Genomic DNA, 72,089 nt, shown 5'->3' on the forward strand with positions numbered 1-72,089 from the left:
CAGTAGAAAATATATAATATTATTTGATATCATGTTTCTTTCATTTAGTATTATATATTGTAAGGCCGTGGAGAGTGGGTGCGGTCTTTATCGTACCTTTTGCCACATAGGCAGGGGAACACCGTCCCCTGATTGCGATTTGGTGTGGTTTAGGCCACAGTGCGGTAGATTTTTGATGCACTTTCTCTCTTTCTCCTCTTTTATTTTTCTCTCTCTCTTCTCTTTCAACCAATCACATTTTTTTCTTTTCTCTCTCTTTACCATAATCTCACTCCCTTGGTGTGTCATGAAACCACACTTGTGTGGTAAAAAGTGACGTGATGTATATGTAATGGTAAAGTGAGTGTGGTTTCGGTGGCACCACTCCCTCCAACCTAAGAGGTGGCACCACTCCCTTCAACCTAAAAACCCACACATGAAAAGATGTATTTCCCCTTTTTTTAATTCCCAGCAACATACTTTTGTACATATACTTTTACTATATGTTGTTTTCACCTTATCTCTTGACACGCCTCTATCGACCTATGTGAGAAACCCTAGCTTTTATCTATGTAACAAGCAATGAGCTAAATTTTTCCATGGCAAGAATTTAAAAGGAGTTGGTGCCATCTTTTCTTTATTCTTTTAAACCAAAACATGTTTGTTCTTTTTAACATATATTTTCTTATGTCCCAATGTCCAAGTAACAATCTATGACATTCCCATTTTCACGGCCAGAAAAGACCGATTTTGTTTATGCTTTATAAAAATCAGAGTACCTATTTTAATAAAAATGTTGCAGAATTTGTTCCCAGAATGTGACATCCCCAAAATCACGGCCAGAAAAGACCGGTTTGTTTATGCTTTGTTTAAAAATCAGAGTTACATTTTAAATGAAAGTGTTGCGGAATTTGTCCCAAAACAAAATATGATAAAGATTTATTAAAAGCATTTCCATAGAAATGTATTTCATTAAAAGACTCGGGATGTCATGTTCGTACAGATCAAAAGCATAAACAGTACAATATAAGCCTTACTACATTATTTCATATCTACAGGCCTATATCCGTAATCCCTCGTCTAAAACATCACATCTATGCTCATGCGCCACTACCTGTAATACATAAAACTGAGTGGGTCAGGCTTGGGAGCCTGGTGAGCACATAGGGTTTTCAACCCACAATAAATAAGTTTATTAATTTCATCAATCAACAATAAATGTCCTAAACACCTCACTTTACGTCCCTAAACACCTATCATAAGGGACCTAGCCTAAGGATCATCATCGGGACGGACACTACTACTAAGGGGATTCCTCAGCAATAAATGTCCTAAAGGCAACCATGTGGGGGATGGAGTACACCGGTGAACACATCGTTCACAAACACCTACAGGTTGCGAGCCTGCTAGTGTTCCACTGGACTGTCTAGAAGAGTCCGTGGTCGTCATCCATACTCCGCTAGATGACAGAAACAACAACATCAACATCGAGGCCTCTCATCATTTTATCACACATCACCTATTACATCTACCCATGTTTTACCCCAACATTTTCGTAGATATAAAATACATATACAGTTTAAATCATTGAAAACATGTATAACAACGTTCATCCAGCATAGATAGCAAGTAATCAGATAATATGCACACATAGCACGTAATTTATAAAATACTTCATATCTATGTGTAAGCTGAAAGTAACTATGCACTCACCTGATTAGGTGGTGACTCAGCACTCGGACAGCGCTTCGATACTCTCAAAACGATATTCCTTCGATAAAACCTAGTATCGATACCACTAGGGTTTAGTTTAACGCTAACCGCGACAAATTAATTAGTCTGAGTATTATTAAGCGTTAATAATACTTGATATAAATCATAATAATAGCCCAAATAATTATTTTAAGGACCTAATAACATTCCTATAATTATTTGAAAGCTATATTAAAAATTACGTAAGCGTAGCACACTTACAGCGAATTTTATCGAGAACCGGGACTTGATTGGAGCAACGTTTCGAAACCGAAAAACTCCTTTTTCTCAGGACTCCGGGAGCCTCGGGGCTTCCCTAGGGTGCTAAGGGTTTTACCTAGGGCTTAGGAGGGTTTAGATGAGCTAGAGAGAGAAACTAGTGATAGAAAGAAGAGGTTTTGGGGTGAAGAGAAATGGCAGCCTCGCACCTCAATTTATAGGGTCTGGCTTCGGACATTACGCTGGGCGTACCGAGGGTACGCTGGGCGTACTCCTCGGATAAGATTGCCAGCCTCGGACCAGCTGTCTTGCACTCCATCGGACGGATAAGAACCGAAGTACGCGGGGCGTACTTGGCCTCGGACGCGGGGCGTTCTTCGGACGCTAGGCGTATCCTCGCTACGCTGGGCGTAACCCTCGCACCAGGTGTCACCATCCGAAGCGATTTCATCCGACGGCTGGGAGTTCGGCCACGTCATCCTTTCATGCATCAGTTTCGCAAGTTTACTTTCCAACTTTAAAAATTCGTAACTTTCTCATACGAACTCCGTTTTTGACGTTCTTTATATCCACGCGAAGGTGGGAACGTACTCTACAACTTTCGTTTAGACTTCGTCGGCTAATTTTGGCTCGATTTTAAATTTTATATTATTAACGGGCCGGGACATGATTGGTCCGTTAAATCCTCATAACTTCTTCATCCGACATCCGTTTTCGCCCATCTTTTTCTCGTTATGCTACTCTCAACGAGATCTTCGATTCTCGTTTAGGTTGCGTCGGCTAAAAATCGCTCGATCTAATATTCGAATTTCGGGTTGTACACTGCTATTCCGAAACTTCGAAAAATCATAACTTCTTCATACGAAGTCAGATTTGGGCGTTCTTTTTATCGATGTTCTTATTTTAACATATTCTACGACTTTCGTTTAGATCGCTAAGGCTAAATCTCACTCTATCGTAAATTCACTATTTACGCTTCCCGGTGTCGTGCCGGTTTTACCGTAAAACTTCGACGGGTCATAACTTCTTCGTTATAACTCGGATTTCGGCATTCTTTATATGTACGGAAACCTTGAGACATATTCTACAACTTTATGTAGAGACATCGAGCTTATCTCATACTTTAATTTTGACGCTTATTTTTATTCTTTATTAATTATACACTTATAATTAAATAATAAACACATAAACACACATAATTCACATAATACTCAAATATTTCATCTTTATTTCTTCAAAAAGAGTTACAAGAGTTGACCTAGACTATTACATTGACAAAAATGCTTAGCCCTGAAACCCGGGCGTTACACAGAAAAACATGATAAATACGTTATCAAATCATTTCCGAAAAAAAAATATTTTTATTCATTTTAAAACATTTGGGATGTCATGGTCAATACAGAAACATAAGCATAAACAGAACTTACACTCATTATCACTGGTGATTTATATCTCCTTAATCTCTCAGTGTAATGTAACTTCATATCGACACCTGGTGGTTGTCGAGGCCAACACAAATAATAACTCTAAATATTACACACTAAAATAGTGTATAGTGGTAAAGGGATCGAATCCACGGAGATTGGTTCAATTTATAACTCTATGAAAAATCTCTTTGTAAGAATACTTGTAAATTAACAATAAAAATAAAATGGGGGGTTTTGGTGTTTTGAAATACTTGAAACAAACTAGAATTAACTATGATTTAAATAGACAATTTCAACAAAAATAAGGATTTGATGTAAAATCAATAAGGGAGAGATGGTTGACTTAAAGTTTCCTCACTTTGACTTTTGATGAACATATCATTAGAATCCAATTGTGCAATACTTTGATTTAAATCCTTAATTTGGCTATAGTAATCCAAGGAGCTTGAGATTACCTAGACTTTTCTTAATTGTTGAAATGGCTAGAGAAGCTCATAGCAATTTCCTTAGTCAAAGTCACTAATTCCAAATAGCATGTAATTAGTGAAAGTCAACTAGCATCAAGAACCAAAAAGTCACCAAATCCAAGAGGAGTCAATTGCTTTCACTACCATGTTGGAGAAAATGTTTTTATGATTGTGTGAAGCAAAAACAACACAAAAATCATTTGTTGCTTGCTAATTTGAGGATCTTTTACTTAATCAAGAAATCAGCCAACTAATCACCACAAACACATTTAAACTCATGAATAAAAACATACTAGTAGTGATAATATGATAAAATACAAAACATTTCCATAAAGATTTAAGAACAAGTTCATGGATTCTTCAACACCCATCAAAAGTTCAAAGGATTCAACAAAAAGTCAACCAAGATTAGTTTAGCCAAGCATGGATAAACTCAAAAAAATAAAGTTAGATGAGATTGTACCAAACATTTCACAATAATCAAGAGGTGAAATAAAGATGTTCTTGAGGTGTTCTTGGCCTTCAAAAGCACTCCAAACTCCAGAGAGAACAAGTCAAACTCGAACCTTCAAGGCTGAAGAGGCACACCAACCTTCCCAATATAGAACTCTAAGTAAAATCCCGAAAATGCCCTTGTCGGGAACCCACGCGGGCCGCGGGCTTTGACGGGATTTTTGGGCTTCTTCAAGTCTTGGGCCCCCACAGCTAGTCCATTGGCGCAGTTCGAATCCAATCAGCTCCTAGCCTATTTTTCTTCAATATTTCTTCAATTAAAGCCCAATTTGTCTTTCCACATCACTCAAAACTTCCACAAACTCTTAGACATTGATCTTGCACACTCAAGAATTCTCTCGCGCCCTTTCAAATTTAAAGTTCAACACTTCTGCGCCTTCAAGCAATCAACAAGCCTACTCCCTGGATCACCTCCAAAGCTATCAAGCATGACATCCCCACTGCTCTTCAAGTCCAATCGCTTTCCAAAAGATCTCGCACGCTCCCGCTCCTCTAGTTTCCTTAAAATCTGCAACAATGCTCAAGAAACTAGAAAGTACCCGAAATGGTCATAAAAATAACAAAAAGGAAAATATGCATGGAAATTAACTAAAATGCGAATGGAATGTGCTAAAAAAACTATAAAAAGAAGTAAATAAAATGAAGCTATCAAATCACCCCAAGCTTAAACCTTACTTGTCCTCAAGTAAGACAAGACTAAAATGAACTTGGGACAAACTACCCTAGAAATAAAAAGAATGGATAGAACCATGGAACCTGTTCGATGTTAGTCAACATGGCCGTAATTGATCTCGCTGCTATCTCACAACGTTTTCATCCGATGACAATGGGACCATAAACCACAGCCAGGACAACTCCTTTAGGTGAATAAGGAGGGATGGTCAGTCGCAATCTTAATAGAACATGCATACAATGAAGAAAATCTGTAATAGGGAGAAAGCAACTGGATGGGCTCGGGTGGAGCTCTTCTTTAAGTGCACACTCTGCTCTCACGTCTGCCGGTTTCTCTCATGTGTAACTAGGTTTAATCGCTCGGGCACCATTGTAGGAATCGGTTCACTTAGTATTGGCCCAAACCTCCCGTAGTATCCGACTCGACAGTCTCCTAACATCACCAATTTGCGAAAAAAAACAACTCGATCTATATACAATAGAACAGACCTATACAAATGAATATCAAATGTCGGGTGACCAAGATGTTGGAAAATTTGTTCAATAATTGAATCGGCCACCTATCTAAGATAGTTGCAACTGAAAATTTGCATGCCATTTTTTTTTTGTTTTTTTTTTTTTTGTTTTTTGTTTTTTGTTTTTTTTAGTACTTGAAGGTAATGTATTAACAATCGAAATTTTAACAAGAAAACCCTTTGACTCAAAATTTGGTTCCCAAAAGTGTGTAAGTGGAACCGAAAGGGTAATGATATAATCCGAATGGCCTAAGTGTGAAAATGACCATGTGTGGAGCATAAAAATGTAATATAAGCTCCTTTTCAAACGTGTGGTTTTTCAAAGATGATGAAAATGTCCAAATCTTGACTAAAAGACTCTCTAAAATTCTAATAAAATCGCAAAAAGATACGGTGATGTAAAGAGACCGGATATGGATTCTACTCGGGGACAAGCACCAATGCTTCATCCTAACAGTTCAAACATGATCAAGTGTGATCCTCTCAACGGTAGTGACCGTAAGGCTAAGAACATCCATTGCTATAGTATATCCTACAGTTGTTAGTATTGTATGCATAATTCTTCATGAAACTACCTGGCCATGATCACTTACCCCTTTAAGCTACGAGCATCTGATCCCAAGTATGAAATCCCAAACTACAGCTAGTGGTCCCGGTTCGATGGGTGAGATAGCAATAAGATCCTGGACCAATAATGATACAATAACTATAAACCTGTTCCATGGCATCCAAGAGAGGTGAGAATAAACAGACAACAAAAATGCATGAATGCTAATGCCTTAGGCTAAATGTTATGCAAAAATATAAAAGGTGAAAAAGAACAAAATCAAATCTTTTTGGAATTTTGATGTTAAAATACAAAAAATGAATGCAAATTAACTTAAACTAATATGATATGCAACCTAACAAAAAAAAATGCATGAATAATTAAAAGAAAAGGAAATGCCCCACCCCAAGCTTATGAATGCAAATTACTAGCCCGGATCTGCGGGCGTTACACAATCAACACCAAAACATGAGTCTAGTATAAACATTACATATAAATTGTATTATAAATGTCATAGATAACTCTAATATTCTTTTAGTTGAGTCTAGTATAAACATTACATATAAATTGTATTATAAATGTCATAGATAACTCTAATATTCTTTTAGTCGAGTCTAGTATAAACATTACATATAAATTGTATTATAAATGTCATAGATAACTCTAATATTCTTTTAGTTGTTAATCTCACTACATATTATAAAAATACAAGTGTTAGGTTTAAAAAATCTAGTGAGCATACTCAAGGTCAACTCTTAAAGAGTATTGGATGATGTCGATCATCTAAACTCAAAGTCAATCCCCACACTCTCTCTCCGAAAAAAACAAATTTATAGTTTTAAAAATAATGAATCATTACTAGCATATAACCTAAGGTTCTAAATAACGTTAGGTGTGACTTGGTGACAATGCCAAATCTCAAGTTTTTACGAGTCATAACAAGTCATGTCGTTTGTAGGGCGTAACTTAAGATGACAATTTTGTATATAATTATTAATTCTATATATATATTTTCTACTATAATTCATTTATATACATATATGGCTTAAAGAAACATTTTGTTAAAGCGTGACGACATATACAAGCCTTGGAGCCATTTCGATCTTTTTAGAATATTGATCTAACCTAAAACACTAATTTGTAACACCCCATTTTTATTATTTTCGTAGATTGTAATACTAAGCAATTATTATGAAATACGAACTAGAAATATATTAAGTTTTTAGCCAAAATAATCATCGTAAATCTATAAAAATCGTAAATACAATTTCCATAAATATAACACCCAAATCTGACGTCATATGAAAAAGTTACGTTTTTTGAAGTTTTGCGATTAAACCGACACGGCCCAACGTATCGTAAAAAGTAAATTTTAGATAGATTGCTTACTAGCCTAATCAATCTAAACAAAAGTCGTAGTGGTCATAAAACCGAGAGTGTGCATATAAAGAGCGTACAAATCTGACTTCGTATAAATAAGTTATGATTTTTTCAAGTTTCAGTGTAATGGTGTGGACATAAAAAATCAAAATTCAAATCGGTTGATTTTGCCGAAAGAATCTAAACGGGAGTTGAAGATCTCGTAAATAGGAACTCGTCAATATAAAGACAGTCGAGAATGAATTTCGTATGAATGAGTTACGAATTTCGCACATACTTTAACAGTCTAAGCATTTTAAAAATAATAAATAAAAAGCTAAAATGAGAATTAGCCGACGGAGTCTCATTGAAAGTTGTAGATCTCGTTGATAGCTACAAGTGTATATAAATAACGCCGAAAACAGAGTTTGTATGAAGAAAATATGATTATCTGAAAAAAGTAAAAAATACGCGCGTACGTGTGTGCTTCCCGAAAAGAGGTGTGGCGCGCTCTGACACACCACCACCTTTCTAACACGTGTCACCACCCAGATAATGCCACATGGCACCCTCTGGTACCACCAACGAGCTTGACGCACTTGATAGGTATGTGCGGCACACCTCCTCATAATTTGCCTATAAATGTTGATTTCATGCCTCATTCATTCCCACGCAATTTCCAAACTCTCTCTCTCTCTCTCTCTCTCTCCCTCTCATTCTCAAGCACGAAAATGGGTTTTGTGATCTGTCTTTTGGATTTTGGAGTATTTTAGTTTACTAAAGCTCCAGAGCATTAGAGGGCTCGTGAATTAAAAGCTCTTGGATAGGAGTTCTGCCAGTGCAATCTCCCGGTTTTCGCTAGAAACTCTCTGTAAGTTAAGTTACACTCATTTTTTTTAAGTGTAACTCATATTTATATTAATTGCCATTGTTATGGATATATAAATAAGATTTATCAATAATTTCAGTTATAATGTTGATTGATATACTTACGATAGAAGTGTCTAGAATTGTCATGTTGACTTGGTTGTTGGATTTCAAAAAAGCTATACACCAAAATGGCAATGCCTCCCAACTGGTTGATCCATATAGATTAATAAGTTAAAGTATTATAAGTTAATACTCGTTAGACGCACTGACCACCAGTGGGATCGCCTAGAAAGTTGTTAATCTTCTAAGAAACTGTCGAGGTGAGTTATCTCACTATATTATGTATTACAATACATGTCCATATATGTTAGGATAGAGAACTAGTAGAATAGATAGAATAGTCTTTATGTGCTTAAGTGTAAATTGGTAGAGTGGAAAGTATAATGTTCTTGTATTAGTAGAATCTAAAGTGCAGTATCTATATGCGTAATTATTGTGATATTAGATAGGGGTGATGGTGGAACGGTTAATGAGGTCGGGAGCCTATAATCCCGTGTAGTTTTAGTTATGTGATGATGGTGGAACGGTTAAAGAGGTTGGGATCCTACTCTAAGATACATATTTTATTGGAAGATCGTGAGCCATTATTTGTATGCATGTATATGTATTGTAGTATATGGTATTTTGGGGAACTCACTAAGCCTAGCGCTTACCCAATTGTTATAAATGTTTTTCAGGTACTTTATGAGAAGGATAAGGTTCGACTGTACACACGTGCATTCGCAACATGTTTCCGCATAACATAATTATAACTTTGATATATTTTAATAAATAAAAATGAAAAATTTTGGTTGAAAAATCCAGACGTCATATAATCTAACAAGAAATCATCATATATTTTCGGATTTACAGAGGATTTCATCTTTAGGATAATCTAAATCTGATACTTGAGTTTAACCTTGAGTTAACCAATTTTGATATGACCACTTATGTTAAGAATTAAATGAAGCATGTTTAGAATTTCTTGTTAGATTAGTGTTTAACCTTCACTTAACCATATTTGGACTATTTATGAAAAAAAATAGAAATAGAATCCTAAACAAGATACCTTCTGGTGATTTTTTGATGTAACAAGTCCATAATCTCATAATTAACTTGAATTGAACTTTAATTATTTCTTTACACTTGAAATTGCATAAATTCATCTTCAAAATCATTCAACCGATTAAATGAGAAGGAAGTGAAGCGAGTTGGGTGTTTGTGATGTAATCTTTCATATAGTAACGACATTTCCCATCAAGTTGCTATTTTCACCGATTAAACACCAAACGTCATCAAATTCTAAGCAATAATTTATTTTTACATAATAACCCTGATTCAATTTAATTCTTAACATAAATGGTCCAAATATGGTTAAGTCAAAGTTAAACTCGATTTTTCCAAATTTGGTGAGTTTAGTCCCTCAAACTTATATTTTCTTATTAACTCCAAGTTAACATTCTAATATACTGGAAGCATTTAAATTCACTGAAATTTATTTTATTTATTTATAATTTATTTAAGTATTTTTATTATTTAAAATTTTGTAAAACATTTATTATTCTTTTTACCCAAAAGAACAAGAATTCTAACCCTGAAATACTAATGTTATATATATATATATATATATATATATATATATATATAGGCTTAGGTTATTCTATTCAAAGTAATTATTGTGTTATTGTATTCATAAATGTAGGCCAATCAAATTTACTTATTTTAAGAAAGTGATTAATATATATTATTGAATTAAATATAATTGAAAGATATCATCTTAATTAATTACAAGGGTAATTTAGTCGATTAATATAGATTTAATAAAGGAAAATTGCATTTTTTAAGGGATCATACATTCTATTAATTTTAAAAATCCGATTTTACGAACTATAATTCTTTTGATTCAGACATTCTGACATAATATGTTTATGAGTATATTAAAAAATAAAAATATTCTTGAACCATAAAAATAAAAATATTCTTGAACCTATTTCTTGATCATGAATTTCAAAACTTCTTGTAGAATAACAAATTCTTGAACGGTCAATTGAAGAATAAAAACAAAAAATATATTATTTCTTATAGAATAGAGGTAACAATTGTTAAAATTTACATTTATTATTAAAGAATAAAATTTAAAAAAAAATTCAAAACGGGAAAGAAAACATCAAAATCTAACAACGACTAATACATTCTAAAAAAATATTGCTTAGAATCACTTTCAATTTTGTGGTCCGTTCTTCAAGCATCAACTTTTTTGATTCCAACAAAATTGAAATTCGTGATTCCATTCCAACAGAATGAGAATTCGTGATTTCATTCCAATAGAATTGGAATCTCACAAATATCATCCATTGAATCATCTACATAAACATACTTGATACCTTTTCAGAATTCATGTAACGTCCCAAAAATACGAGCCAAAAATTTCATTTTAAAACATACCATTTGCAAAACATTATAAATAAAACATTCACGGATCATGACATTTCATAAAAGATGTTGCTTGTCTGGAAACCATTTCGTAAAACATAATACTATCAGAGTACAAAACCCCAGGAGGATCCCATAGTGCGGAATACAAAGCGTGTGTGTGATGTACCGCTACCGTGTCGGCTCCTTCCCCTTCGAAGAAGAGGTACCTGAAACCAAAACTGAAAACTATAAGCACGAAACTTAGTGAGTTCCCCTATATTACCACATATCATACAATTATATATCATACACACTGTCGGGCAATTCTGGGGTGCCCGACCTACCCAGTACGACCATTCTGGGGTGCCGACCTACCCGTGTCAAGCCGTTCTGGGGTGCTGACTACCCATCGGTCCTAACAACCGATCCTCGGGGAGTATTTCACCCCCTACTGCTACTATACATCACATATATCATAACATAACATATTATCAAACATATCTGGGGTGTCCGATATACCCTTCGGTCCTAACGACCGAACTTGGGGACTATTCCCCTCCTACTACCGCTATCACATATAACATATCATTCTAGCATATAAACATCTCATCACATACTGTCAGACACATCTGGGGTGTCTGACCTACCCTTCGGTCCTAACAACCGAACTTTACTACTATCACATATACATATCATGCTAGCATATAACATATCAGGTAGTAGCAAACCTAGATGATATTACAAAGACAATCATCTAACATACAACTCCTACTGGTGGGACGGCATTGAGGCCGTAGACCCACCGCTACTGGAAGGTAACTCACCTCAAAGTAGTTGTTGATCTGTGTGGGAACTGACTGTCTTCTGCTGCTGCCGCTCCGGAAATCCTCCGGCTATAATTCCCACAAAACCTTTAGTCAAATACTGCTAACCGGCCTTAGGTTAAAATCACCATTTACCCCTTACCAATCAGGAGTCAAAGTCAAAGTCAAAGTCAACTGCCAGTTGGCCCGACTCGCCGAGTTGACTTGCCAACTCGCCGAGTCCCTATCCCTTTGTCCGACCATAAACCCGTCTCTACTCGTCGAGTTAAGCATTGACTCGACGAGTCCTCCTTCTAAACTAAAGGCCAATAGTCCTTCATCCTACTCGCCGAGTTGTATGAACAACTCGCCGAGTTCATCTTCATTCGAAGAACACTCTATGCTGAGACTCGCCGAGCTGTATGAACAACTCGCCGAGTCTGTTCTTGAGGCAAGAAGATTGCCTTGAACTCGCCGAGTTACTTCATGAGTGAGTCTGGCTTCCGACCCACTGAGTCACACCCCATGACTCGCTACTCTAACCCGCAACACGAAAAATGGGAAAACTCGGGGACTCGCGACTCGACTCGTCGAGTCAGATGAACGACTCACCGAGTCTGCCACATGCAAATACTATACACGCGATTCTGCTTGAATCCAACTCATGTCATTCATAGATCTGGGTTTCTAGGGCCTGATTAACACGTAAAGTTTCCAACTTTACGTGTAAATAATCACCCATGAGGGTTTTAGGGCTCAAAATGCACCAAAAGAGTAGATCTAGGGCTTTCATGCAATATGGATCCATAAAGGCAGTAGATCCAAGATCTTGGAGCTCAATCATGCCTAGATCTAGAGGCTAAACAACTTATTACGAACCCTAAAACACAAACAAGCTTGGAAAAAGGCTCAAGAAGGACTTTCATGGAGCTACAAGGGACAATAAGCATGAAAACAGAGGGAAACTAAGTTATACCTCAAGGAAATCACTGAGATAACACAAATATGTCTGGCCTCCTTCTTCTCTTCTTGATCTACTCTCCTTCCCTCTCAAAATCTTCAAGAAAACACACCAAAATGCTTCAAACTCACAAGGAACAAGGCTTGAACGAAGTATAGAGCTCTGAGGGTGAAGGGGGCGAGCTTGGGGGCGGATAAGAGGGTTTAAATAGGGTGCAAACCCTTGAAATTTAGGGTTTCATCAGACAACGGGGACTCGCCAAGTCCAGAATATGGACTCGCCGAGTCGCCAACTTAAACGTGTTCCGGATCCCGTCTCTACTCGGCGACTCGGACCTACAACTCGCCGAGTCCAAGGCTAAAAAATGAAAAACACTAAGATAAATTTTACGTACCAGGAACCAGGTGCTACAATTCATTCTTGTCAATATCCTGGACTGTCCACATAAATGAAATGTTAAATTAGGAAAAAAAAAACATAAATTGAAATATGAATTGTGACAACCCGAAATTCCATTCTGTATAACATATCAAGTCAATAGAAGTTAGAACAGTTGCAGTAAATTTTCAGACTTTTGGTATAGGTTTGGGTATTTCAGGATTTACACTTTAAGGGATAGCAGGAGAGAGGATGCACTGGGGTATTGTGCAACTCTATTATTCCAAAACTCTATGATATTAGAGTTCAATGCCTGAATAAAATATTTTCTGCCCAAAAACCCCAGGAGTATATATAGGATTCTGAGCCATATTTATTCATTTGTTATATTTCCAACTAGAGAAAAGTCGAATTCTCTCTCAAGGATCTTCGGACTTTCATCCCAAAACATGAGTACTTCTATCTAAGTGTGTTATAAGGCTTGATATGTGTCTAATACACTAGAAATCATAGGAAACCATCAAGATTTAAGAGTTTACGGCCCAAGAACATCTTGGACCGTAAACCCTTCTTTATGGGGCAAAGAGTGCCCTAGTCCCTTCCTTGTGCAATAAAACTAGTTTAGACTTGTACTCTAATGTGTTTATGACTAGAAAACACCCTTAAAACACCAAGAGTAAGGTGTTCACGGCCCAAGAAGTTCTTGGACCGTGAACTCCAAACAAAAGGGCCAAAGTGTGCTTTAAACTCTCCTTAAGCCTTGGACACTAGCCTAGATTAATTCCTAGTTAAGTTAGGGTCTTGAAAACACCAAAAACACCCTTTCCATGGGAAATTACGTCCGTAATCTCCAAGGGGATTGGTCCCAATGCCGTGAACTCCTCAAAGGAGTTAAAGGATGCCCTAAACTCTTCCAAAGACCTTGCCATTAAGTAGAAATGCTTCTTAGGGTCTTGTAAAGCCTCAAAACATCAAATGACCAAGTAAGTATGAGCTTACGGACATAAACTCATGATTTTATGACCGTAAACTCATTTGTTGGTGACATTAGGGCCGTGAACTCCATTAGGGAGTTTTCCTTGAACCCTACACACACTAGCTTGTCCCTACAACACCTAGATGCAATCCTAGAGGCTAATAACACTTGTTAAAGGTGTTTAACATGTCCTAGGGTGTCATGACTTTGTTTATTAGTTGTTTATAGACTAATTTGATACATACATATATATATATATATATATATATATATATATGATATTATATGTTAACTAGGATCATAGAGTGTGTTCAACACTTCACTTGACACCTAGCAATCCTACCTCTTCAGTTCATCCGTACCACTCACTACAGGTGAGTTCATACCCCTTAATCAATATTTGAAGTGTTTCTAAATGTTTTATAGGGGGGATACAACTAGAATCATGCTGCTTATTATATCAATCACATGTGATTAATAAGCAGCATTCAAATGATTTACTACTCATTAGCCGTTTTACCAAGCAGTTTTCTTCAAATGATTTTCATGAAAGTGTTATATGTTTAAAACTCCTTATTAAATTGTTCATTTTACACTGTATGTTTCATTGTACTTAAAACTGTTTTATCAAACACACGCTTTCAACCCGTTTTACAGAGGCGGTCTTGCTTCGTGCTCTAGGCCAACATACCCAGGGTGGCCCAGATAGACTAAAGGCCCAATGAGGCGTACAAATCAGGCCGAAGGCCCGGAGAACGGTCGATACATGTTGAATGCCTGGTAGGGCGGACCAGACATGTTGAAGGTTCTGAGAGTGGGCCAGACAGACTGAAGGCCCGGTGAGGGTGGTCCAGTCATACTGCTGACACTATATGCATGTTGTTTTTATGATATTATTTTGGTTTGTATGACGTTAGTATTTTGGGGGAACTCCTTAAGCTTCGGACTTACAGTTTTGGATTTTGTTTCAGGTACTTCGGATGATCGCGGGTAGGCGAAGGCTTGATCGTGCACCTCCTCACATTTTATGATTTTGATTCCTGGGATTCTCTGATGTGAAACTATTTTGAAAACATTTTGTAATAACTAATGGCTTTTGGATGTTTGAAAAAGTTTTAAATTTTTATAAATTTATGGATGTTACAAGTTGGTATCAGAGCCTTGGTTTGAGTGAATTGGAGGAACACTCGTGTGAATCCATACTTAAACTAAGGAAAAGAGTTTCAAATGGTTTTGAAAATACTAAAGGAGGATGCAGATTGTACGATCAGCCGGAGCCGGTAAGTAGACCCCCAAATACCATATGGTTATTTGATATGTGATGTGTTAGAAAGAAATGCTAGTGATAGACCAGGGATCGTCGGGCATTGCATGATAGAATTGCCTGATTATATGATGCCTGATAGCATAGGGTTTTCCTTACACGAAATTGACATCATTACTGTAGTTGCTTAGTGTATGCATCATAGTTGTACATAATTAAGATCTTGTAGCATGAGAATGTTTGGTTTGACCTTATTTCTTGTTTTTTTTTGAAGAAGGGCTTAGGGTAGGATCAGATATCTGAATGTCTATAGAGTCCAGCGTTATGTATGGCTAGCATACACGAGTGCTGCAGGGTTGGTGGAAGTTTCATGGATGAGTTGTGCGGGGTCAGTTGGCCAGTTGTGAGATGTTTAGCCTTCCTCTAGGAGTGAGGATTGAGCGCTCGCCTATGCTTATGTATGTTGTTAGGGTGTTGTGATGATCCTTGAGACAAATATGGGTAGGTGTGGAAGATAGTATGGGCTCGTACTACTGAAAGCACATGAACCATACGCGTAGCAAGGAAGTCGCAACCCCTAGGTATTTGTTGGGAGTTGGTTCCCTAATTATTATATAGAATGTCTGATATATTCCTAGTATATTTTCAGCATGGTGGTTATGAGGCGATTTGTGACCAGATCCAGATCGGGATCAGGAAATGGCAGTATGGGTAGACCAACAGTGTCTGAGACTATTGGTCAGATGAGGCCAGATGAGTTGGACGCCAGGATTAAGGAGATCGTGCAGGATGAGGTTGCTACACTTTTACGGGCTCTATTGTCAGAGATGTAAGGGTCTATTAAGATCGCTATTGCTGAATACTTTGATGAGCACTATGCAACCATTGCTGAGATGGCTGCCGCTATAGCCTTCGCAACTATAGTTGCCACTGGTGGTAGGACCAGTCGGGCTTTTCAATATCAGGACTTCGATAACATGAAGCCTCCAACTTTTGATGGGATTCAGGACCCGATCATAGCCATAAGGTGGCTATCTGACGTTGAGGATGCTTTTACACATGCTCATGTTCTACTGACCAGAAGGTCAGGTGTGCTCTGAACCTGCTGAGGTCCGGAGCAAAGGACTGGTGGAGATTGATGACAGGGTCGTATTCTGATGAGTAGAGAGTTGTGGTTACTTGGGGATCAGTTCAGGGAGATGTTTCACGCTCGCTACATTCCAAGGTTTGAGTTGAGCGAGAGCGAACAGAACAAGAGTTTTTGGAGTTAAGACAGGGTGTGGAGTCGGTGACGGAGATCACCTGTATGTTTACTGATAGGGAGATGTTTTTCCTGGAGTTTGCTTCCGAGCAGGCTCAGATGACTCGTTATCTGAGCATGCTCAAGAATGACATAAGACAGTTTGTTGCTACCCAGTGTTGTGATACATTTCTGGAGTTACAAGAGGCCGCTAGGCGGTGTGAGCTTGAGATTGAGTTGCCGTTGCAAGAGCAGAGGAAGGCCTCAGCGCAGTCACAACCTGCACCAAACCGGTCCAAGACCGCTGATTCTAGGTCTGGGGGCCAACGCGGCCGCACTTGTGGGAAGTACGGGAAGGGTCATTCTTGAGCATGCTCAGATGACTCGTTATCTGAGCATGCTCAAGAATGACATAAGACAGTTTGGTATTATTTGATTCCAGGGTGAGTCAGTTATTTGTCTCTCGATCGTTCAGTAGGGAGTTCAGTTTACCTATAGGAGAGCTAGAGTGTCTGTTGTGAGTTTCCATCGCTAACGAACATGGGATTTCTGCTTCTTCAGTCTCTCGGGGTTGTGTTTTGGAGGTATTCGAGGTATCCTTCCCGATTGACTTGATTCCGATTCCCATGGGGGATGTGTGTGTGATAGTGGGTAGGGACTGGATGAGTCGTTTCGGTGCCATTATCGACTGTGAGGGTCAGCGTGTGGTAGTTTGAACCCTAAGTGGGGGAGAATTGGTTATCTACAACGAGGGCACTAGGTTGGGTTCAGGGTTTTGCTCAGCTTCCAGGGCTCGACAATATATTCAGCACGGGTGTGCGGGTTATTTGACATATGTGGTGGATACGCGGATCAAGGATCAGGTCTCAGTTTTGGACGTTCCAGTTATTAGGGATTTTGCTGATGTGTTTCCGGAGGAGTTACCCGAAGTGCCTCCGGAGAGGCAGGTCGAGTTCAGGATCGACCTTGTGCCAGGTGTGACTCCTGTTGCCAAGGCGCCATACCGATTGTCACCACCAAAGATGTAGGAGCTGTCATCTCAGTTGTAGGAACTGTTAGGCAAGCAGTTCATCCGTCCGAGCAGTTCACCATAAGGAGCACTGATTCTCTTCGTCAAGAAGAAGGATGGTTTACACCGGATGTACATTGATTACCGGGAGTTGAACAAATTAATGGTGAAGAACCATTACCCACTTCCATGGATTGATGATCTCTTTGATCAACTACAGGGAGCATCTTGGTTCTCCAAGATAGAGTTGAGGTCCGGATACCATCATGTCAGAGTGAGGGATGAGGACGTGGAGAAGACCACGTTCCAAACTCTTTACAGATATCACGAGTTCGTGGTGATGCCGTTTGGGCTCACCAATGTGTCGACAATGTTTATGGACCTAATGAATCAGGTATGCAGACCGATGCTCGATCGCTCGGTTATTGTTTTCATAGATGACATCTTGGTGTATTCCAAGACCAGCGAGCAGCATGAGGAGCATCTTCGTGAGCTATTGGAAGTCGTGAAGCGAGAACAGCTGTATGCCAAGTTCTCGAAGTGCAAGTTTTGGGTACGAGAGGTTTAGTTCCTTGGACACGTTGTTAACTAGGAGGGGATTTTGGTCGATCCGGCCAAGATCGAGGCGGTTATGCAGTGGTAGGTTCCGAAATCTCCCTCGAATATCAGGAGGTTCTTGGGATTGGCAGCGTACTACCAGATATTCATACATGATTTCTCCAAGGTTGCAATACCCCTCACTCATCTAACGAGGGAGGGGTGGATTTTCGGTGGGGCCCTGAGCAGTAGACTGCATTTGAGACTCTACAGTAGTAACTATGCGAGGCGCCAGTTTTGACACTCCCTGAGGGAGTTGAGGATTTCGTGGTGTATAATGATGCATCGATCACTGGATTAAGAGAAATCCTTATACAAAGAGGACGGGTGATAGCCTATGCATCGCGACTAGGGGTGAGCGCGGTGCTGTTCGGTGCGGTTATTAGTCAAAACCTCACCACTAACCGCAAATGCGGTTAATCCAATTTCAAAACCGCATGCTGCGGTTATTTTTGCGTTGCGGTTAGGCGGTTATTTTTGCGGTGCGGTTTTGTTTTTTCTGTGTTGCAGTTATTAACCGCATGGATTTGGTGCGGTTATTTTGTGTGGTTTTTAACCACAGTTTAGAGCTCAAATAGTTTTAAAAGTTCAAACATATTACTTGTAATAAAAAAAACATAAGGTATAAGACAATTAACTATTTAACTTAAACCACAAACAACTAATATCTTAAAAACGTCAAATCAATAGTAATTAACAGTAAATATCTTAAAATTGTCTAATTTCATCATTTTTGAAAGTTAAACATAAGAAAAAACTAACACTTTTATCTTCTAGTATTTTATCTGTATTTCAATCATGAAACTTGTCATATTTTTAATATTTAATAAACTAATAATTGATAAAAAATTGTATATAATATATGCGGCGCGGTGCGGTTTTTAGAAACTAATAACCGCACTACAACGCAAATTTGCGTTTTTTGAAAAACAGAAAACCTCACCATCGGTTTTTATTGCGGTTGCGGTTTTTTGGTTGCGGTTTTTGCAGTTAATTTTAGTTGCGGTGCGGTTTTTGCTCACCCCGCGACAGCTGAAGCCGCATGAGACGAGATATCCCACACATAATTTGGAGTTAGGAGCGGCGATATTCGCTCTTAAGACTTGGAGACATTATCTCTACGGGGTCCGCTGTACCATATACACGGACCACAAGACTTTAAGACATATCATGGATCAAACGAACCTGAACATGAGGCATCACAGGTGGCTGGACGTATTCAAGGATTATGACTGCGAGATCCTTTACCATCCGGGTAAAGCGAATGTGGTGGCAGATGCCCTGAGCCACAAGTAGGATGTAGGGGTGCAAACGAGCCAAGCTACTCGTGAACTACTCGGGATCGGCTTGTTAAAAGCTCGAATCGAAATCGACTTTAAATGAGCCCAAGCCGAGCTCGAGCTTAATTTTAAGCTCATTTATTAAACGGGCTCGAGCTCGAGCCTATGTTACTAAGCTCGATTAGGCTCGCGAGCCTAAACAAGCTTTATATAATATAATTTATTATTATTTCATATATTAAAATAAAAACATATTTGTGAAATTAGGGATTTAGGGTATTAGTAAACGAGCTCGAGCCGAGCTTAAGCTTATTTAGGCACGTCAAATGAAAAACAAGTCGAGACCGAGCCCGAGTCAAGCTTGTGTAATTCTTTATGAGCTCGATCCGAGCTCAGTACAAGAAAGCTCGAATCGAGCCGAGCCTAACTAGGCTCGGGCTTGACTCAGCTCGTTTGCACCCTAGTCGGCTGGATCTTCTGTTCTAGCAGAATGTATGAGGATATCAATGGATTCTCCACTTGTGAGCTTGATCAGCGAAGCTCAAGCCGAGGGTGTACAATAAGAGAACTTGAAGCTGGAGAGGATTAGGGGCGAGATCACTAGATTCGTGTGGGGGAGTCGGGGATTGTTGACCCATTGCGGTCGGGTATAAGTTTCGATGTCTGGTGGGGTCAGACAGATCGTACTGGAGGAGGCTCATAACTCTCGCTTCTCTATTCACCAGGGGGCCACCAAGATGTACCGAGATCTAAGACTGAGCTACTGGTGTCCGTGCATGAAGAGAGAGATCGCATGGTATGTCGAGAGGTGCTTGACCTGCAGGGCGGTCAAGGCGGAGCATCAGAGGCCACATGGCAAACTGCAACATCTGGAGGTTCCTATGTGGAAAATAGGAGCAGATCACGATGGACTTTATCACCAAGCTTCCGAGGACGATGAAGGGATATGATGCTATATGGGTCACCGTGGATCGATTGACCAAGAGTGCCCATTCGGGAGATCTCGTCGGCCGAGAAGCTGGCCGATATGTATATCCGTGAGATCGTTGCTCGCCACGGGGTATCGGTCTCTATTGTCTCAGACCGTGATGTTTGATTCACCTCCGTTTATGGCAGAAGTTTCACGACAAATTGGGCATGCGACTGCATTTCAATACAACTTATCATCCGCAGATAGACGGCCAGAGTGAGCAGATCATACAGATCCATGAGGATATGTTGCAGGCCTGCGTTATTTACTTTGGTGGGAGATAGGACTCCTACCTACCTCTTGTAGAGTTCTCCCACAACAACAACTTCCATTCCAGGGTCGGTGCTCCGCCTTTTAAGTTGTTGTATGGACGGAGATGTCGTACCCTTGTGTATTGGGGTGAGGTTGGTCACAGGGTGATGGGTTGGTCCGAGGTGGTTTTGCAGACCACCAAGAAGATTTAACGGATCAGGCAGCAGTTGTAGACTGCTCAAAGTCAGCAGAAGAGTTACGGTTGCAGATTGTCAGGGTGGTGTCATTGGATGATATTCAGGTCAATGATCGCCTGAATTACGTGGAGAGGCCAGTGGCCATTCTGGAGAGGAAAGTGAAGGTTTTGCGTAACAAGGAGGTACCTTTGGTAATGGTATAATGGGAGCATCAGAGGGGATATGAGTGGACTTGGGAGCCGGAGGCCGAGATGCAGGAGCATTATCCGTAGTTGTTCACCGCAACAGACTTCGAGGACGAAGTCTAGTTCAAGTGGGGGAGAATTGTAACATCCCGACTCTCATGTATGAAATTTTAAGGATTTATGTACAACATACAAGAACTACTCGACGAGTTGGAAACTCCAACTCGTCGTGTAGAAACTTATAATGCTGTGTGATTTTGGAACCAACTCGACGAGTTGGAGGATCCCAACTCGACGAGTTGAGGTTGTGCATGAAAACCCTAATTTTTGGGTTTTGCACCCTATTTAAAGGACCTTAAGTCCCCTCACCAACCTCCCTTACCACCTTATAGCCCAGATAAACCCTATTTTGTGCATCTTATCTCATTGTGTGTGTGTGTGTGAAAGCTTGGAAGGTGACTTTTGGTGCTCTTTTGGAATGAAACCCGAAGATTGAAGAGATTGGAGTGAGAAGGAGGCTTTAGATCCGACATCTACTCTACTTTGGCAACCATCTTGAGGTATAAAGTTGATACCTTGACTTCTTATTGCTTATATCTCCTCTCATGAAAGTATATGGTCATTTTTGGTGCAAAATGGAGTCATTCTCGTATTTGATCTTGTCAAGAGGAGGTGGTTTCAGATCCGGACACCTCTAGGGTTCCATGGATATAAAGTTGCCCACTTTATCTAGCCTTGGCCCTCCTCCATGTCCTAAACCTCTTATTAAGCTTAGTTTTAGTATTTTATTCCCTTTGGTACCTTGCATTTATGTAAAGCTAGCAACTTTACGTGGTATCTCAATCCTAAGAGGCTAGATCTGTAGTTTAGGGTCTTGGAGTCGACTGGAAGGGGCTGAACACATTAAGATAGGAAAACTCGACAAGTTGGGTAGGGTTTCCCGTTTTTTGGATACTGAGGGAACTCGGCGAGTGGGTGAGATGAATCTACGAGTTGGTTGAGCTTTTCTTGGTCTTCTTGACACCGAAGAACTCGACAAGTTGCTCTGGCAACTCGGTGAGTTGTCTCGAAGCAACATATACTACTGGAATGAAAGCGGCATCTAATTTCATTTCTTAGGTCTGGGTCGGGATCTAATTATCTTATAGAAGAAATAGATTGATATGGATTTTTGCCAGTCGCATTGTCATCATCTCAATTCCTCTTCATGACAGAAAAGGAGAATTTTGAGATATGAAGGAACTCGACGAGTCAGTAGATGAACTCGACGACTTGGGTTAACATGAACTGTTGACCTTAACTGTTGACTTTGACTTTGACCATGGTTGACCAAGTTTGACTTATGAGGGTATTCTGGTAATTTGGGATTCTAATGGAATCAGTCATATGGTGGTTACAGGCAGTTGAGTTTGGAGCTGTGAGTTGGGATTCGATTTATCGATTCAGCACTACTTGTGAGGTGAGTTTTTCTCACTATACTAACAGGGTCGAAGGCACCAATGCTGACCTTTTTGGATTTTTATCCTGGTTATCCCATGATGATATGCTTAGTGGTATGCTAGACCTATATCCTGGTATATAGGATGATGCTATGTTTAGTGACCTGTTAGGTCGGTATCCTAGTATATAGAATGATGCTATGATTAATGAGCTGTTAGATCGGTCTGACTATTGTACATGCTAGCTAGCATTTGATATCTATGTGTTGATTGTATATGTGAGAGTGGGTTGAGGCGGTCTTGCTTCGTGCTCTCGGACAACATACCCAGGGCGACCTGGGTAGACTGAAGGCCCACTGGGGCGTACCATTCAGGCCGAAGGCCCGAAGAATGGTCCAGACAGGCTGAAGGCCTGGTAGGGCGGACCATACATGCTGAAGGTTCTAAGAATGGGCCAGATAGACTGAAGGCCCGATGAGGGCGGTCCAGTCATACTGCATACTCTATATGCATGCTGTTTGTTATGGTATTATTATGGTTTGTATGTCGTTTGTATTTTGGGGGAACTCACTAAGCTTCGGGTTTACAATTTTGGATTTTGTTTCAGGTACTTCGGATGATCGCGGGAAGGCGAATGCTTGATCGTGCACCTCCTCACATTTTATGATTTTGATTCTTGGGATTCTTTAATATGAAACTATTTTGAAAACATTTTGTAATAACTAATGTCTTTTGAATGTTTGAAAAAGTTTTATAATTTTATAAATTTTATGGATTTTACATTTAGTTTTAATTACATTGAATTTATAATATATATATATATATATATATATATATATATATATATATATATATATCATTCCAAGGTAAGTCGGATTTGATTTCGATTCCGATCCAATCGTACGAACTCTCATTTGCAGTCTTATATCCGATATAATTCTTTTAGGTGCTGTTTGTTTTTCTAAAGTTAAAATATATGCAGTCTTCGGACCACATCTGCAAGTCTCTACAACAGAAGAGGTGGAACAAACGTCTGCAGTCTGCAATAAGAAGACTGTTTGTTTTTTAACGTTTGCAGACTGCTGAAATAAACTGAATTTTAAATAAAATGATTTTACAAACTTAAAATGATTTTTCAACACCAAAATTTTAGTAATAATAGTCATACAACACTGAAAATAAAATTCATGCAAATAAATTAGTCATACAATAAAAAAATTTGCTTTTACAATAACAATTCATATTAGGATCGAAATGCAATGATTTTATAAATACAAAAATTATTAATGACTTATATAATTCATATTAGAATCGAAATGCAATGCTTTTATAAATACTTTAATATAATTCAATTTTTTGGTCTTAAACAATAGGCATATCACATTTTTTTAATTATGGTCGGACATCATAAAATTAGAAACATGGTTTTTATGTTGTATTTTTTTCTTTTAATATTATTGAAAAAAATCAATAAACAAATATATAAATTAATAATTAAATAAACATAAAATAAAAAAGTTATAATCGCTTATAAGGAAGAAATCTAAAAGGCACCGAAAAAAAATATGTATGTTTTTTTTGTTTGTTTTTGTTTAGGTTTATTGGACTTGTGAAGACGTTACGAGACATTGATCCATATGTGTGTCAAGAAGATATCGCGCAGACGTTTTTAGGTCTGCACACTTTCAAAAAACAAATGGTCTGCGAAGACATATGTCTGCATTCGGTTTGTGCGACGCAGACAAAAATGGTCACAGATATACAGACAAAAAAACAAACAACACCTTACTAATCATGTCGAGATCGGATCTTAACACATGTGGTTTATTGAAGGGTGTTGCTAATAAGATACCCTTTAGACATCCTATTGACACTTTTATAAAAAATCAACCAATAATTAATTGTTTATAATCAGCTTTTCCAGAAAACAATGCAATTTCAATAAATAAAAATATTTAAAAAATTAATTAAGATGCCCATATTATAATATGGGTATCCATATTGTAATATGGGATGTTTTTTTTAACCGATACTCTTTTTGTTAAAAAGGTGAAAACAAGTGTGGGAAATAGCTCATCACAAAGTGCCTTATTCCTAGGGTAACGATGGTTGGTTTGGATCGATCCGTGGTTGAAGTATAACCTCAATCTGCTCGTGGGGCCTGACTGGCGGTGGTCAATGCCAACGAATGTATACCGCAGCCGCGTCGTCTCTCTCTCTCTCTCTCTCTCTCTCTCTCTCTCGTAATCGTATGACTTGTAAGGGATTGGATTTGTGAATCATTTCCAACGACTATCCCAGTCGGTCTAGTTCCCATTTTCTCACTTCCTTGACCAATCGTTGCGTTGTTCTGTTCGATTCGATCGAAGTTTGTGCGACCTTGCAGAAAGTCAGGTGAGGATTTCCAAGTTTTAAGCCTTGCGATTTCCGTAGAAAAGTATTGATTCGCAACAACCCCAGATCGATTATTCGTCGGAAGGCCAAACAAGAGCTCCGACCGAGAAATATATGATCCATGGTGAAGGAGACGGAGTACTACGACGTCCTCGGGGTTAATCCCACGGCAACGGAGGCTGAAATTAAGAAAGCTTATTACATCAAGGTCCTCATCACTTCTTTGATTACTATAATTTCCTCTGATCTTCTTCATCTCGCCCTTTTTATGTTACCTACACTTTAGTAAACCAGTAAGATCCTTGGAAAAGAATTACAATCGTTAGGAATTGAGGTATTTTATATTTTGTACTCAACGGTGATATAGATTATAACCCCATTGAATCTATTCCCATTAGCACAGTCTATATAGGTTACCTCTCTTTAGTAACTTTGCCCTAATCATCCCAAATGTCAAATAGAAACCAAGGAACTGTGTTGTGACAATACAAATTTCTCCTTTTCCCCACAATTTCTACTTAACAATTCGGATTAGGGATTATATTCGAACTCCAAAAATGTAGCAGATTTTCTTTGTAAAGATATTATCTGGAACATGCATTTGATTCTTTATGAGCAAACACTTACCCCCATGCCATGAAGGCTCTAATTTATGATACTTTTAACACTTGTATGATTGCAGGCACGACAGGTCCATCCAGATAAAAATCCAAATGATCCTCTTGCAGCACAAAATTTTCAGGCAACGCTTTCATCCACATCTTATTAAGATGTTTATATAGTTTTTTTTTTTTTTTTTCAGATTTTTTTCTTCACTTTACTGCTTTCAGTTAAAACTTTTATGTTCTATTACAGGTTTTAGGAGAAGCATACCAAGTACTGAGTAATCCAGAGCAAAGACAGGCTTATGATGCTTATGGGAAATCAGGAATCTCAACGTCAGTTTTGTGGTTTTTTACTATAGATATTGGAGTAATATTGTGTAGAGATTATGGTATTCTGAATAGTGAACATGCACAAACTCATATGTGTCTTCTTGATGTTTATATAGTTGATTTCTGCTGAAATTTAAATCTATGCTCTCTCGATTCATTACAGCGATGCAATCATTGATCCTGCTGCCATCTTTGCAATGCTTTTTGGGAGCGAGCTATTTGAAGAATACATTGGACAGCTTGCCATGGCATCAATGGCTTCTTTGGATATTTTCACAGAAGGGGAACAGTTTGATGCTAAGAAGTTGCAAGAGAAGATGAGGGTATGTAATAATAATATGTTGTAACACATACCTCAATTAACTTCACTTCTTATTATCTTGCATTGCAATACACAATCACTAAGCCACTAACTAATTCAATTTATTAAGTTTCTAAGTGGTTATGTAGATTTGAATCAGTTCAATTGTTTTCATCACAGATTGTTCAAAAGGAAAGAGAAGAGAAGTTAATCCAAACACTTAAAGATCGTCTCATCCCTTATGTGCAAGGAAACAAAGATGAATTTGTTCGTAATGCTGAAGCTGAAGTATTAAAGCTATCTAATGCAGGTGATGTACATTTTTTTTCTTTCTTTTAAAATCTTCAGTGCATAGTTTTGTCATGATAAATCTTTTTTGTATATATGTTAAAAGTTGTATTAGATGTTAGGCTGTAGGCATTGATATCTATAATTCTATATCTTACTTAAAAACATGTTTGAACACTTTTACCCTTTTGCAGCTTATGGCGTTGACATGTTGAACACAATTGGTTACATTTATGCAAGACAAGCAGCCAAGGAACTCGGTAAAAAGGCAATCTACTTAGGTGTTCCATTCATAGCTGAATGGTTTAGAAACAAAGGTCATTTCATCAAATCTCAAGTTACAGCAGCAACAGGTATCAAACTATCAATCTACCTTTCTGATATGATCCAAATCTTTTTATGGGTTTTAAAAAAGTTTACTTTTTTGCCCCTGGATCTAGGTGCACTTGCTTTAATTCAACTCCAAGAGGACATGAAAAAACAGCTGAGTGCAGAGGGAAAGTACTCAGAGGAAGAACTTGAAGAATACATGCAGTCACACAAGAAACTAATGATTGATTCTCTTTGGAAACTCAATGTAGCAGATATCGAAGCCACACTTTCACGTGTCTGTCAGATGGTTGTTTTACCTTTTTACCCTTTTTTCTTCTATAATCCAACATCTTTATAGTTTTTATACTACTTACATTTTGTGATGTTTTCAGGTTCTTCAAGATAATAGTGTGAAGAAAGAGGAGCTGCGTGCAAGAGCTAAAGGATTAAGGACACTTGGAAGAATCTTTCAAAAGGTAAAAACAGGAAATGGAAGTGAAGGTGAAATGTTACATGGTGGAAGTGGAATGCATAATATTAATGGAGTTGATGGGGATAATGTTTCAAGAGGTGCAGAATTTGGTCAAAGCTCTCAAAGTCAAACCACCATGGCACCTCAGGTAACAATAACTTAGTTATAAGCACACTACATTGTTTTAAACTTAGTTATAATGGAGAATAGTAGATTGTTATAATGTTTGGAAATTGCAGAGTCCATATGTGGAAGCTCCACCGTTTGTGGGTGTTGAGAATTTTCACTTTCCGATGCCGACTGCGCCACCTGGAGCTCAGAGGTTTCAGTGAAGATGGAATGGAATGGATTAATGGAATGGAATGGAATGATGGTATGTGTTGTATGTATCATTGTGGTATTGGAGTTGAATTTGTTTGTATTTGTTGAGTGAATATTCATGTGATGTGAAGTTTGGATTGGTTTTTAAAAGCACATATAATGTATTTGTGTTAGAGAGATGTGCTTATGCCTTATGCCTTATGTTTGGTTAGGGTTTGCTGACATCAGCATGGTGTTATATATACTATTCACTATTGCCTCTTGTTTGAATTTTTCTGTTAGGGTTATAAAAAGGTAAATCACAATATATAGTTACATATTTTGTTTTATCTGGTTGTTGAACTTTAAGAAATCATTACTAACAAAGTTGTTTTTTTTTTATGTTTCAAATAGACTCTAGGTGTTTTATCCGATAGATTTGGAAGTTAACATTGAGATATCATGTGTAGTGTTTGAGTGTTTGGTAGATCTTGGTTAAATGACCCCTTGGGTGTTTTCTTGCGTTCTAGGGTCACAAAGTGCATTTTATAAGGGTTAAAATGCCACTTTCAAAAATGTCACGGGGGTAGCATGGTAACTTAGAAGATGTGGCAGTCCAATTGGTAGCATGGGCTACATGGTGTTAATGAATTTAATTAGATTCCTTCTACGACCGGTTAAATCTTGTTACAAGAAACCATTTAAGTAGGCCAATATGTACATAGGGACTATTTAAACTAATTCATGAAAATTCATTACCCAACAGTGACATTAAACATTTAATAAATTACTAGATACAACAACAAATTTTTTATGTATTGTTGGAATTTTTTTATTTAAAGTATAAAAAGTTGTTGTCTTAATAGTAATAATAATGATTTTAACATATTTTATACAATAGATTATTTTTTAAAAAAGTTTTGTCATCTATAATTCCATTTTTCTTTTCATGATAGAAATATCAATATATTAGTTTATTGTCAACGATGTTTAATTTTGGGTAAGAGGGGTTATGTTGTAGTTTTTGTTTCTCTCGGATAATATCAGTTTTGTTGCAATTAATACAAAACTGATTATGTAATATAGATAATCAAATCAAAACTATTTTACCTAAATATAAATTATTATGTGCAATTTGAAATTATAGTAATCAAGTAATTATGATGAATCTAAGTATAAGATAATGTTTTTGAAAGAAATAGGATGTGTTAAAATAACTAAAGCATGAAGGAGTTGAAATCTAATTCAAATTTTACATAATGTTTTAGAAGAAATAAAATCTTTGAAACCTAAAGGAGTTGAAATCTTAATGAATTAAATTTTGTTACGTGTTTGGTTGATACGTAATGAAATTTGTTTTCTGTTTGGTTTGAAGATTTGTCAAAGAAATTGAAAAGTAAATTATATAATATAATCAAAATACCATTTTATTGATTTTTATAACTTATTATTATGTTTAATAAAAATGATAAATTTACATTCGTCGGGGTGCTGGTGGCCTTCCCCGAGACTGTTCAGGAACATCTTGATGTGCCGATGGCATTGAGATAGATCGGTGGTTGGCTTACTGCTTGTTTATGCTTATTCCCACAGCAGCTGCCCCTTCTATCCCGTACTAAGAGACTTCTCCCACAAAAGATCGATCGAAGGCCCAGGAAAGTCCAACAGTACCGGGTGTTGCCCTCAAGCCTAGAGGTTGAGGATACAAGTCTCATTAGAGACATAAGTGGAATTTGGAGTAGTTTAGAAATAAAATAGATTTGCACTTCAAAAAAATAATAATAAACTTTAAATTAAATTAAAAAAAAAATTCATTTATTAAACTGTTAGACCTTATGTTTTTTTATTGAATGCATTCAATATTATAGTAAAAAATAAGTTTACAAATTGAAAAGATATAATTACCCTTGATAACAACAATTAATAAACATATTGCTTTAAGGTCTAGTGTTTTTAGTTAGGAACTAGATGCATATTTAAAAAGTTGAAAAAGTTAAATATGTATTTTTGTCTTTTTAATTAACATAAAAAATTGAATTAAATTTTTTTATCGATAGCCAAAAGAATGACCAATTCATCATAATATAAAATTTAATGATTTTTTTAATATATATATATATATATATATATATATATATATATATATATATATATATATATATATATATATATATATATATATATATATATATATATATATGAATTTGTCAACAATTTTTAATGGAATTTACATTCCATTTCCTTGGATTTCTTTTAAAATCCATGACTCGTAGACACACTAAAATGCTGTTTGTTTTTTTTTTTTTGTAAAAAACATCTTTAAACTTTTTATTGTTGCACGGCGCAGCACATGCATGACATTTTTCATTTCGTAATTGTTTGTTTTTTAGAAGTCTTCAAAATCAAAAACACCTGTGCGTGTTCTGTTTGGGGCAACAGTCTTTTCCAACTTTTTTTTTAAAATCTTGATGGATATTGATTATATGTTGCTGAAATCTTGCTAAATTCTTGTTTTACCTTTTTTTTTTCTTTTTCGATTTTTTGTTTATTCTTGCTGAATTATTTTTTTCATTTTTTATATTCAATAATGATAATTTCTTGCTGAAATATCATAAAATATTACTGCAATATAATATATTATTAAAATTTCGGTATTAAAAAATTATTTTTGGTATATGAAATCAGTTTATTTTAATTTTTTTAATATCTACAGCAACACGTAGATGTTAAAAAACAAACATGCTCTTATTACAATCTGCAGCCGTTTGATCCACCTCTTTTACTGCAGATGGTTGCAGAAGTGGTCCGCAGACTTAATGAATTTTTACTTAAAAAAAACAAACAACACCTAAATGTTTCATCTTTCCTGATATACCATTAACCAAACTAACACTAGTATACCATTTTTTGTCTTAAGCTAAAAAAACCATGGATGATGATGGTTAGACAAATTTGACATCGTAAATATCTATTGTGCTTCACTGTCATGCTATATTTTGCTTGAAAATCATCTATCACTTAACGTATTTGGCTATTTCTAGACAAATTTTATATTATTGGAATATTTTGGGTTTGAGTATCATACTATATTTTGAATAATAATTTACTTCATGTGCCAATAAATTGTTAGTATTAACTTCAACAACCAACATTTGGTTAGCGCATTTATAGTTGCTTAAGGTAGCAAGCACTTTCAATAGTATTTTGAGCAATCATTCGAGAAATAGATACAAATACCATGAGATCAATAAAATTATCATTTATTCGATTTTTTTTACTATATAGATATACAAGTGTCTCACCAACACTCACCATATCACTTTTTTTTCTTTAAAACATATAATTCGGTTAAATCAGTTTTAACATTAAATTTATATTTTTTTAAATTGATCCAGACAATATATAACCTAGACACCTGATATTGTTAACCCGACATAGTTACAACCGCATCATATGTCACGTACACGACACAATATCTTAATAAAATTTATCTTTAGTTAGTTAGTTAGTTATTATTATTATTATTATTATTATTATTATTATTATTATGAATTATTATTATTAGTATTATTAGTATTATGAAAATAGCTCGCAACCTTTTTAATTCTTCATGTTAGCAACTCCACCCCCACCTCTCAACACTCCCTTTATAACCTCAAGTCCCCACTACCCATCTACCTTCACCCTTTATTGATTGTAATCCCTTGTATCACAAGGATCGTGACTATCATGGGCTGGAATGTTTTTCACATAGGTTTTCTCCCTTTTACAAAGCTTCTTATTTATTTTTCTTTCAACACGTGACAACTGGCGATCCTAAATCACATGAAAAGCAATCAATAGAATTTATACAATGTATCAATGGTGATCCAAACATCCCTCAATATGTAAAATCCGTAAGTGAACAATGTTATTGCTTTTGTAAAATTGTTGTTGCCAAAAAAAATGAAGAAAGCATCAATATTTTCACTTGATTATAACTCATATGCACTTTTATATGTACATTAGTTTTTAATCATTATAACATGAGCTATAATACTATACGATGATGATGAAAATGTCACTTTAACTATTACTTTAAAATAATTGCAAACTACAAATTAAAAAGGACATTTAAATTTACAATTCAACATTATGCAACTTAAATTGATAAATTAGCACATGATTTATCATCATAATGTAAACTTTATGAATGAAAAAATCACTTTAATTATTACTTTAAGTAACTCCTTACTATAAATAAAAACTAACAAACTATTTATTGACTACCAGGTGAATGTTACATGTGATCTTATATAATTCATTTCAGTTTTTTAAAAAGAAGCATCTACCTTATTTTATATATAAAACTAAAATAGTAACATCAAAGGTTAAAAAAAAAGGGACCAATAATGAATCATGGTTGGTGGCCACAAAAAGGGTGAATAAGATGAGTAAACAATGAGTCTAAATTAGTAAAGGTGAAAAGAAAAAAGATACATAGATGTTAGATAGACCAGAGTCCATTAGGCAGCAGCTCATTCCAAGCTATTTTCCATTTCTTTTTCCCCCAAATGGATCTTGTCTCCATCTGCGATCGATTGAGAGACTAGATCACCGCATATATCATTCATCAGCATCATCGCTTGATATCCTGTTATTCCTTGGAATCTTGATTTCTTCTTGCTGTCATCGTCGTGGGTCTGGTCTTGTTCAACTCATTACTCATTACTCATCTCACTATTCACAATTCACAATTCACAATTCAATTCACACCCCATTTGGAGTGTGGACCTTTATTGAAATTGCCGTCGGTGGGTTTCAAAATCTTTTCACGTCTCTCTCTCTCTCTTTGCTTGCTTCCCTCTTCTTCTATCCCTCCTTCTTTAGATTTGCTTGATACCCGTTTGCGAGATCGAGTCAGTAAGAAGAGGGAAAATGGAGAGCGAGAAGAAAGCTTCCCCCGTTTCGGATATGGGCGCATGGGCTATGAATGTTATAAGTTCTGTGGGAATCATTATGGCGAACAAGCAACTCATGTCCGCCAATGGCTATTCTTTCACCTTCGGTCAGTCACTTGTTCCTCTATTCCCCAGATCCAATCCATAATTCATTCTCTGTACCTTAATTGAATTGGGTGTTTGTTTAGATCTGCTTCCTGTTATCGTTTTCTGACTTGGGAGAGGGGTGTGCATGGATCGTTTGGTATAATTGAATATCTATATCTATATAGTATATATATGCAATATGTTTCCTGTGATCTTATTGATCCGTGGAGAATTCTCTATTCGTCCGTGATTTGCTGCTGCATCCAAGCATCAATTTACACGATCCTAAATCCTAAACTTAGTTTTACTTTGTTAGGTTAACTGTTCTTCCACGCTATATGATTGTCTTTTACAGAACGCAATCCTGTTATAGGGTTAGGTCTTCAAAGTACAACGATATCCAATTGAAGTGTTTAGAATGTCTGCATTGCATCAATTATGCAAGAATTTGCTTAAACTTATCTCCGTTCTATAGATCAATTAAACCGTTTGAAAATTTCCATTCACTACCCTACTCTCAGTTTTCAGATCTTAAATTTTGTAGTTGTTACTCTTGTTCTTCTGCCTTTATGATACACCACCATCATAATTTGCCCTATTATTACCTAATGGCAGACTCATTCCATTCCTTCAACCCATTCCATCTCTAATTTCCTATGATACTGTTTATACTAATTATCTTCTTTTCATTTTTGCTTTCTGCAGCCACAACATTAACAGGATTCCACTTTGCTGTAACTGCACTAGTTGGATTCGTGTCAAATTCAACAGGATACACTGCATCAAAGCATGTTCCTTTATGGGAGCTTCTCTGGTTTTCAATTGTTGCAAACATGTCAATCACAGGGATGAACCTCAGTCTCATGCTGAATTCAGTTGGATTCTACCAAGTATGAAGTTCTTAAATCACTACCATCATTCAAAACAATCTTGATTCTTCTTTCATAATCCCACAAATGCATAACTCTTTTTCTTTTTCTAGATTTCCAAACTTAGCATGATCCCAGTGGTTTGTGTAATGGAATGGATTCTTCACAGTAAACGTTACTCAAAGGAAGTGAAAGTTGCTGTTGTGGTTGTGGTGATTGGTGTTGGTGTTTGCACTGTGACTGATGTCAAAGTCAATGCCAAAGGTTTTATATGCGCCTGTGTTGCAGTTCTTGCAACTTCATTGCAACAGATTGTGAGTGTTCTAAATTCTAATCATCTTTTAAACATTTGATTTATAACCATGAACTTGAAATATTGATTTTTTTTTAATATAAATATGATGCAGTCTATAGGATCATTGCAGAAGAAGTACTCAGTTGGAGCTTTTGAATTGTTGAGTAAAACAGCTCCCATTCAAGCTCTATCACTTCTTGTATTTGGTCCTTTCATTGACTATTATCTAAGTGGAAGACTTATTTCAGACTACATGAAGACCATATCATCTGGTGCAATTGTAAGCAATTTTGTTTCTTTTTGTATTTTATTTTTTTGGTGAAGTATTATTATATGTCTAATTTAATCTGATTGATGACAGATTTTCATTCTGATTTCATGCTCATTGGCTGTTTTCTGCAACATAAGCCAGTACCTTTGCATTGGGAGATTTTCTGCAGTTTCATTTCAGGTTTTGGGTCATATGAAAACGGTATGTGTGTTGACATTAGGGTGGCTGTTGTTTGACTCAGAGTTGACTTTCAAGAACATTCTTGGAATGTTGGTGGCTGTTGCTGGCATGGTGATATATAGTTGGGCTGTTGAGGTTGAAAAGGCGGCTACAAAGGGTGGCCCACCACATCCTAAGCATAGTTTGACTGAGGAGGAGTTAAATTTATTGAAGGATGGATTGGAGAAAGATTATGAGGCTGGTGAATCAAAATAGTAAAAAAAAAAAGATTTGAGATTTGTGTTTTTTTTAGAGATGATGATCATCAATCATATTTTGGTTGTTCTTTCAATTGTTTGTCTTTATGCATTTGAAGATTAGATGAGGAATTGGAATTTATATAGTGTTCTTATGTAGCTCAAAAGCTCATTGCCAGATGCTCTGTTATAGAAACTTTTTATGTCAATTCATTAGATTTATTTATGATTAATTGGTTGATGCTGAATTGCTGAATTGGGTGTTTTTGCTTTCATCTACTACTTGATAATGTGAAAGATTCTTCAAATAGATTGAATATATATATATATATATATATATATATATATATATATATATATATATATATATATATATATATATATATATTTTATAAGCATAATTTCAGAATTCAGATAGTTTGCAGAAAAAGATAATAACAAAAATGTCAAATTGAGGCAACTTATCACATAAAAAACTTAATTTTTTGCAATATTATTCATATTTTATAAATTTATGTTGCTTTTTAGAAAATCGGTTTCATCACATTGTTTTTTTTGGGTCTTGGTTTATAGCTGGTAACTTTTTGTTTTTTCAATAATCTTACTGAAAAAAAAAAGACATAATTTACTAAAATGGGACCACTTTTCAATTTAACCATACAAGATAAAGTAAAAATTGTTATTTATAAAAACGAAGAAACACAATAATTGTTCCAAAGATTTCATTTTCTTACAACTATTAAGAAGTACCAATGTTCATATATGAGTGGCCAATCACATGGTCCACGTTATTCCTTTACAAACACGATGCCCAACATTTAGAACTACGATGCACTCTGTATAATAGTCTGTATATGATCAATCATCATATATATAGGAACAATGGTCCCTATTTTTTATTCAACAAGTGGCCCATCTAAACAAGTAAGCGTGCAACCATGTGGCGAACGTTAGATCCTTTACAAACACGATGCATGTTCGTTCCTAATCAAATTAAGGACGTGGCATTATAAGTTAGAATAGATAGAAGCATAATATTTATTTTCTTTTTGGCTTCTTAGGAGAACAGGGCCTAACATATTCACATTTCACTATTAGTGTATATTATATTATATATCTAGCCCATGTTCTAGATAGCCCATGTATTGTATTTGTTGTAAGCCCCTTAGGTTACGTCCCTTTAAGCATGTAATATCTATATATATTTTTATGGAATGAAATTATGATTTACGAGAAAAAATTATAACTCCAATATGGTATCAGAGCTGTAAACGGCTCCTATTGATTTTTTCCCAATATCTCGACACCCACTATGTCGACCTAGTTTTGCCGTTGCTTCCCCCCTCTCGATCTTCAGCTGTCGCCGATCACTCATCTTCCCCATCATGACTGGTGAATCATCTAACCCTAATGGTAGAAACATGAAGCCATACGCGATTACTATTGGTGATTTGTTTCACTGATGTGATTTAAGTGTAATGGGATTACTTTTTGTGACTAAAAGTGATCTTGATAAATATTAAACAAGTAAGGAAGGTGTGGAGTGTACACTTGTTTAAATTTATTCAAGATTAAAAGTATACTGTCATTTAGGAGCGAAACCCTTGAACAAACGGGGGTCCGAGGGCAGCGCCCCTGGGAGCGGGGTCCAAGGGGCAGAGCCCCTGGCTTGGTATTAATCCTTATTGAAAACTCGGATTTATGACAGTTTTTTGACTGTTGTCAAACTGTTTTATGACAGTTTTGACAGTTTTCAGACAAATGAGTTATTTAACCAATTTTGGTCATTTTTTTCTGGTACTCACGAAATTCATATCTCATTCTCTGTTCTTTTCTCTTTTGAGTCTTATCCAATCAAAGATTAGGGAGTACCACCCAATACTTTGATTTGATAGTGAAATCACAATTCTCAGAATTTCCAAGGCTATTATTATCCCATTTTCTAACAATTACCAACATCAAAGCCTTTGTTCCACTCATTCATGACTTGAATCAACTTAATTATGATTCGTGGAGAAAGTTCTTCCAAACCCAATGTATTGGGTTTGGTGTGTATGGTCATCTCAATTGGACATCAAAGCTAAAAGGAGACAAAGATGAAGAATGGTCCACCCTTGACTCTCTTGTCACTATGTCGATCTATAGAACCCTAACTTAATCTCTCCTTAACATGGTGACCAAACCCGTTTAAGTTGGATCATACCGGTACTCCCATTCAGGACCTAATACTCTATTGTAGCCTTGCTGGTGGGCTCTAGTACTTGACTTTCACTTGTCCAGATATTGTATTTGTATTTGTTGTTCAGTAGATTTGTCTCTATATGCATGACCCTCACGATACACACTTTCATGCGCTCAAGTGCATTCTATGTGCATTCTACGGTATATTCAGGGTGCTCTAGATCATGGTCTTTATATTCGCCTGTTTTCCACTACGAGCCTTACTGCTTACACCGATGCAAATTGGGGGGGGGGGGGGGGGAGGGGGATGTCTGGCTTCTCGTCGCTTCACTAGTGGATATTACATTTATCTCGGCAACAACTTGATTTCATGGTCTTCAAAACTCCAAGCTATTGTCTCTCGCTCAAGCGTTGAAGCGGAATACAGGGGTGTAGCTAATGTCGTAGCTGAAACATGTTGGCTACGCAACCTTCTTCGCGAACTTCACTACTCGCTGACCAAGCTACCATTGTCTATTGCGATAACGTCAGCACGATCTACTTCTCGACTAATCCTGTCCAACACAAACGAACTAAGCACATTGACATTGATATACATTTTGTACGGGATAATGTAATGCCCGCAGATCCGGGCTAGTCAATTTAGAGGCAATAGGGGTCGAAAACGACTTTTCAAAAAAAGATTATTTAGAATAAATAATCTTAACCAAGTTGTAGAATATGTCACAAGGTTTCCGTACATATAAAGAACACCGAAATCCGAGTTATAACGAAGAAGTTATGACCCGTCGAAGTTTTACGGCAAAACTGGCACGACACCGGGAAGCGTAAATAGTAAATTTATGATAGAGCGACTTTTAGCCTTAGAAATCTAAACGAAAGTTGTATTATATGTTAAACCGAGAACATACAAAAAAAGAACGCCCAAATCTGACTTCGTATGAGGAAGTTATGATTTTTCTAAGATTCGGCTTAGCAGTGCACGGCCCGAAACTCAAATTTTAGTTCGAGCGGTTTTTGGCTTACGCGACCTACATGAGAGTTGAAGATCTCATTAATAGGAACTCAACGGTAAAAAGATAGACGAAAACGGAGTTTGTATGAGGGAGTTACGAATTCTTCGCGGTCATTTAACGGTCTAAACGCCTCCTACTGTTAAATTTAAGATCGGTCCAGAATTAGCCGACGGAGTCTAAATAAAAGTTGTAGATCTGGATTTTAAATACACGTGGAAAAAAGAACGTCGAAAACGGAGCTCGTATGCGAGAGTTATGATTTTTCTAAGATTGAAGGCTGATACGCGATAGGGGGTGACGTGACACCACCAGAATTGGACACGTGGCACCACCAGAAGGCTGCCACATGCCCCAACTCGGTGAGTAGGTCCTCCTACTCTGCGAGTATATTAGGATTTCACACTATAAATAGATGTGCCGGGTTCCATTCATTCTCACACCTTTCCTCTTCCACTTTCTCTCTCTAAACTCTCTCTATAGCTCCCCTTAAGCCCCCTAAAGTCTAGGTAAACCCCCTAGCACCCAAAGGAAGCCCTGAGGCTCCCGGAGTCCCGAGAAAAGAGCCTTTCGGCTCGGGAACGCTGCTCCAACGAAGCCCGGTTTTCGAGAAAACCTGCTGTAAGTGAGCTGTACCTATCCTATCTTTAGTATAGCTTATGTTTCAATATAGTATTGTTATTAGGACCTTATAAGGAGTATTTGAGCTATTATTATGGGTTATATAAGTATTGTTTAACGCTTATATAATAGTTATAATATCTAGACTATTAAATTATTCTCGTCAAGCGTTAGACTAAACTCTAGTGGTAATGATACTAGGTTTCGTCAAGGGATAATTGTTATAAGAGTAACGAAGTGCTGTCCGAGTGCCGACTCACCACCTTATCAAGTGAGTGCATGGTCCCTTTCATCTTACACATAGATATGAAGTATTTTACATAAATTACGTGCTATGTGTGCATATTATCTGAATACTTGTTGTCTATGCTGGGTGAATGATTTTATACATGTTTTAAATGATTTAAACTGTATATTTATATCTACTAATATGTTGGGATAAAACATATGTAGATGAAATAGTTGGTGTGTGATGAAATAAAATAATGAGAGATAGGTGATGATAGGAAGGTGATGATAATTAGGTAAGGATAGATAGGTGATGATGAATCGGTGATGTAGGATACTACAACCTTGTCCGTCAATTTGGAGATGTAGTCATTTACCAGAGTATAGATGGCGACCACAGACTATTATAGACAACCTCGTGGAAACACCAGCAGGCTCATAACCTGTAGGTGATGAATTACGAGTTCAGACGATGTTGTAACTACGTATTCATGCGATGATACTCTAACCCCCTTACTATGAATTACGAGTTCAAGCGATGTTGTAACTACGTATTCATGCGATGATACCCTAACCCTTGGTGGACACGTATCGAGGGAGTAATCCCTAAATCAATACTGTCTAGGCGATGTAGGCGATGATCCTTAGGAACAAACATATAAGGAGATGCGATGTAAGAAGATGAGAGGTAAAATATGATGTAGGAGACGACCCTTAGGATAAATCCTTAGGGAGGGTACTTAGGAATAAAGAAGATAATGGGGATGGGTAATTGGGTTAATTGTTTGATGATTGAACATAATAATTATATTATTGTGGGTTGAAAACCCTATGTACTCACCAGGTTTCCCAACTTGACCCACTCAGTTTATTTATATCACATGTGTCGATATGAAGTGACATTACACCGAGAGATTAAATAGATGTAGATCACTAGTGTAAATAAATGTAAGTTCCGTTTATGCTTATGTTCCTGTATTGACGATGACATCCCAAACGTTTTAAAATGAATAAAATACGTTTCTTCGAAAATGTTTTGATAACGTATTTATCGTATTTTTTTGGGAACAAATTCCGCAACATTTTTATGAAAAGAAGTACTCTGATTTTTATAAAGCATAAACAAAAATTGGTCTTTTCTGGTCGTGAAAATGGGGATGTCACAGATAAAGTCTCCACTGGACAAGTTTGTGTCCTACTTGTCCCTTCCGGTCATCAGTACACAAACATCTTCACAAAGGGCCTCTCGATCTCACTTTTCACGGATTTTCATTCTAATTTGAGGGTTTGCTCTCATGCTCCCGCTTAAACTGCAGGGGCGTATTAGTGTATATTATGTATTTGGCCAATGTTCTTGTAACGACCGAAAAATACAACCAATTTTAAATTTTTCAAAAACAACTCGATTCCATTAAATCATTACAAAAAGGTTTTCAATACAAAACATTTAGCGTATTCCCAGAATCACATTACTACAAAATCATGAGGAGCGGTACGATCACGCCTTCGCCTTGCCATGGTCTCCTGAAGAACCTAAAAAAACATAAAACCACAACTGTAAGCCCGAAAGCTTAGTGAGATATCCCCAAAATACCAACCACTTATACCATACACGCATAACATGCCATAACATATCCGATCACAGAACAACCATGCACTTCGGGTCTACTGTGTGACTGGTCCGCCGCACCGGCCTACAGTTCACCTGGTCCACTCTCTGAGTCTAGCCATAAACCTCGAGTCTACAGTGTGATTGGTCCGCCCGCACCGGGCCTTCAATCCACCTGGTCCACTCTCCGAATCTAACCACATACATCGAGTCTGCAGTGTGATTGGTCCGCCCGCGCCGGGCCTTCAATCCACCTGGTCCACTCTCTGAGTCTACAGTATGACTGGTCCGCCCACACCGGGCCTTCAGTCGGCCTGGTCCACTCTCCGAGCCTCGGCACGTCTGGTCCGCCCTCTTGGGGCCTACAACCTATCCGGACCGCTCGCTGGGCCTTCGGAACAACCGGTCCGCCCTGGGTATCTTGGCCTACAACACAAAGCAGGACCCGCCTCAACCCAACTCCAGTCCAAACAACCATGTGCACATATACATACAATCATATAACAATTCACAGTCAACAAGCAGATCAAACAGATCACATAACATAACATCATCCTAACCAGGATACCGACCTATCAGGTCACTAGCATAGCATCTCCCTATCTCTCAAGATACCGATCTCAATTAGGTCTCTAACGTATACCATCCTAGCTCTCAGGATGCAAACATATCAAAGCAATAACATAACAACAACTACCCGGATCTCAATCCGATAAGGGCCGGCCTTGGTGCCTTAGACCCTGTTGATATAGTGAGGATAACTCACCTCGAATCTGTCGGCTGAAAGGATAAGATCCCGCTGCTCCAAACTCCGACACGAACTCCTCCACTGAACACCAAAATACTCAACTCAATAAATACCCTTAATTACTAAAATACCCCTAGAAGACAACTGGTCAACCTTTGGACAAGGTCAAAGTCAACCCTTGACTGACTCTACTCGCCGAGTCCCCATACTCAGAACTTCCCTCAATCCGCGACCTAACTCGCCGAGTCACCCCGAGACTCGTCGAGTCCAACAACTCTGAGTCCACTCGCCCACAACTCACCGAGTCATCCCTTGACTCGCCGATTCTCGACTCAACCAGAAAATATTAGGACTCTTCGACAAGACTCGCCGAGTACAAGAACAGACTCGTCGAGTCTAAGGCTATCTTCAACCTACTCGCCGAGTTGTTCTTCCAACTCGTCGAGTCCCAACTCATCTTCAAGAAACTCGTCGAGTCCACCCATGTGACTCGCCGAGTACCACCGGTCTGAATCCATACAGAAGCATTCCAGGACATGCCATTGATCCAAAACATAGATCTAGCCTCCTACAACCCATCCATCACGTAAAGTGGCAAACGTTACGTGAATCCAAAGAGATCTATGCATTTTGCACATTAGGGCTAGGGTTTGGGACATGATAGCTTCACTCAACACTCAACACAGGGTTTTCAGGCATTCCAACCCTTCTCCACTCTAGATCTGAGGTAGCAACCTCAGATCTAACCTTTAAACTCCAAAACCCCAAAAGATATGATTCCTAACACCCCCAAAATGAAGAATCTAGACAATAATAGCTCAAAAATGAAATGATACCTCAAAAAGGAAGCCCAAGAGAAGATTAACCCAAATCCTTGCAAAGCCCTTTGATCCAAGCCTCTTCCTCTTCAAGATCTCTTCAACAACCACCTCTCCAAGCTCCAATTTGCTCAACAATGGGGTCTCTCCACGAAATTAGGGTTTCTGGAACTCAAGGGATGATAAGGAGGCTGGGGAGGAAACATAATGTTCTTTATATAGGGCTCAACCTCCGGATTTAGGGTTTTCTCCATTCAGCGCCTACTCGCCGAGTCCATCTTACTGACTCGCTGAGTCGGCTACTTAACACGCGACCAAGTCGCGACTCTACTCGCCGAGTCCACCCATGGACTCGCCGAGTCGCTCTTTCCCAATTTACTCTTTTAGCCCTTCAACTCTACTCTTGATATTTCGGGATGTTACAGTTCTAGATAGCCCATGTATTGTAATTGTTGTAACTTGTAAGTCGGTTAGGTTACATCCCTTGTATGCATGTAATATATATATATATATATATATATATATATATATATATATATATATATATATATATATTGATGGAATGAAATTATGTTTTACGGGAAAATATTATAACTCTAACATTCACTAGAAGGATAGTTTTTTTATTGAAAAAGTACTTACCGGAAGGATTAGCCACCCATTTATTTAGGTCCCGTTTGATACGCATCTTTCCAGGTTCAAACAGATCTTTCTGGCTGAATGGACCGGAAAGACTATTTGATTTGCACAAAAAAGGGTCTTTCCCGGTAAGATATGTCTTTCCCAGAAAGCCCCAAAATCATATCTTTCTGGCTGAATGGGCTAAAAAGACAATTATGCACCAAACTCCGCCTTTTTCTTTATTTCTTGGATTATTAATTTTTTTTAAATAACTTTTTTAAAATTTATTTTTTATTTTTTTATTACTTTTTCTTCATCATTCAACACAGTCAATCAGATGTACAATCAAACAACATGGTTTCTTTCCCAGTTAGAAAACTTTCCCAGACAGCACTTTCCAAGACATAAACTATCAAACGGGACCTTAGTCAATCTTGCAAATCATAAATTTATAGCAAAAAAAGGTGTTTAAAGAAAATAAGTTGCATTTGTAAACCTAAGGTAAATAATCGAACATCTACCGATAAGAAGATAAGAACAATAGAGAAAGAAAGAGAAGAATGTTTAGAGACAATATTTTCCCATAATTTGTGATATTCATCTAATAAATAAGGATTATAAAGTGTACATGTATTTAGCCGACTAAAAATATGGACTACACAACATAGAACATAATATAATAATATACACTAATATGGCCTTGCAATTGGAGGGGGAGTATGAGGACGAACACTTAAATTGGACCGAAAAGCAGAAAATAGACAAGATATGAGTCCCTTGGTGAAGATATCAACATACTGAAGACTGGAAGGGACATATAGAGAATATATCCGGTGGAGACCATATCCCACACAAAATGAATGTTAATCTCTTTGTGTTTTGTAAACCGATGTTGATCGGGATTGGTCAATAGGTAATTTTCTCTAACATTATCGCAGTAGACAATAGTGGCCTTTGATAGAGAACAGTGAAGCTCTTGAAAGATATATTGAAACTAACATGTCCCCGCCATGACATTGGCAATGCCTCTGTACTCGACGTCAACACTAGACCGAGAGAAAATCGCATGTCGCTTTGAGGACCATGATATAAGATTATCACTAAGAAAAACATAACACTTATTGTTCGGACAAAAAGAGACGTGACACCCACCCATTCGGCATCAGAATAAGCGATCATGCATATGGTAGTAGACAAGTGAATGTGAATGTCAATAGTGCCCCGTATGTAGCACATGATGCATTTGAGAGCATTCATATGAGGCTCTCTTGGCTCCGTCTACTTCTGCTCCAATTGATGATGTCAAAAAATGGGAGAAAATGTTCAAGATTCTAAAAAAGACAAGTCTCCCTCCAATGAATCTTATGATGAAGACTTCCACACTAGTCCTTCTGATCCCACTGATGAAGAAGGCTTTCTAGAACTTCACTTTTTGGTTGATTCCATGCATGCTTATACAATGCCTATGCCTATCTCAATGATTTTTCCAAATGAATAATGCTAAAGGGGAGTCTTAACCTTAAGGGGAGCAACATGTCAACATTGGGCCTGATGATGATCAGCCCCTGTCTAAGAAAAGGAAGCCAACAACAACTTCTTCTGTTGCTTCTTCCTCTACTGTTGCTAAACGAAAAAAGGTTACTAGAGTTACTAGGATCTCTAAAGTGATTAAAAAAAGAGGCTTAACTATTAAAGAAACAAAGGCTTTGTCGATGAACATAATACAACGACTCGTATTAGAGCCATATTTAAGCATGATGTTGGCGTTGTTCCAAAAGTAGCATTTGTTGAAGGAAGTCTGACTGAGAACAAGAAAGCACTTGAATGTTTCAATGTTGAAGTTGAAAAGAAAAGGAAAGTTGAAGAAATTATCACCAAGATTGACTCATTCAAAGTATGATGATGTACTTTCAAGAAGGAATTCTCATGATCTGATTGTGAAGGTTAGATGTAATAAACCAAAGGGGAGGAAGATTTTAACAATGCATCCGACAAGAAGAGATTCAAAAGGAGAATACCCAAATAAAATTCTTGTGTTCGATCTTGTAAAGTTTGGATACAATTAGTGGTTAAAAATTCAAAATATAATAAAAAACCACAAGGGTATTCATGCTCAATAGTTGAAGCTAGCTCTAATCCTCATGATCAATAAAGCCAGGAATCTTAATCTAGTTCCTTTTCCTAATGAAGCTTCCTCATCAACAACCTCAAGTGCCTCAGGGTTTCGAAGGAGAAGATCAAAGCATATTAGATTCCTGTTACCCGTTGGAATTGTCTATATCAACAATTCATTACTAGTGGGAGTTGATCCTGTTCAACATATGTTCATTTAAGAGCCAGAACATGGGGTATTTTATGTCAATGAAAATGACATAATCTGCTTTCAAAGATCTGATGAGATTTGCAAGACTTCCATTGAACATTTGTTTCATTTGAGGCTTTGAATGTAAGGACAAAGTAGAAGCTAATAACTATCACCGGTTAATCTCCTTTGAGCCGAATAAAAGAAGAGAGGAACTTGCTTGTGTTGATTTTCAGTGGATCAAGCCAGAAACTATTGTTGAAGCTAGTAAAGTTTGTCTTCATGATTTCCAACTATATTAAGTTTTGACATCATCAGATTGGAGGAGATTGTAAGGCCGGACCTTATAATCGATGAATCAAACCGATTTCACATTATGATTTATCAGCGTATCATCCATTGACTGGAGCTTCTCCCTACAGTATATATCCAATCCATAATTTGTAGGGATTTTTCTAGAATAGAATTATACGTGGTATATAATCATGCATAGGTTTTCATCTTCTTGTAACTTAATAGCCGTTTTGTGAACCTTTCTCTTTGTGAGAAAGTTTTCTTAGAGAAAACACTTAATCGAAATATCTTTTCAATTAAGCTTTGTAAAAAACCTTGTTCTTACTATTTGTTATTGCTTGTTACATTTCGTTTCGATCCATCATGTATCATTGGCACCAATAGAGGTTGAAGTGCCTTCGAGATGGCCCGCTGCACCAAAGGCTTTGTAGTGAGTTTCAGAAAGAACCCACCAAGCATCATAGTTGAGTTGATTAAAATCAATGAGTAGTGTTTGTTGTCAAGTTCGATGACATTGGCATCCTTGTTGTTCTGAATAAAGCTTGAAGACCATTTAAACATCATGAGCCGTCGTCTTTAAGGACTATGGTGAGAAGCGGTTGGATGAGCGTCTCATGCATATATCCACATGGGGACTCATGAATCGATTTTTGACCACTCAATATCATTAGCACCAATAGAGGGCGAAGTGTCTTCGAGATGGCCCACTACACCGAAGGTTTTGCAGTGAGTTTCAAAGAGAACCCACCAAGCACCATAGTTGAGTTAATTAAAATCAAGGAGTAGAGGCACATAGGCTTTAATGTCCATGATACTGTTGTGTTTGAGATTGGTTTTAATTGTGTTGTTTTTGTCGCCCATTTTGAAGAAGAAAGAAGAAGATGAATGGAGAGGGCGGAGGAATTGACATGATCGACGGAGAAAAAGGAAGCCAACGATGTTGATGAGGGCAGTCATCGGTGGGATGGAGCAGTTGGTTTTTAGGGTTAAGATCAAAGGTGCTTTGTTACCATTTTAGGGACAATATTTTCCCACAATTAGGATTCTTGATATCCTCCCTAACAAATGAAAATAATTTTGCCACATGTTTCTCTCTCATTAACTTGGACACATGTCATTTTTTGGTATTTTTGAATAAATGTTTTTTCCATTTGTCATTTTCTCATTTTTTTTCTTAATTAACACATCATATTTACACCTCAATTAATAATTGCCTTAATTGAAATCATGCTTAACAAATGAAAATAATTTTGCCATATGTTCCTCTCTCATTAACTTGGACACATGTCATTTTTTGGTATTTTTTAATAAATGTTTTTTCCATTTGTCATTTTCTCATTTTTTTAATCTTTTCTTAATTAACACATCATATTTACACCTTAATTAATAATTGTCTGAATTGAAAATAACATATAAATTACAATATTACAACTCATATAGTATTTAATATGTTTCCTTTTAAATTCAAATTTTAAATTTTAAACTTCAAATTTAAATAAATTTTTGTTTAAACCTATATATATATATATATATATATATATATATATATATATATATATATATATATATATATATATATATATTGTTTTATCTAACCCGTATAACATACAGTCTGACTAGTTTATCAAATAAATAAGTGTTACAAAGTGTACATGCTTAGCTCTACTGGACGACTGGACTAAAACTATGAACTATACAACATAAAACATAATACAATAATATGCACTAATATAAATTATGTTTATCCAACAAAACATTGAAAAAATATGATATCTGCTTAACTAATTTGTACTAAAGTAGCTTATGAGAACTCCACCAAGTTACCTTTAATATCGATGTGGATAAAGATGAGGAGTAAATTGTTTTTAATTTGTATTTAGACTTATTAACCAAGCCAATCCATGGCATTAATTTGCCTAGTTACCAATCTTTTACTGATTTAATATTTTCAATCCATGTATGTTAGTCTGGAAGAAATTACAATATGGAAAATAGATAAATACCAACATCTAAAGGAGCATGAAAGATAGATACTTGGATATAAGTATGTGCTCATTATATAGTTTAAGTAGATATTATACATCAAAACTCGACTATAAGTACATACATGCACATTAAATCATTAACATATGCATAATAAGCCTTGAAAGTTGATTTAAGAATTGAATTCGAGTTCTTACAAGCTCAAAAAGAAAGGTGACTTCCCTCCACACTATTGTATGACAAAAAAAATAGAAAATGGAAAGAAGTTCAATGGTTTATACAACACACACACTGTATAGAAATCACAGACAAACAAAAATTCAATGAAAAGATTTGAAGTCAAAAATACCAACACTAAAATTGGGATGATGAGAAACAAAAATTCTTGCATCACATCATGATTCCACAATCTGAATAGATGCCACCAATTCCGATAGCTGATTCCTATCAAGACTGGAAACAAGTTCCATGGAAATAACAACACTTTCCTCTTTACTACAATTCCCTTCAATCTTTCTAGCTTCAGCTTCCTTCAACAGAATCTCACCTTCTTCAACATCACCAAACTCCATAGCTGCCAATCTTTCACCTCTAGCACCATTGCCAACAAGAAGCAACCTTTGGTATCTCACCATTTCCAATTCCTTTTCCATATTCAAAATTTTCTCTTCTTTTTCCTTTAGTCTCTCCACACTCTCACTGATATCATCTTCTATCTTCTTAAGTTCAGAAACAGCTTCCTCTATTTTAGTCTGTAAAGTTTCCTTTTCAAGATTCAGTGTCTTTACCTCATTTGCTATCCTTGCTGCTTCCTTGAAGTTTCTTGCAGTTGCAGCAACTTTCTTTTCAGATTCTAATTCTGGTATTCTTTTGTCTATGAACACAAGCCTCTGTTTTGATGATTCTATCTCCTGTTGGGTTCCTGATTTTGTTGATGACAGATCCTAAAACATAACAGACACAAAAAATAAGAAGTATAAACATTTTATTTCATAAGCAACTATAGGTTGTTTGTGACTAACCTGAAGTGAAGCTCTTACAGAAGAAATATCTTGTTTGAAGATTTGCACATCATCAAATAACTTTTGTTCATTTGTAGCTAATCTTGCTTTCTCTTCACGTGATTTTGAGATGAAATTTACTAGACTTTTTCTCAGGTTTACAACTTCTTTATACATTTCAGCTTCATTTGCAGAAATGCGGCTAAGTTCCTTGATTTTTGAACCTTTGGTTTCTTCTTGAATAAGGAAGTCATCAATTTCCTTCTTTTTTCTAGATAAAGATTCATGATCTGATTCGATTTCAGAAAGATTTGATTGAAGAACATTGGACTTTGAATGAATGGTTGATTGTGCTTCCTGGAAGCTAGAGGTTACATCAGCTATCTTTTTCTCAATTACTTCGATCTTTGAATCGTTTTCTGCTATTTCTGATTCCTTTTGTTTTACTAAAGATAGTAACTCCTGCAGTTCTCCTGCTAATATGTTCTTTTTGTTGTGAAGGAGATTGCTTTCTTCTCTGTCTTCCTTGACTACTTGTTCTATGGAATCATCTAACACTTGTCGAGCTCCTGAAAGAACATGTGATTCGATTTCTATTTCTATTCTTTTCACCTCTAAAGCTTCGGATAATGAAATCCATTTCTCCATTTCTGCTGAAGTTTTGGTTTCAGCATTTGAGATGACAGCATCTGCCTCATGATCAGCATCCTGAGATAAACCATTATTCCATATTAGGGTTAAGAGAAAGAATTAGGAAAACAGTAAAAAAAAAAAAACTAGGTTTCTAAATCACACCAAAGAAACAATAGGATCTCTTGAGCATCATACCAAGATCAGATAATGAAATTATCAGTTGTGAGGATTGCATCTCTACATATAATAACACCAACAAGATAGATTTTTATTTTAACCATCCTTATCCTAAAGATACAAAGAATACCATAAAGTGATAGTTGTGTGTTTGTAACCTGTATCTATGATACACACATGCAGCCACTTACAAGAGTTTTTGATGTAATAAGTCAACAAAAACACCAATGGAAGAATGTACAGTTATATTGTATAAATCAAGGGCAGACTGTAAACATACAAGCGATTGGGCAACAAAACTAATTGTAGTTTTGGGATAACAAACAAAATTGGTTTATAGATCATATATTTGATGACAAATGATAGCAAACTTACCACCACAAAGCTTTGCAGCAGAGCTGCACATTCCTCTTCAGTTACAATTTGCAATTCCAAAGCCTCCTGCATCTTGGAATCAATGGCATCACAGTTGGCTTCAGCATCTCTCAAAGCAACAGAAAGAAGCTCCTTGTTCCTCTCAGCTGATGCAAGACTATCACTGACCCTTTCTGCAGTCTCAAAATCCTCAGACTCCACGGCTTCCTCCAGCTCCTTCTCCATTTCTTTATGCTTTGCAGATGCAAGATTCAGCTCCTCCTCTGCTTTCCTTCTCTTCCTAATGGATTCCTTGCGTTTGGCTGACACAGAAGCTACTGCTTGGTGAGCACCATTGAGTTTGTCAGCAATCTGTTTCTTAATTTGGTCATATCTAAACTCCACTGAATTCTCCCTACTTTGCAATTCTGTAATCTCCTCTTCTTGTGGTGTATTCTTCAATGTAGAGTCCACGGACTCTGAATTGGGAATGGCTTCATTTATCTTGATCCGTTCTTCAACTGCTGAGGTGGTTGCTTCTGCCACAGTTGAAACGGAACCACTTCCAGAATCAGGAAGGATTTGCTGCTTTTCTTCTCCTGGTTCAAGATTTTTTTCAGCAGCAACAATGGGAAGTGATGGAGAGGGGGGCAGGGATGGAGATGGGGATATGGATGGAGATGGGAGACGGATCTGTGGCTGCGTATCATCAGCATCAATGGTGGAATCTTGTGACTGGGCTGCTCTACCATATCCGATCCTTAGACCAGCTCTCTTCTTCTTTCTGGTGGAGGAAATCTGTGATGAGAGCGATCGGGCAGGGGAGACAACTCCTCTACTATCACTAACACTGGTGGAATCTATGGCGGTTGACAATTGTGATGGCGATGCAAATGTTGTTGTGGGAACATCAATAGTACTGCGCGATGATGATGATGACGGCGAAAGAGGAGGGTCGAGGGAGGAATAGGCGTCTTCTTGAGATTGGGGTTGTATGAGAGTTAGATCCGAGAAGAGGTTTTCATCCAGGGGCTCAAATGAAGCTCCGGCGGTGGTTGTGGCGGCGGAAGTAGGGGATTGAGGAGGTTGCTGACTAATTTCACGATGATTGGGTAGTTCAACAGCACCACCCTGCTTCTTATCATCATCTACTGGCAATTGAGAAGAAGAGGATGATGAAGAAGGGTCAAAAAGGACCATACCCTCGAACAAAGAATCCTCCATATCATCCATGGCTACGCCGGTGCCAGTCTCTGCGATCCCTCCGGCGGATTCCAGACGGTTTTTCAATCAATAAGAAAATTGAAGGGAATTCAGATGTATCACAGTCTGAGTTGCAGATTAATTCTTCTGGTGTAATCAAATTGCCCAACTCTCTGATCAAAGCTCAAACGACCACTGCTTTGGACTCCCTATTCCCACTTCTTGATCTTTGTTTATCGACATTTTCAGAGCATTTTACATTTCCCTTAATTTTTTAGTAAGTTACACATTTGGCCCCTCTGTTTTCCCAAATTCACACATTTAGTCTTTAACATACTCTATGATTTGTGTTTGTTGCACATGTGAAAAACCATCTTATCATTTTTACTATGTTTTTTCTTTTATTTTTACTATATTTTAATAATTAAAAACTAAAATGGATGCAAGTAACGAACTTACGAACACTAGTTCACAAAGAAATGGTTAACCCATGGAAAATGTTACAACGTTCTACGATAAAAAATTGTTTTGCAACGATCTTTGATGGTTAATGAGAAACATTTATAATTAGAGAGTTCATAATTTACTAGGTGTAAGACCCATGTATTACATGGTTAACTAAAAAAATTAAATATAAAGGTATAAATATTTAAAAACTTTGAATTTATAAAAAAGTAAAAAAAATAATCAATTATTAATTTTTTTTATATTTTATATTTAAATAAATAAAGTAATAAACTAATAAGCTTTAATTTATAAATTTTAAAATAAAAAGGTAAATCCGTTAATGAAATTGATATTATTTATTACTACATTTATTGTATTTATTATATTAAAGAATTATGTGAAATTTATTAAAATAGAAAAAACGTATAAAATGACATGTAAAAAAGAAATTAATTCAAAATACCCACAAAATGACATTTGACAAATTGAATGAAAGTTTGACATGTGACAAAAAAAACTTTCATTAAGTAGAGTAGAGTTGAATAGATTGTCATATTATCTATTAAACTTACATATTCAACTTTACTTTTAACACCTCACATTCTATAAACACCTATATAATTCTAATCATAATTTTTTTTAATTGAATCTTATTGAAGAGTTGAATGATTATTAAACTCTTTTATTGAACTTCGTTCCATATCATTACTTACATTTCATTAAACATCTATTCAATCCTAATCGCCGTCTTATTTAACTCTTATTAGAACATGTGGTAATATTATTTTTGTTAAAAAGACTTGTTGATTCGAATCGTAAATCACACCAAAATGGTATTTGTTTATCCTAAAATATAAACAAATAACATAATTGTATTTTTTCCACTGAAAATGAATCCATTTACAAATTTATATATTACTTTCCTTGTTTTTATTGATCAATTAAGTTTCATGTTCACCTTTAAATCCAAAACCTCAATATGTGTCTAATCAAATCGTCGTGGAAAAATAACCTTATTTTTTATCACGAAAAGACTATAAAAAATATAGACGATAATCATATTGCAACATTCTCAAACAACATGTAATTACATACATTTCAAAATAATTCTTTTAAGATTAATTAATCCATTAAAGTGGTTCAACCAGAACAAAGATCCAAAAAATAGGCTAGTCCGATAGATTAACTAAAATGTTGATTTTTAATTAATGATAATAGAATAGAATCGGGCAACATGATTATCGGGCTCAATCATGATTAACTTACATCGAATTAGAAAGATGTATCTTGGTATGATTTGATAAAATAAATCAATCTAGTTAACCTAAAAGATTAAGATTGATAGAAGTAGAAGTTTTGAATTTATGAGTTTGTGTCATTCATTTTGTTGACATCTCCATGTGAGAAAGGCTATAGGCAGGCAGATGAGCGACGGGTAAACTCGTACACCATATGTAACTCCCTTCCATTTTTAGCCAAGAATTTTGTTTCTATACGACACACACACTCATTACATTCTTCTATAATCTATTTACTTGATTTCCTTACCTTCTTCTCCCTTTGCGATTTCAAGGAGGAGGATCGACCTCCATTAACCATCTTCAACAATGAGTTCGGTGACCCTTTCCCCAGCTTCAACTACATCACCCGGAAACCCATCCGTTTTCTACCGGAACAGAACCAGGACGACCAAAACTACCCACTCTAAATGTCGGACCAGAACCAGATTCAGGGCCAAACCCCTACGTGCAGCGCTGGTTGAGGAAGCTAGACCTCGCGCTTTGCCTCCGGTTAGAGGTAATAACAATATTAATGGTGTCGTCTCTTCCATAGTGCCGGCTTCCAAGAGTAGAGAAGATGATATTCAAGCTGAAGCCAAAGCTTTGGCTCGTGCCTCCAACGCTTCCGTCTATAGTCCTGAACTTCTTAAATTAAATTACGCTTCTCGTCCCTTCAAGGTGAGTTTTCCCCAATTTATTGAATTCACCAAAATTCTGAAATTGTTCTTCAACCTTACCTTGAATAAACATCGATAATTTCAAATTTGAAATTCTAATTCCTGTGGTAGTAAATCAACTTCAGGTTCTACGGAGGACTCTTCAGATTCTGATTGGACTCGGTTCGTTTGGATTGAAACTCTGGATAGATCAGTTGCAAGGTCAGCTTGTACAGAACAGAAGATCGCGAGCTGTCGAATTGAGGGAGACTTTCACGAGGTTAGGTCCTACTTTCGTTAAACTTGGTCAGGGTCTCTCCACCAGACCAGATCTTTGTCCACCTGAATTCCTTGAAGAACTCTCTGAACTCCAGGTTCTGTAAAACCACCATTTCTTTCATTTCTTTCCAGTCGACACCATTTTCATATATGTTTGACAGTTGACTCCATTTTTTTCATGATTGAGCAGGATGCTTTGCCAACATTCCCAGATGCAGAGGCATTTGCTTGCATTGAAAAAGAGCTCGGAGTCCCACTTGATTCCATTTACTCATCCATATCAACATCTCCTATTGCTGCAGCCAGTCTAGGTCAAGTTTATAAAGCTAAACTCAAGTATTCTGGGCAACTTGTTGCTGTGAAAGTACAGAGGCCTGGTATTGAAGAAGCCATTGGGCTAGACTTTTACCTCATCAGAGGTCTTGGTTTACTTATAAACAAATACGCAGACATAATAACCAGTGATGTTGTTGCTTTAATCGATGAATTCGCACGAAGAGTCTATCAAGAACTCAACTATGTACAGGTTAGTCCTCTGGTAACTTCCATTACTTAAAGAATCCACAAAACTGTTTCAGGCAAATCTTAATTTTGACAGGTGTGTGCAGGAGGGACAAAATGCTAGAAGATTCAAGAAGCTATATGCTGACAAAGAAGATGTTCTTGTTCCAGACATCTTCTGGGATTACACCAGTGGGAAAGTTCTAACCATGGAATGGGTTGAAGGTGTGAAACTAAACGAACAAGCAATCATCGAAGGTCAAGGATTAAAAGTCTTGGATTTAGTCAACACAGGTATTCAATGCAGCCTTAGGCAGCTTCTTGAATATGGTTACTTCCATGCAGACCCCCACCCTGGTAATCTTTTAGCAACCCCAGAAGGAAAACTTGCTTTTCTTGATTTTGGAATGATGAGCGAGACACCTGAAGAAGCAAGATTTGCAATCATTGGTCATGTTGTTCATATGGTTAATCGCGATTATGAAGCCATGGCTCGTGATTATTATGCTTTGGATTTTTTATCTCCTGATGTTGATGTCACCCCAATTGTTCCAGCACTTAGAAACTTTTTTGATGATGCATTGAATTCTACAGTGAGTGAACTCAATTTTAAAACCATTGTGGATGGACTTGGTGCTGTTCTTTATCAGTATCCATTCAATGTCCCTGCTTACTATGCATTGATATTGAGATCACTAACTGTTCTAGAAGGTTTGGCACTTTATGCGGATCCTAATTTTAAGGTTTTAGCTGCTTCGTATCCTTATTTTGCAAAAAGGCTGCTCACAGATCCAAATCCATATCTAAGAGATGCCCTTATTGAGTTGCTATTCAAGGATGGAAAGTTGAGGTATGTGTATATATATAATATATTTTTGTTTTTTGTTATTAATCGAGTTTAAAGTCTTGATTGTTGTGAATATGAAACAGGTGGAATAGGCTTGAGAACCTGTTAGTGCAGGGGAAAATGGATAGGGATTTTGCAGCAAAAGATGCATTGCAGCCTGTTTTGAAACTGGTGTTGGGTCCCGATGGTGAGGAGTTGAGGAGTTTGGTTATTAAAGAGGCTATTCGGGTGACTGAGGCAATTACTATCGGAACTGTAATTGATACCTACAATTCCATTCCGGGGCCTTTGAGGAGTTTTCTCCCGAATGGGAATGGAATTGGGACAACGGGTCTGAGTGAGGCGGAAATGGAGAGCATGTTGGAGCTGAGAGAACAAGTTCTGAGGATTTGGGGGCTTTTACGCGCTTCTGATAATTTTGATCCTAGTGTCCTACAGCCGATTATACAGGTAAGAGTAATACCACAACTCATTACTCATGTGTGTTTGTTTGATAATTGATATGTCTCTTACTGAGTCTGATATTGTCAGGTTCTTCAAGAACCAGAGGCTAGAAATCTTGGAGGGCGTGTATTTGGGGGGATTACACAGCGTCTTGCTGCACGTCTTTTGCAACAAGTTCTTCGTTCACCAACACCAACACCAGCACTTCGTGCACCGACATTATAGCACCACATTCTTTCAATGTGTATAATAATAGAAAAAAATAACTAAATACACACTTCATTTTTATTGTTTGTAAATTTGGATATTTATGCCTTTTGTACAAACAAGTTAATAAGTTATCCCTCATATTTACTATAATACAAAACCAATCAAATCATTCAACCTACATCATCATCAATTCATGGTTATTGAAATCTCAACTCAAATAAGTAGTTTCACACAGAACCATTCCGAGACTGAGACTGATCCAAGATCGGTCTCAAAATACCAAAAGTCATAGTTTATATGAATATCATTTTTTTTTTACATAATTGTTAATCATACCTATCACTTAACTTTTTGGCTTTTTTATTTTTTATCTTTAGTCTATCATTTTTAGTAAATTTCAATATATCATTTTGGTGTTAATCATATATTTGTTAACAGAAAAATTCAAAATTGAAACCAAAAACACCAAAAAATACCAAACAGGACCGATAAAACCCCAAAATTTAAGAGAAATCGGCACACGTAAAGAGACCAGGCCAAAAAAGACCAAGACCAAAAAAAAAAAAAAAACCTGTCCAAACCGCTAATGTGCATGTTTGAATTTATATAATGATATAAAGAGTCAATTTTTAGTTAATTAATGGGTTATTGTTAGAAGAATGGTCAATTCAAAGTTATATTACATGACTTTTCCACTTTTGGAAAAGTCATTAAAGACCAAAGAAGGAAGAAACCTCAAATTGTTGTTACTGGTAAACAAATTTTAGCCTGTTTAAGTGGCTTTTTCCACAACAAAAATATGAGAGATTGTTCGAATAAAAAAGTGTCGAAACTTAAATGCTTTCCTATATTTAGAAAGAGCCCTTCTATTTTGTTTTTCTAAGAACCCCCTTAAGCCGGCTAAAATCTAAGATGACTACTTTTGTTTTCAAAAAGGCCCCAAATCTATTTAGGAGTGTGATAATATGTAAGGTTTTTTTTTTGGTCTAATAATGTGATATGTTTAATATATATTGAAAAACTTAATACAATACAACTTTTTAATTAAACTGAGAGAATTCTCAATCAAACACAATATGCTTAATAAAATGAATTGAAATCAGAACGATATATTTATGTTATTTTTAATAACCCAACGTATTTAATAAACAAGTTGAATCATGTTTGACTCGATTATATTTCAACTAAAGAAAAAAAGAATTCCAATTATTGTTTAAGTTTGAAAAAAAAAATAACCATAAACACAAATCAAGTGTTCAAACATATTGTTATAGATGCTATTTTTTTATACAACTCGATTTTCACTTTCACCGGCTCGATTTTCGCTGTATATATAACTTTCATTTTGATCTTCTATCTTCTTTATCATGATGGCTCCAAATAGCTTTTCAATCTGTGAATTCATTTTTGCTATAAAATTATACAAGATTAATGCTACTTATTAATTATAAGAGAATACGTGGTTGTTTTAATAAATAATAGCCTCCACTAAAAAAGATTTCAAAGAACTTCATAAAATAAAATAATCATATTGTTTGAAACTTACTTGGTTAGAGACATCGTAGAGTGAAAGAGTGACTTAGTAAGGGTTATCGTTTAGAGGAATGGATGATTAGTTACTAGTTCAAGAGATCGATGAGTGACCGAAAGAAGGTTAGGGATACGGTGGCGGGAGAAACTAAGGAGTAACTGAGTAGGCCTATCCTGATGGGCTGCTGTAACGTCCCAAAAATTAAGACTAAAAATTTCATTTTTAAATTTATAAAACTATAATCCAAAACATCATCACGAAACCAAAGTGAAACAAAATGTATCAATACATTATAAAAATATCAGGGTAAGTCACAAAATGCGGAATAAGGTGGTGTGTGCTCTATAATCATCCCAACCTCTTTCCTTTCGAACCAGAAGTACCTGAAACATAAACTGAAAACCGTAAGCACAAAGCTTAGTGACTTCCTCAAAATACCACATACCATACATAATAAACAAATACTGGGTCCCCGCTCGGCATCGAGTCCCACCCGGCCTCGGGCCCCGCTCGATTTACAGATCTGTCAATCATCAGGCCCACCTGACATCGAGTACCACCCGATACACATACAAACATATAAACATATAATCATACTAACACATGCGATAATCACAAAGATAATATCATACAATACAGTCATCGAGTCTCGCTCGGTATTCATACCAATGCATACACATACAGGAGTCACACATACATCTAGCATCCTAACATAATATACCATGGGCCAACATTGGTGCCTTCGACCCACTAAACACAGTGAGGAAACTCACCTCTGAGTCTGAACAATAGCTGATGAGGCCCCGACTCTGAATCTCAGCTCTAACCGAAACCTAACCATCAAAAGACCAATTCTCAAACATAATCCAAAATATCCCCTTGGGTCAGACTGGGTCAAAAAGTAAAAAAAGAGCAACTCAATAGACCGCCACGTCGTGGTAGCCCTTTACCACATTATGGCGTTGAATACGACAAAATAGTTGCGACATGCCCCGCCACCACGTCGTGGTAAATGGATTTTCAGCAGCTTAACATATTCAGCCATTTCCTCCTATCCAAAAGGGTCTCCAACTCATATCTGGTCCATAATAGGGTCTAGATGGATAAAGTTTCCAACTTTATCAATTAGAACCCTCCAAAGTGCATATATCTAAACTTTAATGACCAAAACATCACACGACTTAAGCATTATTCACTCCATCCTTAAGATTACTTGCCCAAAGGCTCCATAAGAGTTTCTAACATCAAACATATCATAAAAATTGGTACTTTTCAGACATGCATGTCCAATGCATGTCTTGAAATTTTATTAGGTCCAATTAGGTCAAAAGGGCCAAGCTTCCATGCATGGCCTCAAAACTCAAATCTAAATCAGATCCAAAGGGCCAAGATTACTTACTCCAGGGTTTGTTGGTTACGACATGGAGCAGTACAACCTCAAACAAACCCACATAATATGTCGACATATAACAGATAATATCATATACAGATAAACAGACAGTATCACAGGTAGTCCTACAGATCTACCAGACTAGCATATCAAGACTAGCATGCATATCGACCCCATACTCAGCATATCAACAATACCATATTATCAAACTAATGGGCCGCCCTTGGTGCCTTCGACCCGAAAATATACTGAGGAAAACTCACCTCACAATCAGCACATAACTAATAAGGTTTGACTCCGAATCTCAGCTCCCAACTCAAATGTCTACAACCATCAAATGACCAATTCCATCAAAATCCTAGCAATACCCAAAACACCCTCAAGGTCAAACTTGGTCAAAGTCAAATTCAACGGCCAAGGTCAACAGTCCATGTCGACCTATGTAACGACCCAATTTTCATAACCAAAAATTTCGTTTTAAAAACGTTACTTTAGAAAATATTAAAAGCTAAAACCATTGTCTGATCAAATCATAACACAAGTGAACCATGTCTAAAAGCCAATTCATACATTCAATCAAAATATCAGAGTACAAATCCCAGTGAAGCTCGTAAATGCGGAAACCGGAGAGTGTGTGTGTGTGTGACATGCTGCTACCGCGCCGGCTCCTTTCCCCTAGCTGAGGAGGTACCTGAAACCAAAACTGAAGACTGTAAGCACAAAGCTTAGTGAGTTCCCCCGTCGTACCACATACCATACAAACATGTAACATACATTCTGCCAGGCTATTCTGGGGTGCCTGACTACCCGGTACGGCCGTTCTGGGGCGCCGTCCTACCCGTGTCAAGCCATTCTGGGGTGCTGACTACCCATGTCAAGCCATTCTGGGGTGCTGACTACCCGTCGGTCCTAACAACCGACCACAGGGACTGGTCCCCTCATACTACCTCTATCGCATATAACATAACAAGCCAGCATGCAAACATATCATCATATACTGTCAGACGTATCTGGGGTGTCTGACTACCCTTCGGTCCTAACAACCGAACCCGACTACTATCACATACAACGTATCATGCTAGCATATAACATATCAGGTAGTAGTAAACCTAGATGATATCACAAAGACAATCATCTACCATACGTCTCCTACTGGTGGGTCGGCGTTGTGGCCTTAGACCCACCGCTACTGGAAGGTAACTCACCTCGAAGTAGCTGCTGATCTGATCGGGAACTGACTGCCTACTGCTGCTGCTGCTCTGGAAATCCTCCGGCTGCAATTCCCACTATATACCCAATCAAACACTACGCACTGACCTTTGGGTAAAAAAGACCATTTTACCCCTGACCATGCCCTAAGTCAAAGGCAGAGTCAACTTTCAGTTGACCCGACTCGCCGAGTTGGCTTTCCAACTCGCCGAGTCCTTATCCAAACGACTACCCTGAATCCCGATCCTACCCGTCGAGTTAGGCGACGACTCGACGGGTTTACTTTCTTAACCAATATTCAAGTCCTTCATCCTACTCGCCGAGTTGTATGAACAACTCGTCGAGTTCATCTTCATCCGATGAACACTGATGCTAAGACTTGCCGAGTTGTATGAACAACTCGTCGAGTCCATCTTCATCTGAAGAACACTTATGCTGAGACTCGCCGAGTTGTATGAACAACTCGCCGAGTCCGTTCTTGATCTAAGGAGATTGCCTTGAACTCGCCGAGTCAGGGCATTGACTCGCCGAGTACCTCCATAGATGAGTTAAGCTTCCGACTCACTAAGTCACACCCCGTGACTCACTGCTCACTCGACACTACGAAAAGGGGACAAACTCGGAGACTCGCGAACAGACTCGCCGAGTCGTTGCCATGCACCTACTGAATACACGGATTTGCTTGATTCCAGTCCATGCCATTCATAGATCTGGACTTCTAGGACACTAATCACACGTAAAGTTTCCAACTTTACGTGTGGATATTCACCAATATGGATTTTAGGGCTCAAAATGTCTCAAAAGGGTAGATCTAGGGCTAACAAGCAACATGGGGCCATAAAGCTAACAGATCTGAGCTCCTGGAGCTCAATCTTGCCTAGATCCAGAGGCCAAACATCTTATTACGACATATAATGCACATACAAGCTTGGGGATTTGACCAAGAAGGACCCAAATGAAGTTTTAAGCATAGAATCATGGGGAAAAACGGATTATACCTCAAAGGAACTGCTGGAAGAACACAAATAATGCCTGGATGGCTTCCCTTCTTCTGGATCTACTTCCTTCCTCCTTCCCAAACCTTCAAAAACACACACACTAACCTCAAACTCTCAAAGAATAGCTTAGAACGAGAGATACAGGGCTTTAAGGGTCAATGGGGGCCGGCTTGGGGCTGATAAGTCCTTTAAATAGGGTGCAAACCCCTGAAACTTAGGGTTTCATCCAACAGCTATGACTCGCCGAGTCCAGGATATGGACTCGCCGAGTCGCCAACTTAAACGTGTCCTGGGTCCCGCATCCACTCGGCGAGTCGGACCTATGACTCGCCGAGTCCAAGGCTAAAAGAAAGGAAATACTCAAATAACATTTACGTACCAGGAACCGGGTGCTACAACCTAACACATCGTGGTTACTAGAAAACACGTTGTGTTTCGATAGCATCCATACAATCAGGAAAACTCTAGCCAACACGCTGTGTTGGCTTTGCAAACACATCATGTTTGCCCGAGGTCCAGCAGCTTAATACATTCAGCTGTGTTCTTCGATTTCAGGGACTCCAAGGCTCAAATCTAGATCCAAATGCTAACAAAAAGGATAAAGTTTCCAACTTTATCCATTGGAACTACTCCAAGGGTCCAAAAACCCAACCACAAGGCTTAAAGATTCAAGGGCTTAACCAATAAGCAATAAATCCTTGAAGTCTGAAACCCATCCTGTCCAGAAGAGATTCTAGCACCAAAACCATCCTAAAAGTCGGTGCTTTATAGACATGCATGTCTTGAACCCAAAATAGGTCAAAAATGGGGATTTATGACCTAATCTCCATGTATGGAATCAAAACTCGACTATAGGCCAGATCCAAGAGTCTACAAGGCCACTTAGACCTGGAGATTCATAAAGTTGCTAAATTTATGAGATCCAACCATTTCCTCACTCAAGAACAACAAGAAAAAGGGCCAAAACTCAAGATCTAACAACATAGAGGAATAAAAATCGGATCTTGGACACTTATAAAGGTCCAGAAGAGTGTTAAACTGAAAGATGAGGGGTTGCTTATTGGATCATTACTTCTTTCTTCCAACTTCTTCCTTCTTTGGCTCCAAAAACACCACACTAGCTCACTGATAAGATGTGACAACCCGAACCTTTTTCTGTTAAAATTAACCGTTTTCCGTTAAATAAATTCATATTTATTTATTTCCATCAAATTCCTTTGGTTTGGAAAATCATTTAAGTTATATAATTAAATTTTATAAATGAGTCGGAACCAACATCACGCGAAAACCTGAGCTTCCTTCGAAAAACCAACAGTTTCCGACCTGACTGGTGTTCACGGCCGTGAACCCGATCACAGCCGTAAACCCATTCACGGCTGGTAAACCGTTCACGGCTGGACCCCACCACCGACCATACGTGACCCCTACCCTCATTTACACTTTTCTGGCCGCAAACACACTTCCTGTCTCTAAAAAAACCCCCACCCGAAATCCTGAGACATCTCAAGTTTTCTCTTCATCTAACACTCCATTCACCTTAAAACACGTTTTGGAGCATCTAACACCAGCCTTTTCGTCGATTCAAACATAGTTGTTCTTGAGTTCACAGTCGTACACCCTTCAAATCTTCAAACCTTCAAGGGCCGCAAACCGTTCACGGCCGTGAACCCTTCAAAAATTCATATTTCCTTCAAGAACACCATTCACGGCCGTAAATCATTCAAGGGTATGTTCACGGCCGAGAACAGTTCATGGCCATAATCCCCTTCACGGCCGCAAACCTTCCTAAGTGGTGAACTTGGCTGAAAACCTGCTTTCCCCGATTCAATCGACTCCCGGTAACATTCCTAAACCAAAAGCAAGTGTTTTTCCAACATTATAAATAATGGTTTCGCTAATAAAATACATATATGTATTTAATTGTTATTAGGATCCCGTTAAGTGCTGCGTACATCAATCCGAGGGTCTTCATTTCCAGTTTTGTTGTCTGACATTTCACGCAACCAACTGTGAGTTCATACCCTTATACTTTTATGATTTTTAATGTTTTCAGGGGGGAGAGTACATGGAAACATGTAAAAAATTTTCACTGATTCATTAACAGAATTTCATTACAAATACATGCTTATGAACTCACCATCTTAATGCTGATACTCTTTTCAAAACTGTTTGTATTCTCAGGAAATCGGTAGACATGTACCTCAACAGACTTTTGAGAAGATGGAGCAGATAGAGTCACGTCTTTATTTTTGTTGCTTTTGATGTATATAATTATGAATCAAACAGATTTAAATACCTTATATATATATATATATATATATATATATATATATATATATATATATATATTCGATGTAATGGTTGTGTTAACCTTGATTACTATGATGCAATTGTTGTGATACTACATATGAAGTCATCCACCCCCGAACATTTCCGCCGTTTCGATTTGGGGGCGTGACAAATTGGTATCAGAGCTATTGGTTATAGTGAACTAAGTATACCGAACCTTACATGGTATACAACTATAAACACTAAAGGGTCGAAGCGCTCTGAAACTAAAAGTATACTCTAAAATTTTAAGTATTTTACAAAAGTTTACAAGTATACATATGTAGAAGAAGCTAACATAGTAAGAACTACATAAAAGTATTTAGGGCGAGTTGGACACTGCGGTTAAACCTGAATAATTATGAAGTCATATGTGGGGCCAATATAACCTGATCAACTATATTTGTCCGAGATATGACCAACATGTGTTTGAGAGTGACTGTGGCGTTGCAACAAGTCTAAACTCACCAAATAATATACAAATGAAGCACATAGTTAAAATACTATAGGAGTATTTTTTGGTTCTATAACACTGCACATAGTTATCACTAGTAGTAATAATCCTTATAAACGAAAGACCTGCAATTCCTTGTTTATATTAGTAAACCTTTATTGTAGATCTCTATTATCGCTGTAGGATTTAGATATATCTTGCTCGAAATTATCTAATGCTTGATCAATATAGAAGGCTTATTGTCATTTTCCCCCTTGTATCTTTTAGAGAAAGATGCCTCCCAGAAAGAGCAACAACCCTTCGACAGATCCTTAGCCACCATCTCCTCAATTCGATAATGTCATGTTCCAGGCAGCAGTTACATCCGTTGTGGCTGCCGCGATGGAGCAAATGAATCCTGGTGGCTCTAGCGGACCCGGAAGTGGTACCCATCCCCAAAATCTTGAGGGTGGTCAGGGACACCAGAAGGAGTGTTCCTACAAAGATTTCATGAATGCGAAGCCCAAATCCTTCGACGGCATTGGAGGAGTCATTGCCCTAATTTGGTAGTTCGAGAAGATCGAATCGATCTTCGAGATTTGTGCTTGTTCTGAGGCCGACAAGGTGAAGTTTACCGCATGTACCTTCACTGATAGAGCATTGACTTGGTGGAATAGCTGTAACATCCAGATTTCCAGGTATTATGTTTGATCATTTATTTTTGAGTAAAAAGAGAGGGACTCAACGAGTTGAGTTGTAGACTCGTCGAGTTTGACCGCGATTGCTTACTGGATTAATGAACGGACTCGACGAGTCGGAAAGGGTGGACTCGACGAGTCCGTGCTGTGGACTGAAACCCTAATTCTCGGGGTCTGTGCCCTATTTAAAGGCCTTTATAGCCTCCATTTGCGGCTACCAGTCCTGAGAGAGAAACCCTAGAGAGCTTGAGCGAGTTGTGAGAGAGATTGAGCTATTTTTATCATTTTTGGTGTGGTTTAGCAAAGGAGAAAGTGCTTCCAGAAAGAGGGGGTCAAGGGGATTGCTATTATGTGGGCTTCTAGCTTGGATCTGCAACTTTGAGGTAGAAAATCGATCCCTTTTTTTGTTTAGTATGAGATCCTTGAATTTTTGGGTTTTCTATACCCTTTATTGGCTTGATTTGATGCATATGTTGTCCCATTGAGTGATAGACTCTGGATCTTGACCTTTAGAGGTCCATAGAGCATTACCTATCCAACTTTATGTGGTTCTGTAGAGGAAATGAACTTAGGAGGCCATTTTAGAGGTCATTTCACCAAAAGAAGCTTTGGGTGTGTTGCATGTGCACCAAGAATCGACCTTTACGTGATTATTATGCTTGGGAAGGTCAGATCTATAGATTAGGGAAGCAAATCTGACCTTAGAAGGTCATTTGAGTATGAACATGGGAGCAACTCGCCGAGTTCATTAGTGGACTCGACGAGTCGAGTTGGGGTTGCCCCGCGATTCGTGACAGGTGAAACCCGTCGAGTGGAAGGGTGACTCGACGAGCCAAGAGAGGCTAGAAGGATTTAGAGGACACGCATGGGCTCGCCGAGTCGCCCATGTGCACTCGATGAGTCGGGTCAAAGTTTGACCGTTGACTTTCGTTGACCTTATGGTTCTGGTCAAGGCTGATTCAAGAGAGTTCAGAGAGGGGTAGCATGGCCTTCTACCCAATCTTTAGAGATGAAGCTATGAGAGAGTATTGATCGGGGATGTTATTTGAATGATAGGAGGAGGCTAGGTCGGGACGTTGAGCACGAGAGTTATCCGACTTCATTCGAGGTGAGTCTTCTCACTATACATTACCTAGAGTGGTATCTATGTGCAGACCGGAGGGTCTTGTGTGCTATGTGTATGTATGAGATTATGTGAAATGTGATATGTGTATGCTATGTGAATGTATAGACCGGGCCGAAGGGTCCAACGATATAGACCGAACCGAAGGGTCCAACGATACAGACCCGGCCGAAAGGACAAACGAGCTACGGGACTGGAGGGTTCTGCTGAGACACATCGACCAGAGGGTCGTACTGTAGCCTCGAGTGGCGTCTGTGTTATATGTGGTATTTTGGGGAACTCAATAAGCATTTATGCTTATAGTTGTTACGTTATGTGTTTCAGGTACTAGCGAGGATCGCGAGGAGGCACTGACATGATCCGTACACACTCATAGAGATTATGTTTTGAGATTCTGGGATTTGATTGTTATAATGACATTGGATACAGTTTGTTGATATTATTTTGATGATTTATAAAATGAAAAATTGTTTTGAAAATTTACGTTGTTACAAATTGGTATCAGAGCCTTGGTTTGAGGGATTCGGGTGCATTTTCGGATGTATCTGAACTCAAACTGAGGATTTGAGAAAGTTTTTCATAAAATAATTTTTTTTTCTAAGATAGTAAAAGATTTTGATAAAGGCAGAACGGAGCAGTGTGTACGATCAGCCAACGCCCGAATGGTGATTTCCCAAAATACCCTTACGTTACATGTTATGAGATATGATATGATATGTTATGCATGCTAGAGTAGGCTAGGTATTCATATTAGGACTAGAGTGGCCTGATTTGTGATGCCTTAGCCTAGGGGATTACTGCTGCTATGAGATACTTCGAGAGTGAGTAGGTAGCAATGAGGAGCTTATGAGAAGTCTACCGGAGGGCAACCTAAGCTTAGCGAGATATATAGTACTTGTGATCTGGGATCCAAGGAGGAGGACTTGGGGTGAATACTGATGCGGTGTGGACGGTAGTATAAGGGCCCGTACTACTGAAGACACCTGAGCAGTGCGCACTCCAAGTAAGAATCCTTAGGGTACTAGGGAACAAGTAGGGTTGAGTTATCGAGTGCGAGTATGCTCGAGCGAGTCTTTGATGTTTTTATGTTGAATTTCAGAGACATCATGGTTGGGACACGCCACACACCTGAGAGCAGCAGTGTCAGTGATGAGGAGACCCGCCGGTTGATTCATGAGGAGGTGGTTGCGGCCATCCGAGATGAGATACCAGAGATGTTCGGATCTATCAAGACCACGTTGATCGAGACTTTTGATGAGTGGTACGCCAATTTTACAGATGTTGTTGTTACTGCGGCCACCGCAGCCGTCGCTGCTGCCATGCCACAGGGAGGTGACTCGTTGCTGTACCGAGAGTTCAGCAACACGAAGCCATTAGAGTTTGATGGGATGAAGGATCCGATCGCTGCGATGAAATGGATTGTTGATATTGAGGGATGTTTCTATACCTGCTCGTGTCCAGAGCATTTGAGAGTACGGTTCGCACTGAACCGGTTTCGCTTGGGGGCAAAGGACTGGTGGAAGTTTGTATCGGCAGATTTCACCCCCGCTGAGCTTATTGTGGTGACTTGGGAGAGGTTCACCACTATGTTTTGTGATGAGTACGTTCCCCCTATGGAGAGGGAACGACTGGATCAGGAGTTTTTTACCCTCAAGCAGGGTACTGATTCTGTTACGGTGATTACCCGGAAGTTTCATGAGAGGGTGATGTTTTGCCCTGAGCAGGTGTCTACCGAGTAGACACGCATGAGCCGATATCTGAGCATTCTGATGAGAGATATTCGCGAATTCGTGGAGAACTCGACATACCGGACATTTGCCGAACTTCAGGCAAATTCTCGGAATAGGGAGATCGAGTTAGAGACTCAGGCCAGGGAGGAGGCGGAGTCTCAGGGGAGGGATCGGCGGCCGGCACAGTCTCAGCCGACCGCCAAGCGGGCAAAGCCCGCTGATTCAAGATCTGGGGGTCCGAAGGGCCGCACTTGTGGGAAGTGCGGCAAGAGTCACGAGGGGGTGTGCAGATCTAGGGTGTGTTACAAGTGTGGGAAGGAGGGGCATTACGCGAGGGATTGCCCCAAAGGATTCTTGGTTTGCTTTCATTGCAACCAGACCGACCATCGAAAGGGTGAGTGCCCTCAGATACTTCAGGGATCTGCACTTACTGCTAGAGCTACCGAGACCCGGCCAGTGAAGGCCGAGGCACCGAAGGCCCGCGTGAGAGCCTTCCAGTTGACAGCGGAGGAGGTCTGCACAACGCCCGATGTCGTGGCTGGTATGTATTCTTTCATGTATTTATTTGATGTTTGAGATATTTTGCTTATTTTATGATATGCATAGGTACTTTTCTTGTGAATTCCATATCTGCTTTGGTGTTATTTGACTCGAGTGCGAGTCGGTCATTTGTGTCCTTAGCATTTAGTCAGCACATCAGTATTCGGCGAGAGGCGTTGAGTCGACCTCTGCGAGTTTCTATAGCTGACGAGCGAGCGGTGTATGTTACGGATGTGATTCGAGGTTGTGTACTTGAGATCTTCGGTGTTGAGTTACCGATATATCTAGTCCCGATTTCAATGGGGGACGTGTGTGTCATAGTGGGCATGGATTGGTTGAGCCGATTTGGGGCTGTTATAGACTGCAAGCGACAGTTGGTGACGATATGAGACCCTAGTGGGGGAGTACTTACGGTGTACGGCGAGGGCACCCGATGTGAGTCAACATTATGTTCAGCTGCCAGGGCGAGGCAGAGTTTACAGCAGGGCTGCAATGGGTTCGTAGCCTTTGTGATGGATACACGAGTGGCCACTGGGAGGCCAAGTTCGATTGATGATGTTCCGATAGTGTGAGAGTTCCCGGATGTTTTTCCTGAGGAGTTGTCGGGTGTGCCTCCCAAGAGGCAGGTAGAGTTTCGCATTGATTTAGTTCCGGGGGCAGCACCTATCGCCAAGGTGCCTTATCGCCTTGCGCCGCCAGAGATGCAGGAGTTATCCTCGCAGCTTCAGGAGCTGCTGGGGAAGGGGTTTATTAGACCGAGTAGTTCCCCTTAGGGAGCGCTGATCCTTCTTGTCAATAAAAAGGATGGTTCACGCCGGATGTGCATTGATTACCGGAGTTGAACAAGTTGACAGTCAAGAACCGTTATCCATTGCCAAGGATCGACAATTTGTTCGATCAGTTACATGGAGCGTCTTGTTTCTCCAAGATTGATCTGAGGTCTGGATATCATCAGATGAGAGTGCGTGATGAGGATATCTAGAAGACGGCGTTTAGGACTCGTTATGGGCATTATGAGTTCGTGGTGATTCCTTTCAGGCTCACCAATGCAACGGCAGCGTTCATGGATCTCATGAACATGGTGTGTAGGCCGATGTTGGATCGTTCGCTGATCATGTTTATTGATGATATTTTGGTGTATTCGAGATTTAGAGAGCAGCACAAGGAGCATCTGATAGAGATTCTCGGGGTATTGAGGTCGGAGAGGCTTTATGCCAAATTCTCCAAGTGCGAGTTCTGGTTACGGGAGGTCCAGTTCTTGGGGCATCTCGTCAACCAGAATGGGATTTTGGTCGATCCGGCCAAGATTGAGGCGGTTATGAGGTGGGAGGTGCCGAGATCAGGAGTTTTCTACGATTGGTCGACTATTATCAGAGATTTATCAGAGATTTCTCCAAGATCGCCGTGCCTCTCACCAGGTTGACCCGGAAGGGTGTTGCTTTTTCATGGGGTCCGGAGTAGCAGATCTCGTTTGAGACACTTCGCCAGAGATTATGTGAAGCCCCGGTGTTAACCCTCCCGGAAGGGATGGAGGATTTTGTGGTGTATTGTGACGCGTCGATCTGGAGTTGGGGGCAGTGGTGTTCGCCCTCAAGATCTGGCATCACTATTTGTATGGGGTTCGGTGTACCATATACACGGACCACAATAGCTTGAAGTATTTGATGGATCAACCCAATCTGAATATGCGCCAAAGGAGATGGTTGCATGTGGTAAAGGATTACGACTGTGAGATCCTGTACCACCCGAGCAAAGCTAATGTTGTAGCTAATGCCCTGATCCGTAGGGCGGAAGGTGCCCCGATTTGAGATATTTGTATAAGACTGACAGTGATGACTCCGGTGTTGGACACCATTCGGGAGGCCCATTCAGAGGCTGTGAGACCAGAGAACCGCAAGAGGGAGTGGGTGATTGGGCAGGTACCGAATTTTGTTACCGAAGTCGTGCACTTATGACCTTTCAGGTTCGGATTTGGGTGTCGTATGCAGGCGGGGCACGTACCACTTTAATGGAGGAGGCGCACAGATCGAGGTTCTCGATCCATCCCAGGGCCACTAAGATGTATTTGGATCTGAAGAAAGATTATTGGCGGCCCTGTATGAAGAGAGATGTTGCATGGTTTGTGGAGAGGTGCTTGACCTGTCGCAGGGTTAAGGCTGAGCACCAGCGTCCGCACGGCAAGTTGCAGCCACTTGAGGTTCCTCAATGGAAGTGAGAGCAAATTTCCATGGATTTTATCACCAAATTGTCAAGGACTACAAGGGGTGTCGATGCAATTTGGGTTATTGTCGTCCGGGTGACGAAGAGCGCTCACTTCCTTGCTATCAGTGAGAGCTCTTCTACAGAGAGATTGACAGAATTGTATGTGAGGGAAGTGGTATCGCGACATGGAGTACCGATATCGATTGTGTCGGATTAAGATGTGCGTTTCACTTCCAGGTTCTGGAAGAAGTTCCATGAGGAGTTGGGTACGAGGCTGCATTTCAGTACCGCTTACCACCCGCAAACGGACAGACAGAGTGAGAGGACGATTCAGACGCTCGAGGACATGCTGAGGGCATGTATGTTGGACTTCGGGGGAAGTTGGGGCACGTATCTTCTGTTGGCTGAGTTTTCTTATAACAACAGCCACCATTCAAGTAGTGGTATGCCTCCCTTCGAGTTGTTGTACGGGAGGAGATGTCGGACTCCCATTTGCTGGGGAGAGGTAGGGCAACGCGTGATGGGCAGTACTGAGATAGTGCTTCATACGACAGAGCAGATACAGCAGGTCAGGCAGAGGTTGTTGACAGCTCAGAGTCGCCAGAAGAGTTATGCGGATAGGCGACGATCCGAGCTTGAGTTCCAGGTGGGAGACTTTGTACTCCTGAAAGTGTCTCCTTGGAAGGGAGTGATTCAATTCAGGAAGAGGTGCAAGCTGGGGCCCCGGTATATTGGGTCGTTTAGGGTGACCGCGAGGGTAGGCAGGGTAGCATATCGGTTGGAGCTACTTGCGGAGTTGAGCCAGATTCATGATACCTTCCACGTGTCTCAGTTGAGGAAGTGTATAGCCGACGAGTCGGCGGTGGTGTCACTGGAGGATATTCAGGTGGATGCGAGCCTGAATTATGCTGAGAGGCCAATCGCGATCCGGGAACGAAAGATCAAGGTTTTGAGGAACAAGGAGGTGTCCCTGGTTCAAGTCCAGTGGCAACATCGGAGAGGGTCCGAGCTGACCTGGGAGCCGAAGTTGGAGATGCGGGAGCAACATCCAGACTTGTTTGCGGAGCAAGACTTCGAGGGCGAAGTCTGATTCTAGTGGGGGAGAATTGTAACATCCGGATTTCCAGGTATTATGTTTGATCATTCATTTTTGAGTAAAAGAGAGGGACTCGACGAGTTGAGTCGTAGACTCGTCGAGTAGGACTACGATTGCTGACTGGATTAATGAACGGACTCAACAAGTCCGCGCTGTGGATTGAATCCCTAATTCTCGAGGTATGTGCCCTATTTAAAGGCCTTTATGGCCTCCATTTGCGGCTACCAGTCCTGAGAGAGAAACCCTAGAGATTGAGCGAGTTGTGAGGGAGATTGAGTTATTTTGATCATTTTTGGTGTGTTTTAGCAAAGGAGAAAGTGTTTCCAGCAAGAGGAGGTCAAGGGGATTGCTATTCTGTGGGTTTCCATCTTGGATCTGGAACTTTGAGGTAGAAATCGATCCCTTTTTTTTAGTATGAGATCCTTGAATTTTAGGGTTTTCTATACCCTTTATTGGCTTGATTCGATGCATATGTTGTCCCATTGAGGGATAGACTCCGGATCTATACCATTTGAGGTCCAAAGAGCCTTAGCCAACCTGCTTTATGTGGTTTCATGGAGGAAATGAACTTAGGTTGCCATTTTAGTAGTTATTTCACCAAAAGAAGCTTTGGGAGTGTTGCATGTGTACCAAGATTCGACCTTTACGTGATTATTATGCTTGGGAAGGTCAGATCTATGGATTAGAGAAGCAGATTTGACCTCAGAAGGTCATTTGAGTATGATCATGGAAGCAACTCTCCGAGTTCATAAGTGGACCTGACGAGTCGAGTCGGGGTTGCCCCGTGATTCGTGACAGGAGGAACCCGTCGAGTGGAAGGATGACTCGATGAGCCATGAGAGGCTAGAAGGACTCAGAGGACTCGCTTGGACTCGTCGAGTCACCCATGTGCACTCGACGAGTCAGGTCAAAGTTTGACCATTGACTTTCATTGGCTTTAGGGTTCAGGCCAAGACTGATTCAAGAGAGTTCCGATAGGGGTAGAATGGCCTTCTACCCAATCTTTAGAGATGAGACTACGAGAGAGTATTTTATCAGGAGTGTTATTTGAATGATAGGAGGAGGCTAAGTTGAGACGTTGAGCACGAGAGTTATCCGACTTCATTCGAGGTGAGTCTTCTCACTATACATTACCTAGAGTGGTATCTATGTGTAGACCGGAGGGTCTTGTGTGCTATGTGTATGTATGAGATTATGTGCAATGTGATATATGTATGCTAGGTGATAGTATAGACCGGACTGGGGAAGGGTCCAACGATACAGACCGGGTCGAAGGGTCCAACGAGCTATCACTGGACCAGAGGGTCCAACGAGCTACGGGACTGGAGGGTCCCGCTGAGACACATCGACCGGAGGATCGTACTGTAAGCTTGAGTGGCGTATGTGTTGTATGTAGTATTTTGGGGAACTCACTAAGCGTTTATGCTTACAGTTGTTGTGTTATGTGTTTCAGGTACTAGCGAGGACCGTGGGAAGGTGCCGACATGATCCGTAAACATTGAGAGGACTTATGTTTTTGAGATCTTGGGATTTGTTTATTGTGATATCATGTGATACATTAGATTACTATGATACTTTATGAATCAAATTATGGTTTAATAATGAAAAATTGTTTTCGAAATTTATGTTGTTACAATCAAGGCCGAGCATCAGAGGCCGCATGGAAATCTGCAGCCTGTGTAGATCCCCATGTGGAAATGGGAACAGATCACGATGGATTTTATTACCAAATTGCCGAGGACGGCGAAGGAGTTTGATGCTATATGGGTCATTGTGGATCGATTGACCAAGAGTGCCCATTTCTTGGCCATACGGGAGAGCTCATCGGCCGAAAAATTGGCCGACGTGTACGTTCTCGAGATCATGTCTCGCCATGGGGTTCCTGTTTCCATTGTCTCTGATCAGGATGTCAGGTTTACCTCCCATTTCTGGCAAAAGTTTCACGAGGAGTTGGGCACACGGTTGCACTTCAGCACAACATTCTATCCACAACCTGATGGTCAGAGCGAGCAGACCATTCAAACCCTTGAGGATATGTTGAGGGCGTGTGTCATTGATTTCGGTGGGAGCTAGGATTCCCACTTACTGCTTGCAGGGTTCGCCTACAATAATAACTATCATTCCAGTATTGGCGCCCCGCCATTCGAGTTGTTGTA

General features: G+C 38.6%; 4 protein-coding genes across 5 annotated transcripts; 3 read left to right on the plus strand and 1 right to left on the minus strand.

The window, feature by feature from the left end:
* The first annotated feature begins 24,435 nt into the window (after positions 1–24,435).
* On the plus strand, positions 24,436–27,618 carry LOC145065930 (chaperone protein dnaJ 10-like). 2 transcript variants are annotated; one of them, XM_079013047.1, is made up of 10 exons: positions 24,439–24,719; positions 24,786–24,927; positions 25,402–25,461; positions 25,575–25,657; positions 25,818–25,977; positions 26,136–26,265; positions 26,438–26,596; positions 26,684–26,862; positions 26,948–27,175; positions 27,267–27,618. In XM_079013047.1, the coding sequence occupies exons 2-10, from the start codon at positions 24,841–24,843 to the stop codon at positions 27,357–27,359; spliced, it is 1,179 nt and encodes a 392-aa protein (XP_078869173.1). In that variant the 5' UTR covers positions 24,439–24,719; positions 24,786–24,840; the 3' UTR covers positions 27,360–27,618. The 2 variants fall into 2 exon arrangements, with proteins under 2 accessions (XP_078869172.1, XP_078869173.1); XM_079013046.1 differs by having other exon boundaries at positions 24,436–24,927.
* A 4,204-nt stretch (positions 27,619–31,822) lies between these two features.
* On the plus strand, positions 31,823–34,461 carry LOC145066511 (UDP-rhamnose/UDP-galactose transporter 2-like). The gene is made up of 5 exons (XM_079013789.1): positions 31,823–32,374; positions 33,060–33,244; positions 33,337–33,537; positions 33,631–33,798; positions 33,880–34,461. The coding sequence occupies exons 1-5, from the start codon at positions 32,245–32,247 to the stop codon at positions 34,222–34,224; spliced, it is 1,029 nt and encodes a 342-aa protein (XP_078869915.1). The 5' UTR covers positions 31,823–32,244; the 3' UTR covers positions 34,225–34,461.
* A 12,309-nt stretch (positions 34,462–46,770) lies between these two features.
* On the minus strand, positions 46,771–50,229 carry LOC145066551 (neurofilament light protein). The gene is made up of 3 exons (XM_079013841.1): positions 48,810–50,229; positions 47,646–48,332; positions 46,771–47,567 (listed from the first exon to the last, which is right to left on the minus strand). Exons 1-3 carry the CDS (start codon positions 50,019–50,021, stop codon positions 47,019–47,021), a joined length of 2,448 nt encoding a protein of 815 aa, XP_078869967.1. The 5' UTR covers positions 50,022–50,229; the 3' UTR covers positions 46,771–47,018.
* A 1,640-nt stretch (positions 50,230–51,869) lies between these two features.
* LOC145066212 (Protein kinase superfamily protein) lies at positions 51,870–54,833 on the plus strand. The gene is made up of 6 exons (XM_079013424.1): positions 51,870–52,396; positions 52,521–52,748; positions 52,844–53,179; positions 53,262–54,004; positions 54,085–54,451; positions 54,533–54,833. Exons 1-6 carry the CDS (start codon positions 52,046–52,048, stop codon positions 54,668–54,670), a joined length of 2,163 nt encoding a protein of 720 aa, XP_078869550.1. The 5' UTR covers positions 51,870–52,045; the 3' UTR covers positions 54,671–54,833.
* Positions 54,834–72,089: the final 17,256 nt, after the last annotated feature.

This window comes from Lactuca serriola, chromosome 8, assembly GCF_051521515.1.
Source record: "Lactuca serriola cultivar US96UC23 chromosome 8, Lser_US96UC23_V15, whole genome shotgun sequence".
Lineage (NCBI taxonomy): Eukaryota > Viridiplantae > Streptophyta > Magnoliopsida > Asterales > Asteraceae > Lactuca > Lactuca serriola.

Excerpts from the sequence above, each read along its gene's own strand:
- LOC145065930 (XM_079013046.1), top strand. The coding sequence starts at position 24,841 with ATGGTGAAGGAGACGGAGTACTACGACGTCCTCGGGGTTAATCCCACG. Across the intron at positions 24,928-25,401 it reads AGAAAGCTTATTACATCAAG|GCACGACAGGTCCATCCAGA; the intron begins GTCCTCATCACT and ends GTATGATTGCAG. Across the intron at positions 27,176-27,266 it reads AAACCACCATGGCACCTCAG|AGTCCATATGTGGAAGCTCC; the intron begins GTAACAATAACT and ends TGGAAATTGCAG.
- LOC145066511 (XM_079013789.1), top strand. The coding sequence starts at position 32,245 with ATGGAGAGCGAGAAGAAAGCTTCCCCCGTTTCGGATATGGGCGCATGG. Across the intron at positions 32,375-33,059 it reads TGGCTATTCTTTCACCTTCG|CCACAACATTAACAGGATTC; the intron begins GTCAGTCACTTG and ends TGCTTTCTGCAG. Across the intron at positions 33,538-33,630 it reads CAACTTCATTGCAACAGATT|TCTATAGGATCATTGCAGAA; the intron begins GTGAGTGTTCTA and ends AATATGATGCAG.
- LOC145066551 (XM_079013841.1), bottom strand. The coding sequence starts at position 50,021 with ATGGATGATATGGAGGATTCTTTGTTCGAGGGTATGGTCCTTTTTGAC. Across the intron at positions 48,333-48,809 it reads TGCTGCAAAGCTTTGTGGTG|GATGCTGATCATGAGGCAGA; the intron begins GTAAGTTTGCTA and ends GGTTTATCTCAG. Across the intron at positions 47,568-47,645 it reads CTGTAAGAGCTTCACTTCAG|GATCTGTCATCAACAAAATC; the intron begins GTTAGTCACAAA and ends GTTATGTTTTAG.
- LOC145066212 (XM_079013424.1), top strand. The coding sequence starts at position 52,046 with ATGAGTTCGGTGACCCTTTCCCCAGCTTCAACTACATCACCCGGAAAC. Across the intron at positions 53,180-53,261 it reads AAGAACTCAACTATGTACAG|GAGGGACAAAATGCTAGAAG; the intron begins GTTAGTCCTCTG and ends AGGTGTGTGCAG. Across the intron at positions 54,005-54,084 it reads TTCAAGGATGGAAAGTTGAG|GTGGAATAGGCTTGAGAACC; the intron begins GTATGTGTATAT and ends AATATGAAACAG.